Genomic DNA, 60,948 nt, shown 5'->3' with positions numbered 1-60,948 from the left:
CGAAAATCGAATATCCCGTTTCCTTTTATTCGCTATTTAAAAAAAGCAGTAATCACAAAGTCGACAAGTAATTTTTGCATATTGTCCATTCAGTTAGAGAATCAAAGTTTTTCAAAATCAGGTCTTACCAATTATTTTTTAGACTTAAAGAAACATATTTCTCTTTTTTACCCTGTAGGTCAAACAAAAGAGGGGCGACGGATAACAGAGGGACATTCAAACTCATATGTCGAAAATAAACAGATAACGCCATGGCTAAAAAAGAAAAAGACCAATGGACAAACAATAATACACAAAACACAATAAAGAAAACTAAAGACTGAGCAACACGAATCCCACCAAAAACTGGGGGTGATCTCAGGTGCTCAGGAAGAGTAAGCAGATCCTTCTGAACATGTGGCACCCGTCGTGTTGCTCATGTTATTACAAACCCGGTAATAAGTAATTCAGTAGGTCACAAGTTAGCCTCTTGTTTTTGTAATTTTTATTTTATTTAGTTTTTCAGAAAATATTGTTTTCGTTTTGATTTGTTTTGGCAAATTTCATTTCGTTTCCTTCCATTCTTATTCCGTTTCGCACTTGTAACAGGTATCCACGTTTTAGTCCTTTCCCCCTTTCCTATATTTTAATCAAAAATAAAAAAAATTCAAACTTTCAAAAAGCAAAATGATCAAAACTGTACGTTCAATTTAGTATTTTTAAAGTTTGCTTAAATATCTAAACTATTAAATTTTAAAACGAAGTTTATAATTCTCAAATTTTAATTATTTGGTGAAATTTTCAAAATTAAAAAAAAATATAAAAATTTGGAGTTTTGATATTTTAAAACTTTGATCAAAAATCAAAAAAACTAAAATTTGAAAACTTTTTAGAATTTTGAATTGATTAGTGTTACACGGACCCCAACAGCCTTATTAACTTAAAAAGCATATACGCATAACAAAATTAAAGATAAATTATTTATATGATTCCTGATTTAAATAAAAACTAGAACTTCGGTATCAAATTTTCGGAATTTTCTCCCAAAGAACCCGAAAATATATATGGTTGCTAGGCATTTTTTCACTATAAATGAATGGTTGTTATGCATTTTTCCCCTATAAATAAATGGTTGCTAAGGACTTATTTGATAGTTCGACAGTCCTGATACAAAATATGTATGGTTCCTTGATACTTTTTTGTTATCAAAAAAGAGTTGTTGCTTAGCACTTTTGACGTATGCCTTTGACTTCTATACCAATGACCTTTAGACCAAATAGTTGCTATAATAGTCCAGAACATTTTTCCAATTCATTTTATGCTTTTGATACATTTTGTTTCTATGGCAACCTTCATAGCACCCTGAATCCTAAACATTTTCTCGTAAGTTATCAATAAAAACATCGATACTTCATATTATTACCCCAATTTAATGGACGCGAAATATCTATAATTTGCCTACACAACTACAATGAAAAATTACCACTGCCACGTCGGTTGTGACAACATTAAGTATAAAATATTCTTTATATGTGGCATTGGTAATTTTTTTTAAGTCTCATATATCTTGAAAATATTAACAAATATTATTAGTTCAAATCTGGGTTTGATTCATAATACTTGAAAAGTAGTTGTTTTTCACTGCTAAACTCCCCAAATTGTACGGGAAAACATATCGACTTGGCTGCCAAGGCAACCGTTAACTAGCAGTATTTTCAGGAGGATTTTCCTTGTATATTTACCTTATAAGAATAATTAGATGGAGCATGATTGCCAATGAGACAACTCTCCACCAGAGACCAAATGAAGTACAAGTTAACAACTATAGGTCACCGTAATGCCGTGAACACTAAGGAAAACCCATACCGCATATTAAGCTATAAAAGGCCTCGAAATGACAAATGTAAAACAATTCAATCGAAAAAAACTAACGGCATGAATTATGTACAAAACAATAAACGAAAAACAAATATGATGTACAGCAACAAACGATAACCACTGCATTACAGAATCCAGGACAGTCTCATACAGAATTTGGCGGGATTAAACATGTTTGCAAGCGTTAAACCCTGCCTTGTTATGTTTAGTTTAAATTTCTGGCAAAATCGGTGTTCATTTCTGCCAACCTCCTATAAAACATGATTGTTTGTTACACACAAATGCTCTTAAATAGTAAAAAAATATAAGCCTAACTTTTAACAATTGGGCGCATTGCATTGCGCTAATTAGAAAAATATATACAGTATTTCATGTGCGCCGCAAGGTTATATATTTCATTTGCGCAAAAAGAAATAAATATTGCTTTTTTGCCGTTTCATAGGTATTTTATACGGAAAATTGTTAATCTGCAGTGTATCCCGAATACGCGGCTCGTATAAGAAACAACACCATGTAAATACCCATTTCTCGTACAAAACTGAGAGTCACTTAGATGGAAAAAAATAACATAAGAAAATTAAATATTAAAAGATATTATTTTACAAATGCATCTGTTTTTAAGTAGGTACTGTAATTGTCAACAAAGAATGCAAAGAAATTGTATAATTCAGGAAAATAATAAAATAATTATAGTCCGCCACAGATGTTAAAATTTTCTTGACAATCCTTTGAATTATTTTTAATTTGTGATCTTGCCTCTAATTGTATTTAATATGTTCTGTTATAATTTGCATGTCTATATTTCTGATATACCTATAAAACTGTAATGCTACTGGTTTGAAATTATTTTCGACAAAAGAACTATATAATGTACATCAATAAAATGGAAATTCAGTAGCAATAACATTTAAAAAAAATGGTAGGCACAATATCGAGTAATAGTAGTTTTAAGTCAAAATTGCTTTATTTTTCACGATATTTACGTGTATTCTATACCTTTGTGCTTCTACTTTCCGGATATTTAATTTGCCATATTTCCAAAAATATAAAAGTTATATTTATCATCTTTTCGATGTTCATTTGTAGTTCCACATGCTCTAGTTGTAAGAAAAATTCGAAAATTCCATGAAATAGCCGATTTACGTACCTGTTACCTTAAATTGGAAGATTTTTTTTCCTTTCTTTCTTCTATATTGATTTTGATTGTGCTCTGAGGTACAAGACAACTCAGCTCGTCTATAAAAAAAAAAGCAAATCAGACAAGAAAGTAGCACCTGCACACTTGAACAAAAAGATGATCATCCACACTGTCTTTACAGACCGAGATATGTTGTCTGTAGAGTCGATAAAAGATGTCTTTTCAGTAGAGTTATCTCAGAGCAGAGCACAATCAACCTTATTAAATGTGTTCAATCAAATCTAAATAGAAAATATCCAGCTACAGAAAAAATAGAGATACATTGTGTATATAATTCGTTTTGGTCATTTTGTAAATCTGAAAATTTAAGTAAAAAGAGACATCAAAAGATGAGAAATTTAATGTAATAAGAAGCCTAGTTGTCAATCTGCAAAATAGTCGTTTTCGTCATCGTTCACACTGATTTCTGCGAGAGATTGAATTGTAGAAACCTGGACAGTTAGTTAAAGTCAGGTGTTGGTTTGAAAGCAATCGACCCCGCTCCCTCCCCCCCCCCCCCCCCAAAAAAAAAAATAATAAAAAATACCATCTAATGGCCAGCTTGTGTTTTGCTCTCTTTTTTCGATCGGAATTTATTATCGACATGGACAGTTTTGATTGTTCTCCTTACTGCATAGGCACAGACCCTGCGACGTTTTTCGATTAAACGTTCAAACCTATGATTGCGTTGGATAAAAACCGGAATTTTTATACGTGTGCATGCAAAACAAATTTCTTAGTAGAGGGGTCTAAATACAGCACAAAAAACATTTTCCAAAAGACCAAATGAGTGAAAAAGTATATTTTAACAAAACGCATTTGACTAACAGGTGGAACAACAAATTTTCTTAAACCATGCTGACTGCCATTGGCGATTGCCAAATATATATATATATATATATATATATACAATGTATATAACATTTAAAATTAAAATAAAACTAGGTAATCAAATTTCTGGTTGGATTAAAAAAATATCATGTAATAAATTAAGTTTTCGTTAAATAAATTTTTATATACACATCATGTTCACATTACTTTATGTACATAAAAAATACTAGAACTTTCAACCATTATTCAAATATCTTAAATGTTATTCAAATTTTTATTTATCAAAATATAGAATTGACACCTTTGTTTTGTAAAACCAAGAATTCAATATAATAATAATCATAAAACTTTCATAGTAATCCTTGATAACTTTTTAAAAAAGGAAACGCATTCCAAAGTTGCAGTAGAAAGTTATTTTGATTAAATTTAAATACGTTTTGTCAAAATTAAAGACATGGCATACTAGAAGCACTTTAATAAGGTTTAATTACCTTAGTACATGTGTGTTTTACAGGTAAAAAGAAAACCCTATTTTTCTTAAACTCGTGTATTACTTATCTAGTGAATTCGAAAGGCCTTGTTATTTAAGTTTTACAGGATGTTGTAATTTTCAATGGATGTTATTTAAAATTTATTACTCTCTGACCAGGTGTGATCTTTTTAATCAGTGTGCAAGCAGGATGTATTACTTTATAGTTTACTCCTAATCATTTCTTTAATTTTTTATCCCTTTTTTAAATATATATATCCCAAATTATAAATAGGAATAGATATATAACTTCATTGGTTGATATCTTTGGCGGAAGTACATGTGATACATCCTCATTCTTTCAATATCCAAGCTGTGGGATGGTCGTGCTCCACGTGTTGTCGGCAAAGTAATTATATTCTTTAACTTTTACTTACATTTGCCTTTGTGGCAATATAGCCTTGGTGGATTTAAGACCTTGGTGTTCATTTATATATGCCTTGGTGGCAATAGACCTAGGTGGTCATTTATATTTGCCTTGGTGGCAATAAACCTAAGTGGTCATTTTTATAATTTTTTACATTTGCCTTGGTGGCGACATTAAATAGAAAATACTAGCCTTGGTGGCTTTAAGACCTTGGTGGTCATTTATATTCGCACATGGTGGCTTCTTAATAGACCTAGGTGGTCATTTTTGACCTTGGTGGTGAAATGTTTTGGGATTTAGACCTTGCCATGGGTAGTTATTATTAACCAAGGTGGTCAGATATTTGGTATTCCGTGCGTCGGTTAAACGCCGGTCAAAGAGATATCGCGTTAAAATATTTTATGTATAATTGGACTTTGTTAAAATATTTTATGTAAAATAAGACTTTGTTAGAAAAGAATAGTAAGATTGAGAAAGTGAAAGCAGTTAGTGTGAAATTACATGTCACTTGGTATTAGTTTTGTTGGCTGGATTGATGTGTATTAATTATAAGGTGTCTTCGTCGAGGTCCGCGTTCAGCGGTCTGTTTGAATGTACATAGAATATGAATAGAATGTTTATGTTTTCAGATCATGGGTGTTACTGACAAGCTGATGTATGAGAGAGAAGCAATATGACATTGCACGATTATTTGTGTCAATGAGTTCGATCAACCTTAAAGGACAGGATTTTTCTGATCAGAATCTGGTGAGTACAAATTCCATGTTTAAGTAATGATTTGATTTCAGAAAATATAATAATAAAAAAAAGAAATGGTGTAAATATAGACATAACACTAAATTATGTTTTTCTGTATTGAAGAGAAAGGCAGAAGATGCCAGTATGGCACGATACTTGAATTAAAAAAAAAACTGTTTAACTGAACGTATTTAAAAGTAATTCTAAATATTTGTCCCTAATTTTGAGATGTTTATTATAGGATTTGTATATAATTTCATTGATGTGTTGAAAGATGTCACAAAAATCTGTTTGACTTGTAAGATCAATTGTTGCAATATTTTTGTTTTGTTTTATTTACTAAATATAATGTTGAATGATTTTGTATACCAATGTTTACTAAAATTTTATGCATGGTGATTTTTTTTGATTTAAATTTCTTTGTCTACAGTTCGAGGGACACTGATTCCCTAGTGGTTTTCCACGTGGGTTGTAGGCGAAGGGATTTTTCCTTTTCGAAGTGTGACTAATGCTGTCCAAGTACAAATAAACAAATTGTTATTGGTTAATATATTTTCAGCAGAGTTGAGAAGAATCAAGTGGAAATACAATTGTCAATTTTCCTGATTGGGAAGTAAAGAGTGAGTTTGATCCAACAACAGTAAAGTAAGCGACAAGCCAGCATAGTTGACACTTGGAGGTGAAGTCCCTTTGCTTACAACAAGCTTATATCATGCTGAAGATGTGATTCAAATAATGTTCATTTTGATATGAGTTCATTGCATTAACGGGACTTTATAAGTTTGTATGTGGTCGAGTTCATGAGAACTTATTGAATTGTGAAACTATTTATAAAGAACTGTGTACACGTATCTTGAAATTGTTAGTAGCATTGTAAAGAAATAAAAGAATAATATTTAATAAAAGTGTTGAAGACATTTTTGTTTTGAGTTTTGGGAATACTATTCCTTAAGTGAAAGCCTTGCTAGTGGTGTTATTTGAGATTGGCATGCAAATATGCTGTATGGACAACAGAGTTTTCTATGCCCATAACTAAACATGAACTGGATGTAAGATTATAGCAATCACTGAGGATATGGGTATAACCTCATTAGTTGATATCTTTGGCGGAAGTACATGTGATACATCCTCATTCTTTCAATATCCAAGTGGTTGGTTTAAGGGCTATATTTGATCAGGCAATACATATTGACTGTTTGGGTTGATGAGGTCCTTGATATGTTCCCCCTCTCCCACCCATTAGTACCAAAATGTGGATAGGTTTTCATATTTAGATTTTGATATTGGTATTACATGTATGCATTTTGGGTTGATGAGCAATAGACAACATTAGAAAAACACAAGAATTACCATGTGATCAAATGACGGAACACTCCTTCACTTTAGCGTCTGATGAGGCGATGTTCACGGGAAAGGTCAATGAGGGCAAGTGGATTTGTATATTTGTGCTCGCTATTTCATTACAATGGTAAAAATAAGATTATAGATCTCAGATGACAATATTGTTGATTATTATGCGTCATTTTTTATCTACAGACTAGTTATGTTGTCAACAACTCAGAGCTATATCCAGTGAGCACTTGTGCATTGCATTGTGCATAGTAGTCTACATTTTGATTTCTGAAACGTATAGATATTATCTTGTATTCGGTTCTCTCCTCTAGAGTTTTCTATGCCCATAACTAAACATGAACTGGATGCAAGATTATATCAATCACTGAGATATGGGTATTTCTGATATAAGGTTAAACAATGTCAGTGATTTTGTTGGCTGTTGTAACCTCATTATTGTATGTAACCATGAAACCTAAGTAGTTTTTATTTAGGAATTTAGGAAAATCAAGTTTTGTTTAAAAAAAAAAACACATACCAAACAAAAAGAAACTTAATAAGGTTTTATTACCCTCAGTATAGGTGTGGTTTTCAAGTAAAAGAAAGTCTTTTTATTTAACAAGACTCAGACTTTAATATTATATAATTTAACTATCTCGATTTGATAAATCTAAGAAAATCATGTAAGGATGTAAAAATCTGTTTTTATATATATCTTTATTTTATTATGGCTGTTGTCATGTCAGTTAAAAAAGTTATTTTAACAATCAAAATTATAAAAAGTAGAGGTTATTCGGTCAAGTATGGTTCAGACTGGTCGAATATTGTTCAGACCTTTGGTCGAGTACGGTTCAGACTGAAAAAATAGGTCGAGAGCTGGTCAAGTATTGGTCGAGTACAGGTCGAGAATGGATTAAGACTGTTTCAGACTGGTCGAGTATGGTTAAGACTGGGACGAGTAAAATTAAGTAAAATTCGACCAATTCAGATTGGTCGAGTAAAAATCAATACAGTCGAGCACAGATATAGGCCATTTCAGACTTTTACTGGTTTGTAGTGTAGTTAATTATCACAATATGTACATATACACTTAATAGTGTTATTAGCTTTCATTGTATCTTTAATTAGAGACACATCAAATCTATGCAATAGTTTGATTGTTATTGATAATTAACATAACCCTCAGTTTTGAGAAAGCACTTTTTTTTATTGAAAGTGAGAACACATCATCGCTTCAAGGGATAAATGCAGTAACACACTTTACGCAGTGTATTGTCTTTAATGAATTTTGAGCTAGTTCCATATTCATTTACTCGGCTGACGTCACCTAAAACATTATAAGTCGAATAGTTTGTGTTACATACTAAAGTTGCTCCAAGAGAGGCGAAAGATACCAGAGGGACATTCAAACTCATAAGTCGAAAATAAACTGACAACAACATAGCTGAAAAAGAAATAGACCAACAGACGAACAATAGTACACAAAACCCAACATAAAAAGCTAAAGACTGCTGAGCAACACGAACACGAACTCAAACAAAAACTGGGGGTGATCTCAGGTGCTCCGGAAGGGTAAGCAGATCCTGCTCCACATGTGACACCCGTCGTGTTGCTCATGTTAGTACAAACCTGGTAATAAGTCTAATTCGGTAGGCCACATTCGGGAAACGGGAGGACGGGATTGTGGTTACGACATTAGGAACTTATTCGCTATCTGTGAATCATATATTCCGTAACGGTCAACTAACTCGTGATGGCGACCGTAAAACTTACGAAGGGATGATTTCAACTTCACCACTTGGAACTCTTGGTTTAATAGCTGCCTTGTGAGCAGCAACCCTCTATCAGGAAATCATGATAGGAAATACAAGCCCTGGAATATCGTATCAACTGGGAGATATATACTCCGTGTGCAGGCGCTGCTGTAATGTTGCTACATAGAAATGGAAAGTTCACAATTAGGAAGCTGAAATCATCTCTTTTGTCGTAAAATTTTGTTTTCAACGGACCCTCATTGTCAATTTTTTCAAGTTTGTCAGGACCAACTCTTTCAATTTGTCTTTTAGTTGGGAATGGGGAATACTTGTGTAAAGTGTAGAAAAGTAAAATGTTTTAATACTATTGCAAGATGAACGAGTCTTAGATTGTATGTACTCCAAAAGATCTTTGGAATTTTTTAGTATCAACATCTGATTCACGCCACCTCTAGAATAGGTAGTTTCACAATAACTTTGAAGCCCGGCTTTGATTGTTGATAAAATTGATGTTAATAATTTAGAAAGAGGTTTCGTGGAGTACATGGAAGGCCCAGCAATATACCGTTGTTTGTAAGGACACTTATGCAGTTTAGGTATCCAATACAGTGATGGAAGATCCAGTTCGTCATCTTTGGTTGAAATTCCAAAGGAACATAGAACAGACCTATGATTATCCAGGATTTCCTCTTTAGTAAGTGTCGTGGGGGTATATGTTGAGTTTCCAGGTGAATTGTCAATACCTAATTTATTTATCAAGCAGTTTATGTAATGTGATTTACACACATGTTGTTTGGGGCTTTATCTGCAGGGACAACAACTTATTTGTCATGAAGGTAGGACAAGTGTTTTGCACGTTTGTGTCTTTAAAGATTGATGTAGCATGGGTATTACTAGACCCATTTAGTTTCTTAATTCTGATTTGTATCAACTTATTTGCATCTACTGGTTCCGTTTTAATAATTATTCTGTATTTTGAATACGTTACATCACTTGAAAGTAGCTTTAATTGACTTTAAATTAAATTTTGAACTTATTTTTTGGTGGTTTTTCAACAATGAATTTAAATGAAAAATGAAAAGGGGGGCTAAATAATTTCTCATTGTACTATTGTCCATAGCGAATAAATGATAATTGCACGTGTACCTGTGAGGAGGTATTCCAGCATCCACACATGACCTCTCACGTGGTATCTCGTGAAAAAATGATATTCCATATTCATGTGTTCTTTCATAATCAAGATCTAACAAATATAGCAAAGTCGAAAACATATCAAAATGAGTGGTAAGTCGTCTAGAATTTCTTTCCAGATTATTTACAAATCTCCTGTATTTAGTTTTAAACCTTTTTGGAACATAATTATATAAACTTCATAGGCAGCCTTTTTTTCCAATTGTCCGATAAATGTTATCTTACATTTCCATACCGCATTCCATGATCTCCAAAGAATGCTAGAAATGTATTATTAAGCAAATTATTCTCAAATAATTTTGTAAATGTGTTTAATGTTATTTGATCCAAATCTCGGAGACCTTCTAGATAGTTATGTGACATTCGTACATGTTGTGAAAGGGAAAAATAGTGTTTATTACTTAAGTTATATGGCAGGTCATACATTCTCTGGACATGGTCAAGTGTTTGAGATGAAGATTAAACATGCATGCATAAATCCGTGAAGTTCTTGGAACTTTTCTCGTTGGCTTCATGGAACGGTCTGTCGTAGTAATCCGTTGATTGTTGTTTAAAGCCTGTTTGAGAATAATGGAAAAGTCTTAAAGAAGGCCAATCTTCTGTAAAGTGAGTCAAACATCTAGCCTTTGAATATTTGCCCCAAATAAAAGAACAGTTATCCACCTCCTTGTTCACTTTTTAAGCATGGTTGATTTTCATAGTAATCATCTGTCAGTAACGGCACCATTTTGGGAATAGTATTAACTGCAACTTTGTTGTAGCCAAGCATTTCAACTGCTCTTAATGTGTCTGTAAGATATGGCATTGTCTTTGGTAAATATCGCGACGAATCAATTCGTGAAGCTAAAGCAATCATAATTAGTAAAACATTCAAACGATCTTTTATTTCAAATAGACTATTTTGATTCGACAATACAGTTGACTGCGCATGAGTTTGCTATTTATATTTCTAATTTTGTTGTTATCATGTGATTGTTTGCTGCTGTAATTTGTCTCAATGACATCTCCAGAAAAGAAGTACCTTTCCTGTAATTTGGTTTTGATCTACTGTAAGAAACTTGTAGGCTTTTTCGTCTGATTTAATAACAGAGTTTCCTCGGATATATTATTTCTTCCCCATCGTCACCTGTATAAGCTTCTTGGTTTAACTTTAACAGATGCTTAATGCTTTCATGAAAAGGATCCACATTTACAATTCTACATTTTTCAGAATCTGCAAGAATTTTCCATTTATTATTGGACTCATTTTGCAAAGAAACAGTTTTAGTAGCATCTGCTCAGGTAAATAGTTTATCGCCTCCATTAACTGAGATACATCTATTCACATCTAATAGAAAAGACTGCCGTATAAATTATGTAAATAGAGCTGTATAATATAGAAACAAAGAACCAATACTGTTACGCATTTAAACATCCTCCAAAATGACCCTTTCATAGGTAGCATTTTGTACATAATGTACAGTCCTTCTAAATTACCTTTCGATTTTTACCTTAGATTTGTAAACCTGATATGAAGATCAGATCTTTCACTCTGTTCCATTTGATTTGTTTGTTTCGATGTGTACGATCCGAACACATCTCATAAGGGTGCATGTTGAGTGACCTTTCAGCAGCCAATCAAATATTTTCCTAAAAATGTTTCGGTATTATTTTACTAAACACTGTAGTCTATCAAACATATTGCATCGGGTAAATTGCGACATATTTCCGATTATATTCTGAAAACTCTGTATATGTTCTAACCATTTAATTTCCGGACTTCGTTCCGATTTTATGCTCCATCCTGATTATAATCAATTTTCAACCTAGCAAAACAGTATTTTTCCATTGTTTTATTCTCTCTTTATAAAACATTTAATAATATATATAATATAATGGCAAACTTTGTTAATCATTGATGTGGTGAACATTTTTAAGTACAAGAGAGGCGAAAGATACCAAACAATAGTACACAAAACCCAAGCATAGAAAACTAAAGACAGAACAATATCAAAAACTGGGGGTGACCTCAGGTGCTCCGGAAGGGTAAGCAGATCCTGCTCCACATGTGGCACCCGTTGTGTTGCTCATTTTAGTACAAACCCGGTAATAAGTCTTATTTGGTAGGTCACATTCGGGAAAAGGGGACGGGATTGTAGTTACAACATTAGGAACATATCCGCTATCATCTGTGAAACGGATATTCCATAACGGCCAACCAACTCGTGATGGCGTCCGTAAAACTTACGAAGGATGATTTTAAATTCACCACTTGGAACTCTTGGTTTAATAGTTTCCTTGTGAGCAGCAACCCTCTATCAAGGAAATCATGATATTATATACAAGCCCTGGAATATCGTATCAACTGGGAGATGTATACTCCGTATGAAGGACAAGTGTGACACTGACTTTTTATTACAGATTTCACAAGTGTATGACTCCGACCCAAGTCACGGCTGTCATTTGGTATATCGAGAAAAAAAAATCGCGAAAAAATAAGTAACGGTGGTCAAGTATTGCGATACGATCGTGAAAGATATGGTATGGGATCGTGAAGTAAATCATATCGAGAAGACACATGCAAGGTCAATAGATAATTTGATTTATTTGATTATAAAGACAAATTTTGAAAATAAAATTGTCTGTCAAAATTGTTAAACATTATTAACAGTATCTTTAAAAAATCAGAGTTTATAATATTACCGTTTTACAAAACTACAAAAGGCAGATTGTTCTTCAACATTTTTTAAAATGACAAAAAAAATATAAACAAACATGATTTTTATCCATTATAAGAATGATTAGATAACAATTTTCTGAACAATGTTGTTCAATATTAATGTTTCAAAAGGCTCTCGAAATTATTTTTGAAGTAGCTTAATCAAAACGTTTGTCGAAATTAGAATTTTTGTATAAATTTGATTTTTAGGATTGTAAAAGATCATGGTCATAATAAAAATCAACTGTTAACAAAACAAAACTTGGACTTTTTCGAAATACTAAGGAATAGATTACTTTAGCTGTATTTGGCAAAACAGTTTTTGGGTGCTCAATGCTTTTCAAATTCGTTCTTTATTTAGCTTCCTTTTTTATTCTTTTTTGATTCGAGCGACACTATAAGTCTTTTGTAGACGAAACGCGTGTCTAGCGTACACAATTTTAAGCCTGGTTCTTATGAATATTTTATTTATGACATCATCAAACGCAACTTATTTACGAATTTTTTTACTAGTACAAAATGTATTTGAAATGAATTACACAATCTATGTCATTAATGGGGCAGTAATCGCTTACCTTTTCGTAGCACAGCTGGGTTTTGATAATGTTGGACTTGTGTTTTTGGTCTAGATCTAAATGTCCTTGTTGTTTTTGTGCTATTTTATTTTTCATTTTTTTGTGTCGTATCAATCGGTAATGGATCTGTCCATTTATTTGTCATATCTACATTTCAAACTTTCACAGTTAGTAATGTTTTGTCATATCTACATTTCAAACTTTCACAGTTAGCAATGTTTAGGGTTAGAGAATTTCACATATCGATTTTTTATGAGTTTGGCAATGTTTAGATCTTATGGCTAGATAAAAGTCATTTATCAAATTTGCATGTGCGTTTAATGCAGTCACCGACTATTACTTATAAGCGGAGGTAGGCTTACCCTTACAAAGCACATGAGTTCAACTCTCGTGTTTTGAGGTGTTTCTGTTGATTAAATTAAATGTTTCTTTGAAGTGTTTTTGTGACTGGTTTTGTTTGTGTAACTTTTTCCCTTTTGCCATGGTTTTGTCTGACTTTTTTCAACTTATGGTTTTGAATAGCCTCTTTGGTATATTATAATCAATGTGTGTAAATTTACCTTGAGTATGACATGTATATGTAGCAAAATGAAAAGACAAACAAACACAAATAGAATATAATATATGATTTAGATATATTTTTAAAACGTATTTTTTTTTATTATTATAAAAGTAATACGCATGCGTCAGTGAAAATGGCTGTGAATTAGGAAATTGCAAAAAAATGTGTAAATATTAGGATTATACCGGTATTCATATGTGTAAATGAACTAATTGTGATTGAAAACATTATGTTAAGATGCCGAGAAGAAAACGTAAGCATTCAAAGCGAGCACAAAATTATAAATATGATTCTTCTTTTTCGGATCAGTCATGGTTAATGGGCGATTGCAAAAGGCAATGTACGAACAAAACAGAGAATAACAAGGTACGTTTTAACACTATAAGTGACACTATAAGTGACAACAGTTCAGTCAGCGATCAAAACTTAACAACGAACAACTTGATTCAAGGATTGCGATATACAACACCAATGACAAGTTCATCAACTATTAGGATACAACCTTTTTCAAACTTTTTACCCTACCCGCCACCACCCATCACAATCCAACAGGCACAACACCCTGATTCGTTAGGGATTGATACATGTATTTTGTTAGAAGAGATTTGTGAACGTAAGGGAAGAGTTGAAATAAAAATAAACACCCTTGATAAAATAGAAAAGCGTTTAGATATAATAGACACAATACACAAAGTCAGAAGCAAAATACAAAAAAACATTGTGACTCCTGCCTTACAAGTAGTAAAACACGTGACCAAAAAGATGATAAACAATGGTTTACAGACGAATGTAAAAGTTTATATAGAGACTATCAACGAGATATGGTGAATTTTAACAGATAGCGGTCGAATGAAAATAGACGATGTTTTAATTTGGCCAAACAAAGATACAAACGATCGGAAATTCAACTCAAAAGACAGTATAAAAGTCAACAGAGGAATATGTTGTCTAAATTACGAAAAAATAATTCAAAACGATTTTACAGGAAATTTAAAAAGCGCAAAACATATCATCCAAACACTTACTATGGAAGATTTTGAAAAAAAATTTAAAAACTTGATTTCAAAAGATGTCACTGAAGAGGATCAGCATAGTAATTATACCCCAGCGGCCGTATATGAAGAATTAGACCCTCCATTCACAGAATCAGAACTTCTACTGGGTATGACAATATTATGAACGAATATATCTTAACGATCAGAAAACTTTATCAAACCAGTATTGTGTAAATTGTTTAATCTTATATTGAGTGCTGTCGATTTTCCAGAAGTATGAGTTAAAAGATTATCATTCCAGTTGACAAAAAAGGACCAGTAGACGACCTAGGCAACTATCGTGGTATTTCTCTCGTATCACATGTGGGTGAACTGTTCACATCAACTTAATTGAATTAAAACCAGGCTAACCAAATGGAGCGAAAAACATAATATAATAACCGATGTACAGTTTAATGTTAACCCGGGTTATGGAACAACTGATGCCATCTTCACACTCCATTCACTAATTTCTAAGTCTTGGCGTAGTGGAAAAAGATTTTATTGCTGTTTCATAGACTATAAAAAAGCATTTGATAGTATTAAGATTGATCAGGTAAAAGTGGAAACTTATTAACTGTTAATAAATCTATGTATGCCAAAATTAAATGTTGTGTTAAACTGGAAGGAAATTTTTCACATTTCTTCCAAAGTAATGTTGGATTGATGCAAGGAGAATCATTATCTCCTTTTTATATTCTTTATATATTAATGACATTGAAACTGAGCTTACAAGCCAAGGTTGTTAGTAATATGAGTGAAAGATGCTTAATTTATATTTACTTATGTATGCAGATGATACAGTTTTATTTAGTGAAACTATTGATGGTTTACAAAAGATGATAGACAGTGTAGACATATATTCTAGAGAGTATGATTTGAATATTAACGTGTCTTAAACCAAAATTGTTGTGTTTATGAATAGAGGCCACGTTAAAGCGACCAAAAAATGGTACTTAAATGGTGTTGAAATTGAATTATGTGATGAATTTACATATCTTGACATACTTTTTAAATACAATGGTAACTTTGTACATACACAGAAAATGTTAGCAAACCAAGGTAGAAAAGCATTATTTAGTTTATATAGTAAATAAAGGCAACAGTAGTATACCGCTGTTCAAAAGTCATAAATGGATTAAGAGAAAACAAATCTGGGTTACAAAATAAAATTGAGGGAAATACGTCAAATTTTGTTTCTATAAGAGGAAAACAAAGGAACAACAGAAACACTGAACTGCAACAAAAACAAGCGCCAACATACATAGAAACGGACTATTTGATATCAACTGGTTTTATGGCTGGCCAAACCTCCTGCTTATATGGCAATGTTAAAAAATACCGCTAAAATGACAACACTACGTGACAGGAATAGAGTACAAACAAACGCAAGAACACTCAGCACAGATAAATACATAAATAAATAATATAATAGTACATTACAACATGTAAACCGCAGAATAACAACGGACATCTCCCATGAATTACGACAGCACGGGACACCACAAATATAAAATGTAAAATATATGACAATTGTTTTAAACCATGAAACTATGTTATCTCTTTTTGACACATGTGTATCTAGTATATTAAATTATAGTTGTGAAGTCTGGGGACATCACAAAGCCAAAAATATTGAGAAAGTTCACTTAAGCTTTTTGAAACGTATATTGAAAGTTAAAACATCTACTGTTAATTATATGGTATATAGTGAGTTGGATAGATACCATTTGTAAATAGAGAGATATTGCAGAATGCTTAAATATTGGTGTACATTATTAAACACAGATAACTGTATTTTACATTCTTGCTAACAAGAAATGTAAGCAAGATCAATTTTAAAACCTCGTGACAAACAAAACTGGGCATGTGAAATAAGAAACATATTATTTCGTTATGGTTTCAAGATGTATGTTACACCAAAATGTTAATCAATATTGATTGTTTTTTGCAAGAAATTGTTAATAGAATGAAAAGTAGTTTTGTGAGTGAAATGGTTGCTTTTTTTTTCAATGAGTCATCAAAGTGTCAATTTTGTAGATATATACACGATCCAGATACTTTAAAATTTTACCTACAAAAACCTGTAAACTATGTGTATAAGCCATATATTTGCAGATATAGATTGTCTACACACTGCCTTAACATTGAAACCGGTAGATTTTGTAATATTGAAAGAGAAAACTCTGATTGAAGATGAATACCATTATATTTTAGTATGTGACAAATATTTTTATATTAGGCAGAGAAATATATAAAACCATTTTATTGGAAAAAACATCTTGTTATAAATTTATACAATTATTGTCTGTTCATAACACCAAAGAGCTTAACAATCTAAGTAAATACCTTTATTTAACTAATAAGATTCGTTAATAATATAGATCTCATATTTCATTATTTATATTATTTGTTGTCAATCTTCGCCGATGATTCAAACTGTTTGTAATTGTAAAACACATATGTTATTTAATCACTGATGCTATTGTATTTGTATATGTAAATTCCATAAGCTGTATTGCTTTTGAATAAAAGACTATTATCATTGACAATGGTAACGAAAGGCAGTAACATTTAGTAACCGTACTTTTTCTTCTCATCGCATTTCAAATCATCAACCTTGATGCCAGAAAAGGATGAGAAAGAATTGAAATCACCATAAAGACTATAAGCTGCAAGACGTATTGTATTAATTTTTGCAGTATCACCCTCTCTCATCTCAACGACAACATTTTTGGTTGCCTGTACATACTGATCAACGCCCTCAGCATTTGCTCTGTTTCCAGTAATTTTTTGTTCGTTGAGTATAAATCGTGTTTCGAAACGTTTACCAGATGGAGTGAGTGATGTCCAGCTAAACGAGTACAAACCAGCTTTCTTGCATGTAAATATGCCCGTTTCTGAATCGTAGGCATTCCCTACATTGGTTATGACGTCATCGTACACAACTGTTTCTTCCTTGTTAATATCTTGAATATTAAGAGTTGACCCTAAATTAGCATGAAAAGCCATCGGATTGCCTGCAAATAGAAAAACTGAGATTATCATAAACGGTAAAAAGAAAGGTCTTTTTCAAATAATAGAACAAATCGAACTGAGGCAAAATTAAAAGACGATATAAATATTAAAATATTAAATATTAATTTAAAATACGAAAACACTCAAACAGCGGGGTGGACTAGACTACTAAATGTCCTATATATAGATGTTTTGAGATATACAATTATGGTAATCTTTAGTTTCTTCGAGGTTGAAGAAAACGAAATTTATTCAAAAAATGATATTTGTAGTTTTATAGATCCTTTTGATCTTACAAATTCTAACTACAGTACAGGTAAACCAAATGTTAGTTGTTATATTCCATTTTAGCTTATATATATCTCATTGATTCCAGTTATTTACCATTGACATATATCTCTTAATATACACTTGTTGAAATTTTCTCTCGATAACATTAATCAATCCAGAAATTTAATCATCTTTTAAATATTGGTCTGTAATTTTAATGCTTTACGTGTTTACTTTCAGATTTTTTTTTATTGAACTTACGTTGCTAAAAGTTCTTTCTTCCGCGGAAAGTATCTAATTATGTAATATAAATCATATTTCTGAATATCAAAGCAAGAATAAAAGTTCACAATCAACAGGTATAGAACTAATGAAAATGTTTTCATATATCTAAATCGTATTAACAGAATAGTTGTCTTCATTGTTAAGATTTTTGACTTTTTTTGTGATCGAATTTTTATTAAAAAAAAAAGATAACTCGGGTTTTCTCTCCGGTAAAATTAAATAGAAAAAAAAACGAAATATAGTTGCGTGCCATACATTTGTTATGGTTGTTAAGGAAATCAGAAGCTATTAATATCAACTGAAAATTTAAAGTGTTAAATTTTTTGATACCGATATAAACAAAACAACATGTAAGTTACTCCTAACTATCCTAATACCTGTCGATACATTTATTTTTGGCATTGCACAAGTCCTGTCTTCTTTGACTGTTCATGACGTTAAAATACTAAATCCCTGGGATGTGTTTTAGTTGATTTCAGTCTCTGATGCATAATGCTTTATCATTAATTGTTTTGGCTTTTAACTAGCTGTCAGTAACTGCGAGTACTCTCAAATCGTACTTTCTTTTTAATTTGATCTGTTGATACTATTTGTAATGCTTTTTTGTTATTTAATGTTAACATTGATCTTGTCTATATACCAGCTTTGATTATTTGGTATTACTACAAATTTTCACTTCTTCGTACTATGAACATCAAAATTATTTCATTTCTCCTTAAATACTGTACAGGAATTTTTATCTAGCACTTATTGTATAGTTTTATTGTTGATATTCACCCCATATGTACCAAGTGTTAAATTAGTTTTATTGATATTAAAGAAATTTCTTGGTATTCCTAAACGGAATATTTTATACACACAGAAGAAGAAGTATACTTAACAACACAATTATTTTCATTTACCTGTGTATAATATGACGCAGGTTTTTTAAAAAGTGATGATTTTCTAAATATTGTTTAACATTTCACAGTGGTATCATATTTTAACTTTGTTTAAACCTGTTTATTTACTTTTGACCTAAATTATTTATCCCTTATAATTTTTATTAACTATGTATTTGCATTCAGGTATCACAGATCAAATTTATTCGTTTATTGTGTGTTAATTTACGTTTTTTGATATTTTATAGTGTGTCTTTCTATGTTGTGATGTTATACTATTGTTTCAGAAAAGGGAGAAGGTTTGGTACCATTAAAACGTTTAATCCCGCTGCAAATGTTTGCACCTGTCCTAAGTCAGGAATCTGATGTACAGTAGTTGTCGTCTGTTTATTTAGTTCATACGTGTTTCTCGTTTTTATATAGATTATGCCGTTGGTTTTCCCGTTTGAATGGTTTTACACTAGTAATTTTTGGGGCCCTTTATAGCTTGCTGTTCGGTGTGAGCCAATGCTTTAAATGAATTTAGATTAGTCTGGACTTGAATATAATAAGAACATTGATCAGGAGGATTTTTTTATAGTTTTTATATTTGATAAAATGAATGGTTTAAATCTTAATATTTCGAAAAATTTGAAGTAAATACTTTTACATATAGATATGTAATTAGTCATCTTTCCTTGTCATGATAACGGTTAATTATGACACAGTCAACGTTAGTTGGTCAAGTCAAGTTTATTACCCCCCCCCCCCTCAAAAAAAAACATTTCTGATTATTTAGTAATTTCTTATTTATTAATGATCAAAATTTAACAATTTTCTAATTTTGTTATTTAATAACAAAACATTAGGACTTTTCATCGGTCTGGTCATGTCGATATTGGTCAGGTCAATGTCAACGTTGGTCAAGTCACATTTTCGAATTTTTTCTTATAGTTATGTATTAAATGTTGAAATCTAATTAAATTTCAAATTTGAAACAAATCCTTCGAGAAATAAAAAAGTTATTAGCATTTTCATTTGGTCCTGTCATTCTCGATATTGGTCCTGTCATTGTCATCGTAGGTCAGGTCACGTTTTCGCAAGCTTCTGAATAAAAATATAATTTTTTTTTTTAAATTTATATATTAAATGATGAAATCTTATTATATTTTAAATTTGAAATTAATCCTATGAAAAATAAAAAAAGTTATTAGCATTTCTCATTTGGTCCTGTCATTCGGTCCTGTCATTCGGTCCAGTCATTAGTGTAACCCATACATTTATTGAAAATAAGCATTATATGCATAGTATGACCAGCATTTTTTCATCAGTTTGGCATACATTATAAATACTAAAAGAAGAATGTGTCTGAGGACACGAATGTCCCCGCTCAAGCTTTGCAATTTTCCAAGTTAAAAAGGAGCATAACTCTAGAACGGCAAATGATTCACTGCCCTTATTCGAACTCTGTCTGCGTGTTGTGGTTTTTAGCTTTGTGTATGAGTTTCATAAAATTTGGACCAGGGAAACTTAAGTTAGAGTGCGGAAAAGAAAATGGGACGGACGTAAGGGCGGACGGATTGAAAGACGGACGGTCAAAAGTAACACTTAATGCACCCGTTGACTACGGTTTGGGCATAAAAATAAGAAGATGTTGTATGATTGCTAATGAGACAACTCTACACCAGAGGCTAAATGACGTAGAAATTTGCTTTTCAAATGTTTTGGTAATCATTTTCCGACAAAAAGAAATGAACGATTTTATAGGACAATTTTCTCAATACATCATATTACATATTATAATATTAAATAATAATTTGATAAGTACAAAAAAAGTAGACGTAGACTGGAAGAAATTGTATTGGAGTGTGTTCAGTATATATCTAAAATGTCGAATTGCATCTCTTGTTTTTTTAAAAGTAACTTATACATGTAATTGCATACAGCTTTAAAAAAAATTATAATGCAACAATTGTTCTAAATTTGTATATCAGTAATTCAGCGTCACTATTTTTGTTGTTGCTTAATCAAATATACTTACGACTACATCCTTGATGGTATCCACAATTTAGACCTGAAATAAAAGTATAGAGGATATTACTTTTCTGATTTTCTTTTCCCATCAACTGACTTCAAGAGAATTATATTCTTATCTATTTATTCATTTAATCTTTTATTTATTGCCATAGTAATAGATTCTGTTTAAAAAGATTATCTTACTTAAAAATACGGAAATTGGCAATTATAACTTTTTTAAATCATAATTGTATACATAGATCATTATTAATATAGAATATAAGATTTTTAATATCTATGACTTTTTAAAGTTGTTTGGTAGATTTATTTTTTTCATAAAACATTTTTTCTGTCTATGAAGAAATAATCTCAAAAATGTGGTGCTTAAACTGAATAACCCGCATAGTTATTTAAAAGTGTGCTACACATTTTTGAGGTTATTTCGAATAGACAGAAAAAATATTACAGTCATTCCTTATAATTTGATTCTAAATTCCATTTCTTAGGAGTAAGTCATGAAAAAACGTTGATGACGTCACGGTCACATGACAAAATTATGTCTATGAGCTGATAGACAAAAAAACTTTCAGCAGATCAGAAGACGTGTTACATCTAAAATTAAATTATTTACAAATGAAGCATATTTTGTGAATTGTTTTAATACTAATGCTAATACTAATGCTATAGATCCGTTATAACGATATTACAGATTATAAAATGTGCCATTATAGATTTAAATCCCTATAGCGAATGTTAGCAAACTTTTATTTCGAATTCAATGAATTAATCAAGTAATAAGAGAGAGAAAAAAGAAAATAAAAAAAAAGAATGTTGGAAACATTTGAAATTACAAACTTTGTAGAAATCCAAGGACAAAATATTTATATTATGCCAACGGTCCTCATTATTAGTTGAATATAAGATTTCAACAACAAAAAAATATGGCCTTTGTAACTTAAAACACGATCATGTAATGATTATCCATTTAAAATTCTTATCGTTTATAATTTGAAAGCATTTGCAATTGACCACAGGTAATTCAATATTAGGTAGCACAATACATTTTTTTTACATCCAATCTCCAAGCTTTCAAATGCTGTAACTTTCGTAAGAAAGTATAGAAATTAATAAAAGAGATATTTATGGGCAGAGAAAATATTAATCTTTTGAATAAATGTAATAATTTTGTAATACAATAATTTTGTAATCAATTATGGTGTAATAAGGGACAAACTCTTGGTCAGTTCACTTGAATGATTTTAGTTTTGTCACCTTTACAACAGCACACAAAGTTTAAACGAAATGTTATCAAAAAGCAGGAGCCCCAAAAGCGTGTTTCAGATTTTCCCTGTAATATTCCATTCTCTCATAAATCTGTAGTTAGTGTAAACATCCTAATATCATAAGACTATACAATAAATATAAGAAGATGTAGTATGAGTGCCAATGAGACAACTCTCCATCCAAGTCACAATTTGTAAAAGAAAACCATTATAGGTCAAAGTACGGCCTTCAACACGGGGCCTTGGCTCACACCGAACAGCAAGCTATTTAGGGCCCCAAAAATTACTAGTTTAAAACCATTCAAACAGGAAAACCAACGGTCTAATCTATATAAAAAACGAGAAACACTTATGAAACACATCAACAAACGACAACAACTGAACATCAGGTTCCTGACTTAGGACAGGTGCAAACAAATGCAGCGGGTTTCAACGTTTTAATAGGCGCCAACCTTCACCCTAACCTGAAACAATAGTGTAACATCACAACATAGAAAGACACACTATAAAATATCAATTAAAATGGCTTAACTCAATCAAAAGACATATTAACAAAAATAAGTGAACATACACTGAACGAATAAATTTTATCTATGATACAAGTTTACAGACTGATAAAATAATAAAAAAAAAAAGGGAGGTTAGATGTAAAACAATATCAGAAAGACAACCATAACCTTGAACTTACAATGTTTGATTGAGTGTAAAATCTGTTCTAAAATTCTATCTGAAACCTGAGACACACTTTTGTAGATAAAAGTCCTAGGAACAACATATACCAAAAGTAAGCCTCTTTAGGTGCCCATGCAGGAGCTTATTTTATTCAAAAGTCGAATTTGATAGAACAAAATGTTGTTGAAAAATTTCAAAAATTACAATTTTCCTCTAGGAACATTATTTATGTGTGTAAAAGAGGCAAATGTACCATGGGATCGACAAAGGATTGACCTTGAATCATAAATCAACAATTACTCGACCAGAGAGAAAGAATTTATCTACACAAACTATATGTAAAGCTAAAGAAATGTACAGCCTGTGTACCAAACACATAATATTGGCGGGATATGTTACATCACTTTGACCCAGCTTGGGATTAACAGGTAACTGATAAGGTCAAAACTCCTCCTCCACTAGCCAAACGTGAACCATTAATTAAAACAGGTAAACTGCGGATACCTTGATTGCTCCATATATATATTTCTTATCTGTTTCATGGATTTTACTATGAGATAACTAAATTTCAACTGTATTGGAATAAAGTCCATTTAAAAAAAAATAGTTTCTGTTTTTATTGAATTAAAAGTTGTAATAATATATAAATGCTACTTTCCCTGTTATCAAATAGAATCTTCCATCAAACTGCATTCTCATAATTTGATAAACAGGGGTGCGTTCAATGTCGTAGCGGCTACATAGGGCCACGTAGATTTATGACTATTGAACGAGTAGCTAGCCTAGCTGCTACATAGATATTGATAGCAGTTAGGCTAGCTACTCGTTCAATAGTCATAAATCTACGTAGCCCTATGTAGCCGCTACGATATTGAACTCAACCCAATACACCTTTCCACTATCTACTTGTAAGCCCCGCCCCTTAGCAACACATGGCAACCCAGCATCATAGGTCAAGCTAATCAACAAAATGGCGGTTATTATGAACATTGAATAATAACAAAGTAAATAATTTGTAAAAACAAATATAAATAAGAGCAATATTTTGTTCATATATTTGCTTTTGTGTTAAAGTATGATGAGACTGTTACTCTTGAAAGGTTGAGAGATAAATTTATGACATTTTGAAGAAATTATGTCCATTTATACTGAATAAAAAGAACCAATTAAAATATTGCAAGTTTGAAGCTACTGAATTATACTCTTTCCCCAGAAAAGTAGTTTAACAGCAAGATATAGAATATTACATTATATAATTAATATGATAATTTTTGATGATAAATTACAGGTTGAATGAAGCCTGTCTAATGAATGCCGATAAGTGTGTTAAATGTGTAGACAAACACAGCATGGGCCAACTTGTAAAACAAGCATCATTGCTCCAGTACCTATTAGATTGTTTATCAAATAACATTAAACAGGTGTTCTGTTTTTATATCCATAAATATCTTAATGATAATTAAAATTCCTATCACTAAGTAAAAATAAAAAGAACAAAAGAAAAGTAAGTGATTATTTGCTTACAGGAATATTTGAACATTGTACTTCGTCTTTGTTTTAAAGTTATGTGACAACTCTTGTCCGTAACAGGAATCTTTGAACATTGTACTGACTTTTTTCAAATCAAGAAAATAAAATGTATCCAATAGTTCTCACTTTTTTTCTTTTTTTTTGTAATTTATACATAAAATTTGAAAAAGGTAAAGTACAAATGAAGCAAATATTCCCACAATAGATCAAACACGTATCAAAATTAAACATTATCTTACTTTTTGTGAAGCATCTATTGGAACATACTTGTTTATTATCATTTGAGTTTTCCATCTGTCTTTTAACAAAATGCGAGCGATAAGGGCAGTACAAACATAAATACTTTCATTTTTATATATTTTGTACACAAAAGGACTACAAATATCTAATTCACTACACCATTTCATTCCATGCAGACTTTCAGTTCAGTAATTTTAATTTCAATCCCATTCCAATGAGGTTGTATATTTTTTCTTCCAGATTGATTTTAAGGTGGGAAACTTTATACACTACATCTAAAATAATAAGATTGTGAAAGAACATGGAATAGTTCTTGTACAAATTTTATACTGGAAAATGGAAATACTATTTTGTAAATTTGAATTTGGAAAGGTGTAATTTTTTTGTTGCTGAATCTTTACTATTTGATATATAATGCAATTTCCAGAAATTATACATACTATCTTACAGGTTTTATAGTATAAATCTTTTAAATTGATTTCAAATCAATTTGTAAATGTACACTATTCAAATCTATTTTTTCAGAATATTTTTTTCAAAATAGCATGTAAACAATATTTCAAAAAACTATTAGTACTGCCATCATACTCCTTTTTAATTGATTTATTAATAACTGTCATTCATTTACAAATCTTTTTGTTTTAACTTGACCTTCCTCTACCCTGTAACATTGATTGCTTTCCCAAAAACAAAATTCTAGATGATTTTATTGTGAAAATTTAAAGGAATGTTAGATCAAATTTACTGTTTAGATAAGAATATTTGACCGAAGTTATGGCCGACAACACGTGCTACTATCAAATGTTTATACATGTGTTTAATTTACCACATGTGATTGGTCAATTTACTGATGATTGATTGGAGAGTGGAAAGGTGTGTTATAAAGATTGTCCAAATGTTTTATCCACTCTTGGTCAACCATGTGTGTTTTGCTTACATAACAAAATAGCACCAATAGTCATTAACAGTCAAGCAAATTCGTCGTCAAGTATATGAATAAGTATTAAAAATGTTGAAAGTGAATTTTTATAGTTACTTTTGTATTGTGCTACCTTAATAAACTACATCAAATTGATCAAAGCAAAGAGTAATAATACCATTATATTAAAGCTTCAAGGATCCAGTGTGTAAAGAAGGTACTCCGTGTAAACCAAGGGAAGGATCCAGTGTGTAAAGAAGGTACTCCGTGTAAACCAAGGGAAGGATTCAGTGTGTAAAGAAGGTACTCCGTGTAAACCAAGGGAAGGATGCAGTGTGTTAAGAAGGTACTCCGTGTAAACCAAGGGAAGGATCCAGTGTGTAAAGAAGGTACTCCGTGTCAACCAAGGGAAGGATCCAGTGTGTAAATAAAGTACTCCGTGTCAACCAAGGGAAGGATCCAGTGTGTAAAGAAGGTACTCCGTGTAAACCAAGGGAAGGATCCAGTGTGTAAAGAAGGTACTCCGTGTCAGCCAAGGGAAGGATCCAGTGTGTAAAGAAGGTACTCCGTGTAAACCAAGGGAAGGATCCAGTGTGTAAAGAAGAAGGTACTCCGTGTAATTGAAAAATAGCACAATGTTCAGACTGTCGTTTTCCTTTCCCTTTTAACCAAAATATCAGCTTATTCCACCATTACAACTTTTATGACAGACATTATCATATAAATTATCTAGCTATGTTATTTTCGGAACAGTACGTCGGAGCACCTGAGATCACCCCCAGTTTTTGGTGGGGTTCGTGTTGCTTAGTCTTTAGTTTTCTATGTTGTGTCATCTGTACTATCATTTGTCTGTATGTCTTTTTATTTTTGGCCATGGCGTTGTCAGTTTGTTTTCGATCTATGAGTTTGACTGTCCCTCTGGTATCTTTCGTCCCTCTTTTTTAAACCTTGTGACAAATGATACAAAAAATGGGATAACAAGATTCAATTTACCTTAAATACGTACAGTACAACAGACTACAACACCATCGACACCCGACTCCTCCTTAAAACAGACACAAAATAGACGACCAACAATGAACAACATATGGGTCGGATAGTTAAAGACGAGTTCCCATATTCCCCAAAACAATTAAAAACACTGGATGGCATCTATAACCTTTAGTATCCACCAACACCACTGTGTCTAAACTAAATGTAACTATATGTAACTATTAGTTATTCGTTCATTTTTTGTACATAAATTAGGCCGTTAGTTTTCTCGTTTGAATTGTTTTACATTTCGGGGCCTTTTATAGCTGACTGTGAGGTATGGGCTTTGCTCATTGTTGAAGGCCGTACGGTGACCTATAGTTGTTAATTTCTGTGTCATTTGGTCTCTTGTGGAGAGTTGTCTCATTGGCAATCATACCACATCTTCTCTTCTCTTTTATATACTAGTATACCCCGGCAAAAAATGTTTGGACTCAATAGTATCATGGCTAATATCCGGTACGGTGACGGACAGACAGAGAAAAGGTAGGACTTCTGTTGATTTATTTGTTGTTTAAATGATATTGAAGAATATACATACACATATAACTATTTTCGATTGTGAGATGTAACATTTTCTACAACCGTTCTAGATTAACGGAGAAATAAGTAAAAAGGCACATCAAAATGGTGAATTGAGTGAACCTTGCCTCGAATTTGTTTAATTTCTCTTTAAATTGTGCACATTGTACGGAAAGAAAGATATTAACACGGAGATTGCAAGACTAATCACTATGAGCACCTCAATATTTGTATTTCTGTGCATGGAAAACGAAAGAAATGGGTCATGTCAAAATGGAAGGACGCGGTTTTGTCAATGTTGTTTACTACATAAGGAACCGGTTTTGTCTCAGTATAGGACCCGGTTTTGTGATGTTTTGAAACCACAAATTTATGCAAAACAACGTTAACACGGATCTGAACATTGTCTGTTGGGAGAAATTCAATATAGGAATCATATAGATGTAATTGTAATACAAACCTGTCGTGTTAAAATTTAATCTAAACGGAAACTTTTCGAAAAAGGGAGTAGACATTTTTCGAATGCTATATGTATACCTTATTGCACTTATCTTTTAATGTTTTAATGGAAATGAATACTTTATAGCATGCACTTACATTAATTTCTTATGATGTTTGTTTGTTTTCTATACTAGTATGTAATGATGTAAAAATAAGAAGATGTGGTATGATTGTGTTACCTTATCAATTTATCAAAAGAGTAAAGCTAGTATATATATGCTTTACTATTCTATACGATATGTTTACAATAAATTAACTATCTTTAACTCATTCATTCATTCGTTGACAGACAGACAGAAAAAGATTTTAGTCTATACTATTCTACACGAATTAATCGTGCATGCAACCCCGCTAAATTTTTTTGGTACTATATATATATGTATATACTGTGTTACTCGTACTAATGCGTTTTTTAACACTTGAGCACGCATATAACACAGCCGTGGGATTTTCAACTTCCCCCCTATTTTCAGGTAAGCACATTTAATTTTGTAGGCCTTTTAAAATAAAGCATGTTTTCCATATCAAATTCACAGTTCAAATTCTAAGGAAACTTCAAGTTAATATTTGAAATAAATGTATATTACAATTACGTATTTTCCATGTGATTCTTATATGACTTTCTTCTTTCGCGTTGGAAACAAAGTCATGTTCCAATTCCAATGGAACATGGGCTGCACGTGGTTGACGTCACAATTGAAATTGCAACGCCAATATCTACGTCTTATTCAAAACAACCTAAGTGGCCATTTAGCCCGTGAAAAATGCCAATGAGAAAATTTTCCATCAGAGATCAAATGACATTAAAAGTTAGCAAAAGTGGTATAACAACACAACATAAGAACAAGCTATAAAAATCAGTTGAAAAAGGCTTAACTCATTTGATTACAGAGCCTGTATAGTAAATGCGCGACTGGCACTCAAAGTTGGCGGATGTCTCTGATTTTTCTTTTTTTTCTTTCTTTAATTTTATGATGTTATACGATATAGTTATATCATATTAGTTGCGGATCCAGGGGTAGTAGAATAATTTTTTAGCATAAAATCGTCCAAAAAAAATAATCTCTTCATTGTGTAATGATACATTTTAGTGACGTTGGTCAAGTTTATAATAGTCAATATGCAAGGGCGGACCGAGGATTTTTGAAAGGGAGGCGTAATTCCATAAAACGGATTATATACCGCTATACTCGGCGGTATATAACTCGGCGGTATATAATCCGTTTTATGGAATTAAGCAATCCGCAATTTCTGGATGGCCTGAGATTTATACTTTATAATTAGTATTATAGTTACAAGGAGGGGTAAAAAGATTTTTAATGCATTATTATTGTGATCCTTTGCGCCGCATGGAAATTTCTTTTCTAGAGCAATTCTGCATGCATATACATTTCTCTTATTCTCTTGCTTTATGATGAACATTTAGTTAGAATATTTATTTTCAAACGATCATACTGCCCTCCCTCCTTTCTAGGTAGATTGGAATATTTATTAAGATAACCATCTTGTTGTCTCAGAAAATTATGTATCAAATGTGCGTCCTTCAGTTTCAAGGCCGTACACTATCCAAGTTTGAACACTTGCATAATTGATATAAAAATTTAATTTCTTTGTATTTCCCCGTTAAAGTATTCGTTTTTATAAAAGCAAAATTGAAATTATTTTTGTTCCAATAATGCAGGTACTCAGTGTTTACGGATTCAAATAAATAATAAGTTTTCCTCTGAAAGAAATCGCTTTCCAACGAGCCCTTAAACTCCTGTTGGACGCCAGATTTAAATTTACGTCATGCGATTATGCATTATTTTCTATGACAAAATCGGGTCTGCTTTGTGAAATTTTAAGACGAAACCGGGTCGTACACATTGACAAAACCGGGTCCTTCCATTTTGACATGACCCATTTCTTTCTTTCCATGCACAGAAATACAAATAGTTAGGTGCTCATAGTGACTAGTCTTGCAATCTCAGTGTTAATATCTTTATTTCCGTACCTTTCTTTCCGTACAATGTGCACAATTTAAAGAGAAATTAAACAAATTCGAGGCAAGGTTCACTCAATTCATCATTTTGATGTGCCTTTTTACTCATTTCTCCGTTAATCTAGAACGGTTGTAGAAAATATTACATCTCACAATCGAAAATAGTTATATGTGTATGTATATTCTTCAATATCATTAAAACAACAAATAAATAAACAGAAATCCTACCTTTTCTCTGTCTGTTTATGGTCCGTCAACGTACCGGATATTAGATACTACTGAGCCCAAACATTTTTTGCCGGGTTAGTTTAGACACATTGAACACCTTTAATACAATACTGAAAGGTTTCATCTTATTTTTAAAAAGTATCTAGCAGCTTACCTCTTCTCGCTTCGGTCGCTTGCAAAAGAGCTATTTCTATGCAGAAAAAGAGTAACATAACTCTCGATTCTTTTTTCCATTTTTCCATTTTAAGTTATCAATTTTCGGAGATTTTACTTCAAGTAAAACATTGTCAGACCAACGTTTTTATATTTAGTCAAACCATGCAACACGTTGGATGTCATTATTCGTTTATCAAAATCTGCTATTTATATAGAGCCAATCAGATTAAAGATAACGTGGCAAATCAACTTTCAGCAAAACAAGAGACGACATCAAGATCATTAGAGAGGAACAGTTAAGATTGTCCTTTGATGTGTTAACTTCATAAAAAACAAATTATTGTCTTATGTTTTATAGAAACACCATGATAGATGCAAGTGAAATATACACAGTATAATAAAAGGTGAAGTTATTCTTTTTATTGTCCAATCAATAAATTGTAGCATGCTATTTTTACGTGTTTTTCAAAATTTGATTGGGGTGAATGAACTATCTCGTGGTTTCATATGAGATTCTCATGCCCCCTCTTTTGTCGTGCTTGCATCGAAAGTCGCAGAAGCAAGAACATGCAGTCATTCATTCTGTCTCCGAAGTCTATATTTTGGTCTAGTATGTTGTTAATTTATTTTATAAAAGTCATATTTAATTACTTTGTCAAATCATCAATGAATTTTGTGAAACTTTGACAGACGCTTTTAACAGAGAGGCGGACGTTAACAAAGGGATAGTCCAACTCTTAGTAGAACAGAAACTGACAATGCCATGGCAACATACGAAAAACGACAAAAAGATAAACAACAGTCTTACAACTATAGATATATGAACTGAGTTTGTTTTAATTAACTTTTATATAAATATCGATTTTGATTATTTTAGACATCAATAACTTGTAAGCTGATAAATAAAGAAATAATAATTACGAATTCTACAATTCCTCAGGCATTGGTGATCTGGAATAATCTGGCTATTTATTTTTGGTCCCTTATGGTCATTAGCTCTTCAACTGTTTGGCGTAGAGCATTCCTGATGAAGATAAATATAGAAAAGCGCTTCGGGCGGATAGAATTTGTAGTGTTATTTACCTCTTATACATCTTTGGTTCTTAAGTGATTGGCTTTGCGCGTTCCTGATGGAGACAAATCCAAAAAAGCGATTCGGACGCATGAAATTATGAGTGTCATTCAATTTCACTCGGTCAATACTACTAATTGTAGATTGTTGTTCCCTGGGATGCAAACATTACGAATGTTTATACGACTCTTTGACCAGGAAAACGTTATTAAATATATTAAAGCATCATATTTTTCAAAAGCCCGAAATGCCAGTGTTGTGCTTTCCAGTTGGCTACAAATAATGTATTACATGTATAGTACGAAAATGACAGATCAACTACTGATATTAATCAGGTTTTAATAAACCATTTCAAAATAAGTTTTTATAATTCATTAGAAATAACAGGACTTATCAATATTAATGGAATTGACTTAAAATAATTTAAATATGTGCCGTTACATTACTTTGGAGTAATTTGTTTTGTCAGTACGAGTACGAGAAAAACAATATAGCAATTTCGAGGTTTTCTGGGTTTGAGAGATATTTGCTATTTTCTGTTTGCTGTACTTGAAATGTGACTCTGAAATATGAGACTAAAGCACTAATTTATATAGGGGTGAATGATTGAAACGGAATCTTCAGGACATAAAAATGGGAAATTGCTTTTAATTTTTGACTTAATAGAAAAGAAAGGATATGGGGTATCCATTTATGACACAAAATCATTACATGCACAGAAAAAAAACACCACAAAAAGCAAAGGAAACAGTGCTTTTATTGCTGTTCTTCATCTCAAAGACACAGTGTGGCCTTCAACACGGAGCAAAAAACTCTCACCTCACTGCAAGTTTAAGACGACCCCTGGCACTGGTTCGGGCTGAATTCTTTGCAAACTGACGATCCGCCACAACAAAGCCATGGAGTAATATCAATAAAACAAATCTGGTAAAGATATCAAACATGTACTGTCTTTATTTCCTCCATGATTTATCGCAGACTTGCTATCAGGGGGACAACATAGTTTCTCACTCCAATACGTAGTAGGTGTTCGAATATCAATGCATCAAACTGAAAAAATTATGTTGTCGATCTTACATTCAGTATATAGACTGATGTGGGATTCATGTACGATGAAATATATATCTACATAATTTTATAATTTATAGTATCGGTGGCCATAAAAGTTGTATGGTAGGAGAAGATCATTATAAAAAAGAGAATCAAAGCACCATGTTCCGTTTGAATAGAAATAGTTATCCACTTTTAACCCAAAATATGCAAGAACAATTGTCACCATTGGATTGCTGATCCCAAAGGGTATCATCACCCCAAAGTCAGTCCATGACAAAAACACATATCTTTCGTCAATTCTGGGTTAATAAACGAAAAATTATAACGACAATATCTCCCTCAGGCAAAGTTGACCTTAGATTGTATTGACTATTCCTTGTATGTCTCTTTGGTAATGTAGCTCGTCAAATATTCGTACATTTTTTATTTTAATTTTTGTTTCGTTTTAGCGTTCCTGTTAAGGTGAATCAAGAAAAACCCTATGAACGCACACAATTTGCACAAATATGTGTCAGTCTCTTTGTTTGTCTACGGCTGTTGTTAATATGTGCAGTATCATTAATATTTATCTCTATATGTTTTTGTCATTTTTTTTTTATTATTATAAATTGATGTATACTGGTATTTCTTTTCACTCGACATATAATATGTTTTTGCTTCTTAGTAACTTCATAACTTTTTTTTTATCTTGCACAATATTGTTTCCATTATGCATTTGTTTCTAATTATAAGAACGTGTTATTTCATCTTCGCGTGCAAAACATCAGCTTCGGAAATAACTTTTATCAAGTACGATCGAAATAAAGAATTTGGTAAAGCTGAAAATATAAAACATTCAGAACACAAAACAATTCACTTTACTATACACCGTAAAAAATTGTATAATATAAAAATAAGGAGATGTGGTATGATTGCCAATGAGACAACTATCCACCATATAAGTATATTAGACATATTCTAATAGAGTTGAAATATAATGATAAGCATATAAAATATTGATAGATATCAAAATGCAGATTCGTTTTTAAGATATCTTTTAGATCACAATAGCCATTCTCGTCTGAACATTTAAAATGGTGCATTTTTATTCATAATGCTTGCTGCTCATTTCATTTAAGTCCTATGTTTCATCTAAATTAAAACAAGTTACCCCTAGTGTCGATTTGATTTTTTATATTCGGCTATGACTTTCAAAGATTTTCCAATATATATCGGAGGTGGGGGAAGTTTGGTGGTCGATTGGTTTAATTAGTTCATCTACAACAATAACATGCCTGTCAACACTGATGTTGTGAGTTCGAACCCCACTAATTGACTCCTATAGTTATTGACCAGGATTCATTCAAGTTTTCCAGCTAAAAGTGATTGGTTCCCTCTAAGCACTCCGGTTTCCTCCACCAACAAAAACTGTCCGCCACACTATAGCCAATAGGGCTGAAAGCTGTGTGAAACAGAACGATCAATCAGTCTTCAATATATATGTTTGAGAGTAAACAGTAAAGAATTTATCAGTTGTTTCAAATTGATTCTTCTGCCGAATTGTCAATTGATATCATTTGTTTTCTAATCATGCTACCAAAGTAAAAAAAAAACAAAAAAACAATTGAAGTAGGTTTTGCTTTAATTAAAAGACGAAAACCTTTATGTTTTGGGCAGTGTACTTTTGAATGCCTGTTCATTTTCATCCCTAAGGGGGAGAGCAAGGGAAGAATTGTTTTATGATACTGAATACAGTCCTAAAACTATTGAAATAGGAAACTGAACAGAACGATCAATCAGTCTTCAATATATATGTTTGAGAGTAAACAGTAAAGAATTTATCAGTTGTTTCAAATTGATTCTTCTGCCGAATTGTCAATTGATATCATTTGTTTTCTAATCATGCTACCAAAGTAAAAAAAAAACAAAAAAACAATTGAAGTAGGTTTTGCTTTAATTAAAAGACGAAAACCTTTATGTTTTGGGCAGTGTACTTTTGAATGCCTGTTCATTTTCATCCCTAAGGGGGAGAGCAAGGGAAGAATTGTTTTATGATACTGAATACAGTCCTAAAACTATTGAAATAGGAAACTGCCTTTATTGTTCTAAAGTATGTATCACTTAATTGCAAATTGACAGCTACATGTAACACCACTTAGGAACATAAGTCAGCAAATTTTGTTTCTATCATACATCTTTTTGTCACCGTGGACACTTCGATATTATATAGTTTTTTTAGTGTTACAAAAACAACTGCTTTACCATATTTTGAGCAAACTTTTAAAGCCTTTAGTGCCCCTACTGATTTTTCAATACCTTGGAAAACGGTTTCTAGACAAACGTGAAAAAATTAGTTTTGCTGTTTCTTGCCAGTCATAATATTTCCATTTCATGCATATCGTCACATTCAAATTTGAAACTTTGAAAGGGCAATATAATTTGATGTGAACAGAAAGAATGTGTCGAAAAAGGCACACAAAAAAATGGTTTTGTTGTCTTCAAAATTTATCGACAAAATTTTCACACATGGATTTTTCCTTGCAGGGAAGGTAACTCCTACTTAAAGGAAATTATAATGATTAAAGAAAGGAATAAAACTCACTTTTTTCTTTCATTACTTATCACACTCCCGTAACATACATGCATTACATAGAATAACTCAATTACACAATCTACGGAAATAATTTAGGCTCTAAATGACTATATTTATTAGATGTTGGATGTGTACTGATTGATATTTTAGTTGTTATTGGCTTTTAACAAGCTTTTAGTTTAGTTAGCCCCAAGTAAGGGTGAGGGTTGGGTGCCCGCAAGCATATTGAACCCCGCCACATTCTGTATGTGCCTGTCCCAAATGCTTGTAATTCAGTGGTTGTCGTTTGTTGCTTTATATCAATTTTTTTTTATTATTGTTTTGTATACAAATCAGGCCGTTAGTTTTCTCGTTTGAAAGTGTTGACATTTGTCATTTCGGGCCTTTTATATCTTACAATACGGTTTGGGTTTTGTTCATTGTTGAAGGCCGTACGGTAACCTATACTAGTAGTTGTTAAATTCTACGTCATTTTGGTCTCTCGTGGACAGTTGTCTCATTAGCAATTATACCACATATTCTCAATTTTATATTGATTTCAAACGACTATTTAATAAAGTACGTCTTTAATATCATAAACTATGATAACATCATAACGTAATCGCTTTAGGGATTTTTTTCAGGTTCTCTATGCATAGTTTTATGTTGATATTTAAAGCTACTTTTGTATTACGTATGAACAGTGCAGATTAATTTGATTATCTAAGGTAGGAAGGTCTTTTTGTGTAATTAATAGAACAATTTGCATAATGGAAATTTAGGCGATAGCAATACACCGGAATGACCTCACGGTCATCCGCTGTAAAAATCTAAAGTATTATATACCCTCTTTCAGAAAAATGTAATGCTCGTTCAGCTTACATTTGTCTTACCAATATTGATAGTCCTATACTTTCATCTCATTTCTAGGAAATAATTTTAATCATTCAATCATTATTTCATAAATAGTTAAATACGTTTTTCGGGATCTTAAATTTGTTTCTGCAGAATTACCATCAAAAATAGTCTCGTCATGATAATTGTTGTGAGTAGAATCTAATAGCAGCTTTTATATTTAATTTTTGTTGTAATCTAATCTAAAATTATTTCCTAGAAATGAGATGAAAGTATAGGACTATCAATATTGGTAAGACAAATGTAAGCTGAACGAGCATTACATTTTTCTGAAAGAGGGTATATAATACTTTAGATTTTTACAGCGGATGACCGTGTAGTTATTCCGGTGTATTGCTATCGCCTAAATTTCCATTATGTAAATTAGTTTTGGGTTTTTAACCGATCTATAAACATGATAAATACGCCGACATCATCGAGTGCAAAATAACATTCCTTATCGCTTGCTATATATTCATTTCTTCAATGAATACTCATCGAATATTTTTTTTAGAACATAATTTAATAATATTAAAATGTTTTATATGTATGTAAGTAAAAATTATTAATATCTATGCAGACGTACAGAAAAATTGTGTTAACGCATGCGGAGGAATATCTCAAGAACGATTGCAATCTCCTATAAAGGAGGTGATGATTATATATTATATTTTTTTGCGGGAAAATATGAATGCCTACTCAAATCCAATCTATAAGAAAAATCGAATTATTATAGAAGAGTGTCCACCATGCACTTGCACTGCACTATTAATAATTAGTAGAATAGAATGATATAAAAATGGATGAAAATTTTATATACATGTAACTGTAATATACAAATATTAATATTAATATAAACCAGAGTATATTGATTTGTATCACTACAGTACATATATATATCGCCAATGGCAGTCAGCAGGGTTTAAGAACATCTGTTGTTCGACCTGTGAGTCAAATGCGTTTTGTTAAAATATACTTTTTCACTTTTTTGGTCTTTTGGAAAATGTTGTTTGTGCTGTATTTAGACCCCTCTATCAAGAAATTTGTTTTGCATGCACACGTATATAAATTGCGGTTTTTATCCAACGCAATCATAGGTTTGAACGTTGTTTTCAATTTAGACATGTTTATATATATATATATATATATATATATATATATATATATATATATATGTTAGCGGCAATAAGTGAAATTAGGCATTAAGTTAAAATCCTAGGCAATAAGCTAACACCTAGGCATTAAGTTATTGCCTGAAATTTCCAGGCATTAAGCTTATTTCCTGAAATTTGACGATGATTTTTCAACCTATTGCCGAACATCATTTCAGTCAATAAGTGAACTTTGGGATTTTTGCTTATCTTCCAAATACATGTACAGTCGTTGAAATATTCTTGATAAATACTATCTTAAAATTATATTTCAAAAATTAATATAAACTTATTTAAGAGAACATCAATTTTTAGTATTGTTTCGTATTCAAAACAAAATTACTCGTATTTCTTTGTGATATTTTTCTTCAATGGTTGAGTTTCACTTCTTTATCTAGATTATTAGCATTTAAGCAACAACAAATTTCTTGAATCTTTCCGGAATATAAATTTGAATCAGGGAAAACAAAGATCATATATCTAAAGCAAAAGTACAATGACCATTTGGCAAAGATTTAACTTTCAAAAACAAAAAATAAGGCAACTATAATAGACTATTACAATTTAAAATGGTATGATATTTTTTTACCATTGGAGGTTTGAATGACTGGTAACTAAAGTAAAAGAGAATGATCACGGAAATAAAAAATAAAGAGATGTGGTATGTTTGACATGAGACATCCACCAAAGTTCAAATGAAGTGGATGTAAGCAATTATAGGCAACCGTACGGCATTCAGCATTGAGAAAACCCATACCGTATGGTCGGCTTTAAAAGGCTCAATTCAATGCAATTGAGAAAACTAACGGCCTAATTAATAACAAAACACTTTACGAAAAACAAATATTACAAACATGAACTAGAGAAACTGTATGGTATATTGGGGAAAAAATCACATAGAAATATGTCAAAGCGGCCTATTAATATTATAGACCGTAGAATTAAACAACCTAATAATGGCTTTGTAAACATTTTCCATGATTCCATTGTACTTTTATTTCCATTTTGTGGAAATTGTAACATGGGAAGGGAGTAGTAGTAAAACACGTTTTATCCCAACAGTTTTACAGAATAGGACGGGTTAATTTAATCGATTTCCGATCAAAGTAAAATGGAAACTATATTTTCTTATGGTGTACCAAGGTTACCTTAAAAATAATTTATATTACTACAGCTCTTACGTCAAAAAGTGCTTCAAAGGTGGCTTCTAATTTAGTTTATGTTTTTACAATATTAAGCGTGACAAAGGTCGTGAATTTACAGCTAAGGTTATCTGAATTAATTCTTATGTGGCCAGAACTAGTTGTTGTTCACTGGAAGTCAATACATCTATCACAGGGTAGTACTGAGTGGTCAAACGGAAATATTCATGACATGCTAACTACATGGATGAGGATCAAAAAATTAACAGAAAAAAATAAAACTTTAAAATAGTGTGTACCAAAGCTTTGCCAATTGGTGACAAATAAATTTCAATACCATAGTTTCTATCAATATAAAAATAAGGAAATGTAGTACGATTGCAGATGAGACAACTATCCAACAAGTTTACATATATTTTAAGAGATTTATTCAATGATTTTTAACATCAATATTTTACTTATGATTTTATTTCATGTAATTGATATTCAAACTTCTGTTCTTTTTATTTGATTGTGTACAAACTGTATTTTAACTTCGAATAAATTTCTTTTTATTTTCTCCCATTTTCAGTTTAGGCATTAACATTAATGCCTGGACATAATTTTCAGGATATAAGTCTAAATCCTAGGATTTAAGACTAATGCCTAACATTATTTAGGCAATAGGCTTATTGCCTAGGCGTTAGCTTATTGCCTAGGATTTAAGCTTAATGCCTAATTTCACTTATTGCCGCTAATATATATATATATATATAATAGTTATTACGGTGATGTTGAATTCCCTTTCATTTATTTATCTTCCACACAAGAACTTGTCTCAGAAAAAAAATAAACCTGTACATTAACCTCACTTTCAGGTATAAAGATGTGATTTTTTTTCTGAGACAAGTGCTTGTGACATCCACAATAACTTGCGGTCATCCGATGTTCAGTACTTCAGTACTTTGATTTTAAGATCTTCTCGTGCACTCACTATTTACCGAAATGACAGATGTTCCTGTAATTTTAATTGTTTAGCTCAGGATAATGTTTGAAACATTTATTATGAACAACTGTGACAACAAAGGATACTTTTCATGCATAGTAAGGGGACCATGTAGATCTTCTTGCACACATTCAGACAATTTGCATAAATCAAAGAAATACAGATAGGTCTATTATGAATTGTTGTAAAATATTGATTAACCTTGTTTAGACATTAAAACAAAGCTTTGGTTGACCTTTAATACTTGATTCAACGTCCTTTCTATAGCTTTTTTTTTGTTATGAAAATTGAATTGATTAATGTTCAAACTTCGTCACCTTGCAACCTGTAACATATTTTTATCTTTGTTTTTTTTATGAACAAAAAAATATGTTTGAACTGATTACCACCTTGACCATAGGTTAGACAGGGTTATTTGAATATTGTTCAAAAGTGTGTGTTTTTTTAACTCAAGGGAAAAATATATGATTTAGTTGAAAAAGAAGTTTAAAAAATTGTTGTTTTATAAAAACATCGTGATATAAGATATGTGAAAAAGAAAATCTCCGTGGTAAAACTGGATTTATAAATTATGATTTTGCACATTTGCATTTAAAAAATAGCACGCATCTTTATCATGTCATCCGTAAAAACGGGGCGCTAAGTAGCACTCATGGAAACATATGTAAACAATCAGTTGTTTTATCAACATATCAGGCTCGATAACACAATTGATTTGTAAAGCATTTCTTCAGAACAATAAATGCAAATTAAAAAAAATCGCACCTTTCTGAATAATATGTTTACAGTGTTGTGTATTCACATACATTGTGATGTACTATTTTTTGTTAAAAAATATAGAAACTATAGAAATAGAAAACTTCACTTAGCTCAAACTCAAAATATTGACAATTTTATGTTGGGGGGTCTTGACTTCAGACATTGTAATTTTTACCTTTTTCAACTGCACCAAATCACTACTATACCAAAACATTCCTAATGTTATTTTTTACAGTGTTATTTCTTCCCTCTACTTGCTATTTGAGGCATAAAACATGAAGAAATAATTTTGAAGGTGTATGATAAATATTTGCATGAAGTACACTGTCCTCACTAGGGACTGTATTTAACGACAATCAAAGGGCGACAGTTGTGTTATTGGGCCATCACAATCTCAAACACAACGTCCATGTTACAAAACAAAGCGACATCGAAAAAGCAACTCTCTTATTTGTTAAACAAAAAAGATCAATAGATTGCTGTCTGATGTTGAAAGTCTTGTATCAAATATTCTATGAATATTCCACATGGAGACAGGTTAATAAGGGGCTTATAAACTTTAAGTGCTACGGGAAAAAGGAAGTGATTGGTAGAGAGGGGAATTTGGCCTTCTGTAGCGGATCCTAGTCTTATTTTCAAAATCTACAGAAGTTTTTTCTTACCTTCGATCAAGCGCTGCACAGCTCATACGAGTCCGTAAACATACTTCGTATTATAATATTACGTTAAACGTGGAACTCAGGAGAGGAATAAAGTAAAAAGATAATCTTTTAACTCAAAATTATGTCCACACGCAACACAATTAAAGAGGACAATCTCTTATTTTGTATGAAAACGTTACTAAAGACTTAACATTAATTTTATGTAAAAACCGAAGAATATAGGATAGGTCTTGCCACTCAATGATTTCAATAATATTTGCCATATTTACTCCATAGAGACCAACATAAAGAAATATTACCATAAATGACAAAAATATGTCTCGGTTGCCATGGAAACCATCAAGCATATTTTGGCGTTGTATAGAGCAAGTAAATTTTGTCTATTTTTGACCTCAAATCAATAACAAACTACAAAATCAGTGCAAAAATGATTGTTTATTTTCATTTTACATTACTTGATATATATATATATATATTTTGACATTTCAAATTGTTTTTTTAATCAAATAAGTATATTTTTAATATTGCCACAGTATTTGTCAGTTGGCACTTTGCCAAAAAATCATTTTTTTGTACTAAAATTCATCAATTTTTCTTACAATTTTGCCCAGTACATACAAATATGGGAAAAAGCACGAAAAGATATTCAAGGCTGTGAGTGTTCATACACACAAACATTTATGGAGAACTGTTGCGTCTAAGTACAGTGATAGCTTGAAAAATTGATATCTTAGCACTTTTTTTATTGAAAAAATTATCAAAAAAAACCCCAACAAAGTAACAACCAATAGTGAAAAAATTGTTTTGAACACATTAATTCATCTATATATTAAAACAGTTTATTCTGAACAATAGAGTTTAAAAGAATTTATATGGTTGCCACGGGAAACCATCATAATAAGGATAATAACGAGCTGAGATCTATTATATATATAACAATCTGATTTTGGCGCCATGGCATTATATGCAAATATGGCAAGGTTTTTCGTCCATTTCAAACTCATAATTTGTGCACTAGACATACAATACATGAAAATACATGTTATTTCACAATAATAAATGCACGAGCCATCATGAAATCAATTTTTTTCTGATTTGAACAATAAGAATACAATCACATAGGTTCAGGTTCACTATTAATTTTCCTGTAGTAATTCATATAAAATGGTCTAAACTTGACATCATTTGTCAATTCCATATATTTGATTGGTCTTAAAGCTTTTTCACAATAAGTCCTCCCTGAGAAAACCCTTCCGGTACTCTTTAATTTCCCAAAAATAATAAATTAATTCCAGGTATTACTACTCCATCCATAAAAAGCCAAATTCTTCCTCTTTCTCGTGAATTGTCTTTTAAATTAACTTGTTTTATAAAATAAAAATCTATTATTTTCTATTTTTCAGTATTTTTTCAAATCTTATCTAGTACTTGCAGTGCTTTTTTAGGAACTTGTATATATATTCTTGTATTTCAAATGTTGCAAACATCGCTTAAAGTATACATTACAGGTATAAAAGGTATTAAACTATAATATTCGTTTCTTCACCATGAGCAGAAACCGAGACCTATACCGAATCCGAAACAAATGATAGTTGAGTAAGTTGAAATTCTCACGTAGAAACGTTTGTGTTATTACTTTTTAATGAACTCAGTCTGTGTATTCATTTATATCTTTATTAAGCTGACATTATGACATCGAGTATAACAGGAATCATCAATTTCTATGAATCTTTTTAATTATTGGGAATAATTCTTTCATCCTTCATTGAAAATACTTATCAAATAATATACAATTAAAAACTTTATGTATGATGCACATTAATAATGAAGAATGTTTCACCGAAGGAGCAGTGCAGCACATAGTTATTGCAATTAAGGTGGATAGGGGATCTTAATTAAAATCCATAGAATTTTTTAATAATTTGTCAAAATGTAGTTTTTGATATAACTTGAAAAATAAACAGTATTATTTATTTACTCACATGAAACAAACCGGGATGCGGTATTCAGTACGTAGGTGAAACTGGACGATATTTATCTAAACGCACTCAAGAACATCTGTATCGTTTTAAAAGACCCAATAAATTCAAAAGTATCATTTATCAACACCTTAAGAAGCACAATCATCCTATTAAATATTTAGCAGTTCAACCTTTAGAAGTAGTAAATAAGCAGCCTGGTGAATCTCATTCTAAGTTTGTACGATCACGGAAAATAATTGAATTAAATTGGATTAAAAAATTACAGACAGTCTCCCCTCTCGGTCTTAATGATAATATCATGGGAATTGGTAATATATCAAGAACCGATTCTGTTAACATTTTGGATATAGTTTCTAAAACTGTTCGTAAAAACCGTTCTCATGGTCGTAGAAAAAATCGCAATCAAAGAAAATTTCGGACTAATCATACCAATATTTCGGACCTAATTTCTATTTCAAAAAACAACGGCAGACATTATCTGTTAACAAAGCTCTGTTCATTACCGGTTAATAAGTTAAATAAAATTTTAGAGGATTGCAACACAATTTCATATAGCAGTCCTAAGTATGAAATCGTTCAAATTATAATGGCATATTGTTATTCTAAACTGTTTCCCAAAATTGATCGCCCTGAAGATCATAAAAAACAGTTTATTAAGATAAAGTATGTCAATAAAGGTTTTGATTTTGTAAATATTGCCGGTATTTTTAACGAACAAATTCCGGGATATTTTGATAATACTGAGCTCCCTCTTATTTGTTATATTTACAAGAAATCTACCCGGAAACTTGTGTTTAATTATAGCCAATTGTGTAAAGATGTTAATATCAGTGAAAATACACCTACTTCATGTAATTGCAGTAATTCCGAATACATTTATGGACCCATTTCCAATGTTATAACAGGAGATCTTAACATCGTTCAAGACCGAGAGTTAAAATCATTCCTCAGTAAAGGACCTAAATATCGTCCCCCGTCAATTATTAATTGGAATGAGTGTCGTAATATCATCCACGACTCACTCCATACTTACTGTTTGAAATGGATAAAACGGGAAAAAGCTGACAAAAAATCTTTGGACTCTTTTTTTAATTCAGTAATGAACATAGTTGATATACGTATTCAACATTTTAAAGAACATTTTACTCTTAACAATAACCACAATAAACCTATTTCTCGTATCAAACATAAACTAAAAGAACTAGCCAAGGAATTTGTTTTTGTCCCGGCCGATAAAGCTGCTAATAATATTATTATTGTTTGACGTAAATTTTACATTGAGGTTCTAAAAAAAGAAATCACCAATTCACCAACATTCCAACTGACTCCATTTTCAGAAAACGACATCTGTAACAAACATAAACTTTTAGCTACCGCTTTACAAGCAGAACCAAGTACAATGAAAGTCCCAACTATGTATTGGCTTCCGAAGCTACACAAAACACCTTACAAATATAGATTCATTTCGTCTTCAAGCCATTGTTCCACTACTAAATTGTCTATTCTTCTTACCAGTACACTTGGTACAATCAAAAACCTGATAATAAATTGTTCAAATAAGGCCTTCGAAAATAGTGGAATTAATTACTTTTGGAGTGTCAAGAACTCGTTGGAAGTACTTGATAAATTACATGCATATATTGGTGATTTTGAATCTGTTCAAAGTTTTGATTTTTCTACCCTATATACCACATTGCCTCACATTCTCATTAAGAAAAAATTCACACACCTAATTAAATGGGCATTTAAAAAGTCAGAATGTGAATATATATGTTCAAACTCTTTTAGGTCATTTTTTAGTAGCAATAAACAAAAAAACTATGTCAATTGGACATGCTTTGATACTATATATGCCCTTGAATTTTTACTAGATAACATTTTTGTTCGCTTTGGAGATTCCGTATATCGTCAGGTTATCGGAATTCCAATGGGGACTAACTGTGCACCACTTATTGCGGACCTTTTTTTTGTATTGCTATGAGTTACAATTTATGACAAAAATCAGCAAAGACCCATCGAAACAACATCTGATACACAAATTTAATAATACTTTTAGATATTTGGATGATATTTTGGCTCTCAATAATGACGACTTCAGTATGAATACTAAAGAAATTTATCCTGTTGAACTTACTTTAAATAATGCTAATACCAACAATGACCACTGCCCTTTCCTCGATCTTGATATCTATATCATTAATGGAAAGCTTAATACTAAAATATATGATAAAAGAGATGATTTTTCATTTCCTATCGTTAATTATCCATTTTTAGATGGTGACGTTCCCTTGTCACCATCTTACGGTGTTTATATATCTCAACTTGTACGATTCGCTCGTGTATGTAACAATGTTTTAGATTTTAACGAGAGAAATTTATGTATTACTGAAAAATTATTACACCAGGGTTTTCGATATCACAAACTAGTCAAAACATTTACTAAATTTTATCATCGGTATAAGGACATCATTCGTAAATATAGCTCAACATGCAGACTTCTTATACATTCAGGTATTTCACATCCAATTTTTTATGGAAATATTCTTTATAATGCACAAAAATGTCAGTATTCACCTCTGAAGCTAACAAAACCTTTAAATAGACTTATTAAGAAGGGATATAGTTACGATACTGTTGTCAGGTCATTAAAGATTGCATATTTTGGCGTTAATATTGATTCACTTATAGGGTCTTTGCATCGGCACTAAACACATTTATTTAAAAACCAGTTGTTGGCATGACACGGGTTATGTTCTTCTCATATATGTTATGATGGTATGATACTAAACCCCTAACGGGAAGGATTGTGCCTGATATTCATATGATGAAGACATAATCTTTCAATCAGTTTAATTGAAGTCTGGAGCTGGCATGTCAGTTAACTGCTAGTAGTCTGTTGTTATTTATGTATTATTGTCATTTTGTTTATTTTCTTTGGTTACATCTTCTGACATCAGACTCGGACTTCTCTTGAACTGAATTTTAATGTGCGTTTTGTTATGCGTTTACTTTTCTACATTGGCTGGAGGTATAGGGGGAGGGTTGAGATCTCATAAACATGTTTAACCCCGCCGCATTTTTGCGCCTGTCCCAAGTCAGGAGCCTCTAGCCTTTGTTAGTCTTGTATTATTTTTAATTTTAGTTTCTTGTGTAAAATTTGGAGTTTAGTATGGCGTTCATTATCACTGAACTAGTATATATATTTGTTTAGGGGCCAGCTGAAGGACGCCTCCGGGTGCGGGAATTTCTCGCTGCATTGAAGACCTGTTGGTGACCTTCTGCTGTTGTCTGTTCTATGGTCGGGTTGTTGTCTCTTTGACACATTCCGCATTTCCATTCTCAATTTTATTTATCATGCTTTTTCCAAAATATAATAAAAAGTATGGGTCACCGGACTTTTTTCACGCTACAGGTTGTGCAAAATTGTCAGATTTTGTATAGATTATGCATGGAAAATCCAATTTTGTGTGATAAAAAGATAACTTCACCATAGAATTTTAAGATAAAATGTGAGAAGATAGCTCTTATAAATTGCTTTCAGATAAGAAAAAGAAAAAATGGGGTCACCGGACTTGTTTTCTTGCTACATATTAAAAAAGGTAAATTCACAACACTTTCTATTATAAAAATTACTTTATCTGAGTTATCTCCCCTACCATCTGAGTTATCTCCCCTTATTAGGCAAAGTTGAAAAAAATTGAATTCAACAAAAATATTGTGTTTTTTAGAAAATACAGCCGTAAATATGATAAAACACATTATTTTCTATATAAAAATGAAAAGTCTTACACATGAATTATATACTACTCTCAAAATTTGCACATTTCATTAAAGATCTTGACCAATTGCCATCTGCTACTTCAAAATCCAAGATGGAGGAAGACACCCAAGCCACCTTAATATAAGTAATTTCGCTTATGATTTTTTAAATTTTCGTTCGTCTAATGGGATTACTTCATTACCTCTTCTTTCTCAAGTCTTTTCCCTGACATTTTTGCATTGATCGTGATTATCAAATCTTGATAGCGTAACCTTCTTGAAATAGATGGCAATACAATAGTGTTTTCAGATAGATACATGGGTCAACAATCTAATGACAAACACGAGGAAATGGTAGTATCTCCTCTGGATATATGACCTGTATCAATCTGTAAGGTATCGCGTTATTATTGTGACCTATGGAGCCATATTTCAGATATCTTATGTTCATGTAGGTATCTATCATAACCTGAGTATGAATGCAATGTATGTTATGACCACCACTATAAAACATAGCCTGTTTTCTGTTTTTTCTAGTAGGTGCAATTAATAGATCTTACTGTTTCATCACAATTCTAGCCAATGTTCTTTTATATTTTATCATTCTTCAGCAGAGGGCCCTGTAATAATCGATTTAATGAATATCACGAAGAATAAGTCAAATGTTGTGAATAGCATTATGCACTAAAATTTAGAGAACATCAAACTTCAAAGATATTTGTTGAGACGTATGGTAACATCTTAACCACATTATAGGCATCGACTGATTATTCTGCCAGCTTAGAAGACCAGCTTGTTCATTCATCATATTCGTCTTCTTTAGCGCTCTCATGAGAATGCCATATATTTCTCAAAACTATCAATTATTTCGCTGGTATTTGCATTCGTGTGCTGTTAATTTATAGGAATCATCCTTTTCTTTCTAGGTTTGGTTATTTTTCTTTTTGTATCCCTGTTTTGGTAATATTATTCTTTACTTGTTTTCCCGTCTGGTCTTTCAAGTACTTATAATCCTTTGCCTTCACTTTTTTTCCTGTGCTGTCTGACGTTGATGGAAGATGTTCGTTGTTGTTCTGCGGTTTGCATGTTGTGTCGACTATTATATTATTTGTTTGTGCGTTTCTATGTGATAAGTGTCCTTGCATGTGTTTGTGCTGTATTTCTGTCACGTAGTGTTGTCATTTAAGCGATATTTTGTAACATTGCCATATAAGCGGGAGGTTTGGCTAGTCATAAAACAAGGTTCAACCCACCATTTTTTTCTTTAAATGTCCTGTACAAGTCAGGAATATGGCAGTTGTTATCAAATAGTTCGTTTCTATGTATGTTGGCGTTTTTGTTGCACTTCAGTGTTCCTGTTGTTCCTTTGTTTTCCTCTTATAGTTGATGTGTTTCCCTCGGTTTTAGTTTGTAACCCAGATTTGTTTTCTCTCAATCGATTTATGACTATTGAACAGCGGTATACGACTGTTGCCTTTATTTTTAGTATGAGCGTTCTTGATGAAAGTAGATAAAGAAAAGCGCTTCGGATGAAAAAAAAATTTTTTTTATAAAGTGCTATTATGTTTCCTTGTAATGGAAAAGTAATTTGATCAAGAAGTAATCGAGTTGGAAAGTTCTGACTAGATCTCATGACAAAATATCTCATACAACTGAGAGGTTTAGCTAGCTATAAAACCAGGTTTAATCCACCATTTTCTACATAAGAAAATGCCTGTACCAAGTCAGGAATATGACAGTTGTTTTCCATTCGTTTGATGTGTTTGAGCTTTTGATTTTGCCATTTGCTTAGGGAATTTTCCGTTTAGAATTTTCCTCGAAGTTCGATATTATTGTTATTTTACTTTTTGCCGGAAAACAAAACATTACTATGTGCCGTTCCATTTCTTCCTTTTTGCTCAACCTTTGAAATAGCAAAAATATTTTATGTGGGCATCATAACATATATTGATTAATACTCAGGTTATATAAGGGGTAAAAAAGATATATAAAATCCGGCTTCCTATGTGAATAAAATTACGCAATGACTTACAAATTGATGGACGTCATAGGTCGAGATGAGGCATGACCGTTTCCTTGTTGTTGTCACTTGCTTGTTGACACTACATATATATAACAATAAGAAGATGTCGCATGATAGTGATGAGAAAACTCTCAACCTAAATAACGTAAAAGTTAAGAACTATAGATCACCGTACGGCCTTCAACAATGCGCAAAACCTATACTGTATTGTGAGCTATGAAAGGCCAGAAATGACAAATGTAAAACAATTCAAACGAGAAAACTGACTGCCTTATTTATGTACAAAACAATAAACGAAAAACAAATATGAAACACAGCAATAAACGACAACCATTGAATCATAGGCTCCTTACTTGAGATTGGCAGATACATAATGGGGCGCGGTTTAACATATTTGCTGGAGCCAAACTCTCCTCCTAACCTTAAACAGTGGTGTAACAGTACAACATAAGAACAAATTATAAAAATCAGTTGATCAGGTCTTAACTTATTAGATCAATAAAAAGCCCAAAACAACCTAACAAAAACACAAAAGACACACAGTACAGATATGAGAGAGCTCGGAGCTACTGAAAGCTAGTTAAGAGCCAATAACATCTAATAAAAAAAATCAGGTATCTAACACTTAACTATCAATCACTTCACATCCAACATACAATGAATTTAGTGTAAAGACGCCATTGACTGACAGTCAGAGAAAACGTGACCTTGTGCAATGCTAAAATATAGGCATTAACAGTTTGTAGGACCGTGAAAATATATCTGAACATGCCAGTCTTACACCATATACTTTAAGATGGTAAAAGTATCAAAATCTGATAATACGTGATCAACACAAACGTAACAACGTCTATGAAAAGATTCGGACAATTGTTATTGTAGAAAATTCCATTAGACAAATAAAAAGTAAAATATATGCAGCACATTGCCCTCGACAAAAAATAGAGGCGGAAGAAACCAAAGTAGTATTCAAACTCATAAGTCAATGACAAACTGACAACGCCATCGCAAACAAACAAAAAACGGCAAAAAAACAAACGAACAATTTTCAAAACTCAACTTAGAAAACTAAGGACTCAGCAAACTGATAGCTCTGTCAAGTGACGCAAACCAAACCCCAATGAAGCAGGTCCGATTTGACCATGTTGGAGCAAACTCCCAAAATGCATCATATTCCATAAAATTATGCGGATATTCCAGAAAAAAATATGTATCTTGTCACTATTCACACCCTGCTGGTACTCTGTAAAACATTTAAACGAAAACCAGTTACACCCGAGTATCATACAACTCTGTCTGAAGACAACTCGGACAGTCTATAAAAGAAAACTCTAACAAATATTATCAGACACAAACTTGTTGGCACATAGTTATTAGTTCAGAAGGTCTTTCAAATGTTTTCATACTTTTTTTTCAAAAAGTTATACTGAGGCCACACCAGTTTGATTAATAGTTCTTTGGATTTTCCCGCTCCTGTTCGGAAGAAATTGACTTTTCAAAAAAAAAATATAATTAAAGCTTCCGCAAATTTTTGGTTCGCATGCAGTTCCAAAATTGGTTTCTCCTTGATTTTTTTTTTTCACATAGACGTTTTTCTATTGCATATATTGCTCCGATCGATTCAAACGCACGTGTGATAAATCGATTTGTTAAGAAAAGGTCAAAAATCTGGATGCCAACATGCAGTTGTGTCAGCTTATTGCCGTGGACAAGTAGTTATTGAACACATAGTTATCCGAAATGCATCTCGTTTTACCTTTGAAGACCTGTTCAAGGAGGCAAAAGTTAAAAATCTTTCGTTAGATGACCATAATCACATCAATATTTATTAGAACTATCGTCATCCCCGATCCTTGTTTCAACAGGCATATCTATCTTGGATGAAATTAGTTGTAAATTCCCATGAACTTTGTAAAAAATCACACAATTATTTTATTTTGATGAAACCCCATATCCCCTTGTTAGTCTATTGGCATGCAAGCAGAACTCTTTTGTAAGGGGAAATTTAAGAGCTCCAACGTTCGAGACTAAGGTGGTGGTATTGTGATTGGCATGCTCATAATAATTAGGGATGTGAAATTGGTTTAACCACTTCTAATCAAGCTAAAGAGTTTTAAATGCATTGCAGCTTTTATGAGCAAAAGGAAAGAGTATTTTACTCAGTCAGAATAATGCATGTGAATGTTGTGACATGTATTTTAAGGGAATATTTTAATACATTGAGATCTACATGTATAGCAATATAAAAATCTTACTCTGGATGTTATTTTAGTATAAAGCAAGAAATATTCACCTCACTCATTTTATCGCACCGTGGGTAAATTATCACGTTGTGATTGGTTTAACGCCGTCACGTGGTGACCTCCTATAGATCCGTAGGGGGTTATTAATTTTCATAGGGGGTTCATGACGTCACGTCTGCTATTAATGGTGACGTCATCTATTAATGTTGTTGTGTTTCATTGTTTCTTTTTCTACAAAACGCAGCAGAAAAAGTCCCGCGTGCAATAAATTTGTTGTACGGTTCACTACTGACCCCCTACGGACCATAGAGGGTGAGTAAAATCCATAGGAGATTCGGCCTTCGGCCTCACCCCCTATTGATTTTACTAACCCTCTATGGATCCGTAGGGGGTCAGTAGCAAACCATATAACTTATAATGTTGATCCTAAATATGGATAAATAGTTCCAACTGGATGTCAAACAGCCAATAAACAATCATCTATATAATGAAAACAACTATATCAAAAAATATTTAATATCTTTGCGGGGCATTTTTTTTTTGGATACATACACATATTTTTATTTTATTCAACATATGTCATTTACCTAAATAGCATAATTCCTCTTGTAAAACTGCATCTGCTATGCTTCCTTAATATATATACATGTATGGATATAAATGAAAATTCAAGCAGACAAAGCTTATTAGAAAATAATCAAAATTAACTAAACCACAGAGAGACAAGAAAGTCGGGTATGGTACAGGCACCAATAAATCAAATTATATGCATTAGAGCATGTTTATCCTCGTATTTCTATGAAGTATTCCAGCTATAACATATACATAAATTCTAAATCGCACAATTTAAAAAAAAAATATACCACTCGCTTCACTTGTAGAGCACTCGCCTAAAAAAAACTCATTTTCAAGAAAGAAAATAAAATTAAAAAAAATTCGCTCCCTCACCCCATATGTTTTGGAGCTTTAGTCAGAAGAACTACAAATCAAATTGGTGTGGCCTGAGGTAATAGTTAATAAGAGGCACTTCGAGCAGAGATTACAAATTGATACACCGCTTCACATGAGGTAATGGCTACGTCGATGATTTTCCCAGGGAAACCTCAAAAATGATTTGATTAAAAAAACTGAATATAAGGTCTACAATAACATGATATGGTTAAGATTATGAAAAAAGTGTCGATAAATTTTAATACAAGATTAAGAAGTTGCAGCCGGTTTAGAAAGAGACTTGAATACAAATAAGTGTTGGACTCGGGGGTGCGATTGGGACGCTGAAGTGTGATGGTCCTTTCGCTGATGTGCTGTGTTCTATATGTTGCGTGATGGCTAGTTGAAAATCTGCAGATGTGCAATTATTATGAGAAGTATTTTTTTTTATTAATAAGTATATACATTTGTATTCATTGGTGTCCATGAAACATCAATGGCATTTCGGTATTGATGATATGAATGTGTATGGTTGAAACAAAAGAATTGTTTAAATAATTCCCATCTTACAATAAGCCTGTTTACCATACAAATTAGGATTGTGTGATAATTTTAACTTTTTAATTAATTTAATCTGTAAGTACCCTGCTAATAGACATCTTCACTATCAGCCAAATCCGAAAACAAAACCGAGACAGATAACGAAACTGAAACCACGGATAGTTGAGTGGGTTGAAATTCTCCTCCGTAAAAGTAAGTGTGAACTCAATCCGTCTATTCATTAATGAATTATTATAAATCTGGTAATGTTACATCGTTGACATTTTGACTCATCAATTCATATGAATCTTTTAAATAATGAAGATTAATTCAATCTACACCGAACAATTTAAGATATAAAATTCATATAATCATTAAGCATGTTTGTGAGCACGATCTGCTAACCAAGCTAACCAATCCAGAGTGCCTGAGACCACATCCGGTTTTCGGTAGGGTACGTGTTGCTGAGTCTGTAGTTTCATATGAGTTTTATAAGTTGTGTTTTGAAACTTGATTGTTATTTTTTGTCGTTTTTCGTTTGTTTGCGATGGCGTTGTCAGTTTGTCATCGACTTAGGAGTTTGAATATTTTTTTCCGCCTCTATTTTTCTTCGAAGGCACTGTGCTACATATAGTTAACTTTTCACTCGTCTTATGCAATGATCTACAAAAACTATTCTTGTCCGAATCTTTTCATAGACGTTGTTACGTTTGTGTTGATCACGTATTATCAGATATTAATAGTTTAACCGAGTCTGAAGGTTTATGGTTTAAGACTGGCATGTTCAGATAGATTTTCACGGTCCTACAATCGGTCGCTACCTATATTTTGGCATTGCACAAGGTCATGGTTTCTCTGACTGTTAGTCAATGTGGTCTTTACACTAAATTCATTGTATGTTGGATATGACGTGATTGATAGTTAAGCATGTTAAGGGTTTTACCCGATTTTTTTAAAGGGTTGTTATTGGGTCTCAAATAGCATTCAGTAACTCCAAATGTTCTCTTATCTGTTCCTTGTGTCTTTTGTGTTTTTGGTAGTTTTTTTAATGCTCTGTATCGATCTAATGAGTTAAGACCTTTTCAACAATTTTTTATAATTGGTTCTTATGTTATACTGTTACACCATTGTCTCAGGTTAGGGAAAGAGTTTGGCTCCAGCAAATATGTTTAACCGCATCCCATTCCGTATGTGCCAATCCCAAGCCAGGAGGCTGTGATTGAGTGATTGTCGTTTGTTGATGTGTATCATATTTTTTGTTGTTGATTATTTTGTACATAAATAAGGCCATTAGTTTTCTCTTTTGGATTGTTTTACATTTGTCATTTCGGGACTTTTATAGCTCACTATACGGTATGGGCTGTGCTCATTGTTGGAGGTCGTAGGGTGATCTATTGTACTTATACGTATTTTAGTCTCTGGTTGAGAGTTGTCTTATAACTATCATACCACCTCTTCTTATTCTTAAAGATATGTGGCGTCAACAAGCAAGTAACAACCACAAACATGTGACGTCCATCAATCTTTAAGTCATTGCGTAATTTTTGCCAGATTTTTTATATCTTGTTTGCCCTAATATAACCTGAGTATTTAATCAATATATGTAATGATGTCCACATAAAATATTTTCGCTATTTCAAAGGTTGAGCAATAAAAAAAAAAGAAAATAAAACGTCACAGACTAATTTTTTTAGCGAAAGATATCCTTTCATCCGATTACTACCTGGTCAAATTACTCTTACATTACAAAGAAACATACATGACATAATAGCATTATACAAATTGTTTCGTCCGAAGCACTTTTCTTGATCTTATTTCATTAGGAACGTTCATACTAAAAAAGGTAAAGGCCAAGGATTATAAGTACTTGAATGACCAGACGGAAAAAAACAAGTAAACAGTTATATTACCAAAAGGGGTCAAAAAGAAAATAACCAGACGTAGAACCCATGTAAATAGGAAACGATGTTTCAATAAATTTACAGCACACGAACTTAAAGACCAGAAAAACTAATTAACTTTAAGAAATATATTGCATTCTCACGAGAGCGCTAATGGTGAAGTTGAAGTCATCCCTTCGTAAATTTTACGGACGCCATCACGAGTTGGTTGACCGTTATGGAATAACCGTTTCACAGATGATATCGGATATGTTCCTTATGTCGTAACTACAATACCCTTCCCTTTTCACGAATGTGACTTACCGAATTAGACTATTTACCGGATTTGTAAAAACATAAGCAACTCGACGGGTGCCACATGTGGAGCAGGATCTGCTTACCCTTCCGGAGCACCTGAGATCACCCCCAGTTTTTGGTGGGGTTCGTGTTGCTTAGTCTTTAGTTTTCTATGTTGTGTCATCTGTACTATTATTTGTCTGTTTGTCTTTTTATTTTTGGCCATGACGTTGTCAGTTTGTTTTCGATCTATGAGTTTGACTGTCCCTCTGGTATCTTTCGTCCCTCTTTTCTAAAGAAGACAAATATGATGCATGAAACAACTGTTTATAAGCTGGCAGAATAATCAGTTGATGCCTTTAATATGGTTACCCTACGTTTCAACACATATCTTTGAAGATTGATTTTGTATAAATGTTAGTGCATATTGCTATTCACCAAATTTGACCAATTCTTCGTTAGGTTCATTTAATTGATTATAATAGGCCATCTGCATTAGAAAATACAGAAATGCACCAATTGTGTTACTATGTGCAGCACTGACCCTTCCATGAAACATTATTCATGATAAATGTGCATCATAAATAAAATTTTCAATTGTAAATTGCTTGATTAGTATTTTCAGTAAAGGATGCAATATTAATATTCACTTAATCGATAGGTTCATGGAAATTGATGATTCATGTTATAATTGTTGTCATATTGTCATCTTAATAAAGATATGAATGAAAATACGGGCTTAGTTCATTACAACTTAATAACACAACATTTACACATGAGAATTTCAACTATCCTTGGTTTCCGATTCCGTTTTGGATTCAGTTTCGCTTTGACTTATGATGAAGATGTCAATTATTTTAGTTTCAGCTTTACCTTTAATGTATACTTTAAACGGTGTTTGCAACAAATGAAATACAGGAATATATTTCATAAATGTATCATGTATTCATAGATATAAGAAGATGTGGTATGAGTGCCAATGATACAAATTTATAAACAGTTTCGTGCAATAGAAGAGATTGTCCTCTATAATTTTGATGCATCTGGACATTATTTTGCTTTAAAAGATTATATTTTTACTTAGTTCCTCTCATGAGTTCCACGTTTACCGTAATTTTATAATACGGAGTATGTCTACGGACTCGTATGAGTCGTGCAACGCTTCATCGTACTTACAAACAACCTTCTGTAAATTTGAAAATAAGACTAGGATCCAAAACAGAAGGATTATTTCCCATCTCTACCAATCACTTCCCTTTTCCCGTAATACTAAAAGTTTAAATTTATTTTTCAACCAAAAAATATATGTTTCCCTTGAAATGATAAAAAACCCACTTATGAACAGCTTTCATATAACCTTTGGTCAATGTGGTTATCAGTTCAAACAATTTTATTTTGTTAAAACAAAGATAAGAATATGTTAAATTGTAGAGGTTGCAAGATTGCAAGGGGGAGAAGTTTGAACATTAGTAAAAGTTCAATTTTCATAACAAACAAAATGGCTTTAGGAAGAATATAGAATCAAAGGTCAACCAAAGGTTTTTTTAATGTCAAATCAAGGTTAATCAATATATGACAACAATTTATTATAGGCCTACCTGTATTATTTCATTGATTTTGTGCAAATTGTCTGAATGTTAAAAAGAAGATCCACTTGGTCCCTTAGTATGCATATAAAGTATTTTTTGTCACAGTGCACTGTGAATGGGAAAATGCTGTGCCTTCATGTTCAACATATGCACTGTAATGTTAGTCCCTTTAAATCGTTCAATTTTTGGCAGCTCTAGACCTTTGAGATACAATATAATTGGGGTTGATCTTTAGTAGTTTACGAAGAATTTGTATTTTATAGCATTTGTACCTTAAAGGGGGCTCGCGGGTTTAAATTTTCGCGCCTATTGCGCAGGATGGTTGCGCAATAATATCGTAAAGCATACCTGTTGTCGTAATTGGCAATAACAGTTAATTTTGATTATTATAGATAATCTCTTTTAGTTGAATATATAACAAAAGAGTGATGTAATTGAAAACTGTAATTTCAAAATATTATTAGATTTCTTATTGCAACTTTCATTGTTTTGCAAATGCGCTTCCATTTTGGGGGAATGGAATGTTCTTGCCGGTGAGAGATGACAAAGACAAGATAATTCATAATAATCGAACATGTGGACTGCTTTTCATGAATACTGAAACGAAGACCACGTGTCTATATTATAGCCATACAAGTAGCTCATGGAACTGGGGATAAATGTTTTGACAAATTATTTACAGACCTTAGGGTCCAGGTGTGTTGTCTACATCACCATTTATTTGCGGATCTTAGAGTTCAGCCTGGCATTTTAGTTGTCGACATCAGACATCATATTAAGTAATGACCATTTGATTTTTGGGAGAAAGGGCAGGAGTTTCTTTTCAAACAAAATTTTCATTTACTCTGTTATTAGTCTAGTTTATTTGAATATGAGTCGTTTTGCTCTGATTTCTGTTGTCACATACTCAATTTCCCTAAAGGTGTTTCTCGTTAATTCCTGTTTGAACTGGGTAATCTCGCTGGGATTTTATATAATAAAATTAAGAAATTGGTAAAAACATGAACTCTTTAAACATTTTATGTACATTTTTTTGGTAATGCGCTGTTTCACGGAAAAAAAACTTTGATTTCCAATCCCCAAAAATCTAATAATTTTGCTCAGCTGTATATATTCAGTTATCGGGTAAATAACCCCCACCCCCCACCCCCCACCCCCCACCCCCACCCCACCCCACCACTAACCCCCTTTTTCAAAAACTCTGAATCTGCTCCTGTAGATTATTCTTGCAAAACTATATCAAGCTGTATTGAATATTTGATGATAAGATGCATATTAAACTATATATTTTAAACTATTTACTATTTAATCAAAATTTCGTTCTCTTTGCAAAATCTTATGTCAAATGCCTTAATTAATAAAGTTATACCAGTATGTGTTTTGCTAGAACTGTACACTTTTCATGGACAAAATTTAGATTAATTCAAACCAGGCTATGTTTAATTAGTTGGGAATGAATAATATTTCTTATAATTATTATCACAGAGGCAAAATGTAAAAGGTTATTCCTGTTGTTTCACTGATTTGATACTATTATAATTTCTTTATTAAATATAAATGAACGTACATCGATACATGTATAAACATATAGGAAGTGAAAGTTTGTGAACGAACTTTTCCTATTTCTACATTTGAATGTTATCATACAATGGATCTGCATAATATAGGATCCTTGCGTCACTAATTTAGCAAATTCAAACAGTATGGTACACAACATCACTTTCTATTTTGATAGATTAATGCTTAATGTTAAAGTATGACGAAAACAACACTCTAATTCTCTGTATTAAAGAAAGATACCAATTTTTTTTCATGTTAAATATGACATGTCGCCTGAAATGTCTGACGTTTGGTCCTGATACACAGTTATCATCCATTGATTTTCAGTGTCTACAGATATAGTCCCTAGTGTGGACAGTGTCTTACTTGCAAGTTTTTTTCATACACCTTCCTCGTTTATTTCTCTATATATTTTATGCATACAATAGTAATAAGAAGGATAAAATTACATGTGAAAACAATAAGGATCATGAGTTTTGAAGTAGTGATTTGGTCCAGTTGAAAAAGGTAAAAATGAGTATGTATGGAACTGAAACTGAATTACAGACCCCCTTAATATAATACTGTCCATATTTTGAGCTGGTAGACTATTCTATAATGTTGATATAATTTTACCTAAAAGTAATACATTACACTGGAAAAATCTTATTGAAAAAGTGCAAGTGTGATTTTTTTTATTTTCATTTATTGTCTATAAGAAATGCACTGAACAGATGTGGATCCAGGATTTTGAAAAAATGGGAACCCATGGCATCCAAACTAGGCAACAGTTAGAGTTGGACATGTAAAAAGTCTATGCATTAACCATATATGTACCTCCTCCCTAAATCCTAAAATAGTTGTGTTTTCGAACTGAATAGAAAAAATTACGATTTTTAAAAAAAATATTGGAATGGCCTTAGATTAGAGAATTATAAAAGAGTTGACAATAAAATCTATATTTAATAATACACAATATGCCAATTTTTATATATCAACTTTGGGTGTTTATTGATTACATTTAATCTAACAATTTCAACTATCAAGATTTGGGATCTAAAAAAATAAATATTGCAAAAATTAATTTTTTAAATACCCTAATATATAATATATATATATATATATATATATATAAATAAGAAGATGTGGAATGAGTGCCAATGAGACAACTCTCCATCCAAGTCACAATGTATAAAAGTTAACAATTATAGGTCAAAGTACGGCCTTCAACACAGAGCCTTGGCTCACACTGAACAGCAAGCTATAAAGGGCCCCAAAATGACTAGTGTAAAACCATTCAAACAGGAAAACAAACGAAAACCACTGAACTACAGGTTCCTGACTTAGGACAGGTGCATAAAAATGCAGCTGGTTTTAAACGTTTTAACAGGCGCCTACCTTCACCCTAACCTGAGACAGTAGTGTAACATTACAACATAAAAAGACACCCTATACAATATCAATATCGATCAAAAAGACATTTAAACAAAAACAAATAGCATGTATTTCAAGCAATGAAATAATCATTCAATGTATCAAGGATTCAATATTTATTACAATTATTCAAAATTCAAATTAATATGAGCCTGCGCCTAAAAAAGGGATTTTCAAGTGAAGGTGGCTTTACATGAGAATGTGTTTTTTTTCTACCAATTCAAAATTTTAAGGTTTTTTAGTTTAAATAATTCTTCCACATACATTAAATGTACCTTCAATGGAAAAAAAGTTACAATTATCATACCACATGAGTATAAAATGGTCTCGGGCCATGTATGATTGAAAATAATTTTTGGACAATTTAGGTCATAACACATATTTACACATAAAAATGAATACAGAAGCTATAGATAAAGGCAAAAGTAGTATACCGCTGTTCGAAACTAATAAATCGATAGAGATAAAAACAAATCCGGGTTACCAACTAAAACTGAGGGAAACGCATCAAATATAAGAGGAGAACAACGACACAACAAAAACACAACATTAAAATGTAACACACACAGAAACGAACTATAATATAACAATGTCCATTTTCCTGACTTGGTACAGGACATTTTAAGAAAAAAATGATGGGTTGAACCTGGTTTTGTGGCATGCCAAACCTCCCGCTTTTATGGCAACGTCAAACACAACACCAAAACGACAACATCACATGACAGGACCACAATACAAATAAATGGGAGAACATATAGGACAAAGAAACACACGAATAATAACAGAAGGTACTAGGCTTAAAATTCAATACGCCAGACGTGCGGAATAGGGAATAGATTTTTTTTTACTTTTTGCTCATTTCTATGCTTAAATATCATGATACAAGAAGTACAATATATGCTGATGGAATGTTTTTTTTCAATTTTTAGTGGAAAACTTGCATGTAATTTTAGTCCCAATAGGCACATACATGTATATTATTTTTGATCAACTTACTATCCTATCCAAGAGAATAATGGTAGTAAATGAAATGACACAGGTACACTTATCAACATAATTTTAATTTACTGTTGAAAACTTTATCAATCTAAAAAATCACTGTTTTCAACACTTTTATTGGTTAATTGCTTTTGAAATTTATGTAATCTGGATAAATAATGTATGGGAACTTAAATATGCCCATAAATAAATACTTATGTCACCTATACTGCATGTTGTTTTTTATATTTGAAGTAGATACCAAGATTGGATTTTATTATGCCCCGCCACAAATGTGGCTGGATTATATAGATATACCCTTGTCCGCCCATAAGTACGTGCATCCATATCGGTTTAAGTTTTGAATTTTGTCCAATTTCTCAGAAACTTATGGTAATATAGCAATGATATTTATGCACCACAGACATCTTGTATACTAGTAGTACAATACATTACTTGGGTCACTATGACCTACATTTCATGCTAAAGTGTCTTTGGTTAAGTCTTGCGTTTAGGTCATTTCACAAAAACCTACATTGTATAGTGATATATCACCAATATAATATTCTTTTATAGTACCACACAGTTCATTAACAATTGGATTACTGTAACCTACTTTAACGGCAGGACATTCTGTGTCTTATAGACACATTTTCTAGTTAATACAAATCTAACACACTACTGAACCTGAAATTTTTTATGTTTGTAATTTCAAAAGCATAAAACGGATAAATTGACAGATATAAAAAAAAAAGATGTTCATTCAAAACTGCATGTATGTTTGGGTGCTTCCATTGTTGAAGGTCACAGTAGTGGTCAGGTGTATCATGTTTAACTATCTGATTTATTCATTTTTATACATAAACAATAGTACTCCTGTGGAATGAAACAATTTGTCTATTTCAAACTTAGATATAAATGGCTCCACTTATAATTCATTATACAACCAACATAGAAGCTGTCTTGTGTGTTATATTTGTCAGCATTCTGTCTACAATTAAAATATATATAACAAGATGTGATATGACTGCGAATGAGATGCTGTAGGATTGCCAATGAGAATACTTTCCACCTGAAATCAAAAGACATAGCTTACAACTATGGGTCACCCTATGGCCTTCAAAAATGAGCAAAACCAGTACCGCATAGCAAGCTATAAAACGAAATGACAAATGTAAAGCAATTCGAACATGAAAACTAACAGCCTGATTTATGTACTCAACATCCACAAAAAAAATGATATACAGCAACAAAAGTCAACCACTGAATAACAGGCTCCTGATTTGGGACAGGCACAGACTACATATTAATATAAACCTTTAATTTT

At 32.0% G+C, this 60,948-nt stretch overlaps 1 pseudogene; it reads right to left on the bottom strand.

The window, feature by feature from the left end:
* Positions 1 to 17,037: 17,037 nt before the first annotated feature.
* Positions 17,038 to 21,265, bottom strand: LOC127737977 (complement C1q-like protein 3; annotated as a pseudogene).
* Between the last annotated feature and the right edge of the window lie 39,683 nt (positions 21,266 to 60,948).

The sequence above is a fragment of the Mytilus californianus genome, unplaced genomic scaffold (assembly GCF_021869535.1).
Source record: "Mytilus californianus isolate M0D057914Y unplaced genomic scaffold, xbMytCali1.0.p SCAF_1, whole genome shotgun sequence".
In the NCBI taxonomy this organism is placed as follows: domain Eukaryota; kingdom Metazoa; phylum Mollusca; class Bivalvia; order Mytilida; family Mytilidae; genus Mytilus; species Mytilus californianus.
Note: the sequence above shows the minus strand (reverse complement) of the source record. Positions and strands in the feature narration are given on the sequence as shown.